This window comes from Chionomys nivalis, chromosome 2 (assembly GCF_950005125.1).
Source record: "Chionomys nivalis chromosome 2, mChiNiv1.1, whole genome shotgun sequence".
NCBI lineage: Eukaryota > Metazoa > Chordata > Mammalia > Rodentia > Cricetidae > Chionomys > Chionomys nivalis.
Window position 1 is genome coordinate 70,462,124 of NC_080087.1, and position 67,596 is coordinate 70,529,719.

At 52.6% G+C, this 67,596-nt stretch overlaps 7 protein-coding genes across 15 annotated transcripts in view; 4 read left to right on the forward strand and 3 right to left on the reverse strand.

Annotated features, from left to right (window-relative positions):
• Positions 1 to 1,059, forward strand: part of LOC130869754 (isochorismatase domain-containing protein 2A) — an 8,755-nt gene extending 7,696 nt beyond the window's left edge. Inside the window, exon 6 of the mRNA XM_057762168.1 lies at positions 645 to 1,059. Coding sequence (XP_057618151.1) covers positions 645 to 737 — 93 coding nt within the window. The 3' untranslated portion in view covers positions 738 to 1,059. The remainder of the gene's footprint in view (positions 1 to 644) is intronic.
• A 1,224-nt stretch (positions 1,060 to 2,283) lies between these two features.
• C2H19orf85 (chromosome 2 C19orf85 homolog) lies at positions 2,284 to 9,689 on the reverse strand. Its single transcript, XM_057763149.1, has 2 exons — positions 9,517 to 9,689; positions 2,284 to 2,785 (listed from the first exon to the last, which is right to left on the reverse strand). Exons 1-2 carry the CDS (start codon positions 9,687 to 9,689, stop codon positions 2,284 to 2,286), a joined length of 675 nt encoding a protein of 224 aa, XP_057619132.1.
• A 6,068-nt stretch (positions 9,690 to 15,757) lies between these two features.
• Positions 15,758 to 22,279, forward strand: Znf628 (zinc finger protein 628). The gene is made up of 2 exons (XM_057762726.1): positions 15,758 to 15,928; positions 19,065 to 22,279. Exon 2 carries the CDS (start codon positions 19,070 to 19,072, stop codon positions 22,169 to 22,171), a length of 3,102 nt encoding a protein of 1,033 aa, XP_057618709.1. The 5' UTR covers positions 15,758 to 15,928; positions 19,065 to 19,069; the 3' UTR covers positions 22,172 to 22,279.
• A 580-nt stretch (positions 22,280 to 22,859) lies between these two features.
• Positions 22,860 to 25,094, forward strand: Nat14 (N-acetyltransferase 14 (putative)). Of its 4 annotated transcripts, none has more exons than XM_057762727.1 (3): positions 22,860 to 22,935; positions 23,474 to 23,600; positions 24,122 to 25,094. In XM_057762727.1, exons 2-3 carry the CDS (start codon positions 23,529 to 23,531, stop codon positions 24,668 to 24,670), a joined length of 621 nt encoding a protein of 206 aa, XP_057618710.1. In that variant the 5' UTR covers positions 22,860 to 22,935; positions 23,474 to 23,528; the 3' UTR covers positions 24,671 to 25,094. The 4 variants fall into 4 exon arrangements, with proteins under 4 accessions (XP_057618710.1, XP_057618713.1, XP_057618711.1 ...); XM_057762730.1 differs by having other exon boundaries at positions 22,873 to 22,935; positions 23,477 to 23,600; XM_057762728.1 differs by lacking the exon at positions 22,860 to 22,935 and adding an exon at positions 23,114 to 23,194.
• Positions 25,095 to 25,923: 829 nt separating this feature from the next.
• Positions 25,924 to 43,815, forward strand: Ssc5d (scavenger receptor cysteine rich family member with 5 domains). Of its 5 annotated transcripts, XM_057763173.1 has the most exons (15): positions 25,924 to 26,084; positions 26,609 to 26,635; positions 26,897 to 27,205; positions 27,484 to 27,597; positions 27,799 to 27,912; positions 28,244 to 28,552; positions 29,047 to 29,364; positions 29,797 to 29,955; positions 31,724 to 32,041; positions 34,772 to 34,952; positions 35,142 to 35,335; positions 35,421 to 35,735; positions 36,082 to 36,252; positions 41,137 to 41,301; positions 42,313 to 43,815. In XM_057763173.1, exons 1-15 carry the CDS (start codon positions 26,060 to 26,062, stop codon positions 43,761 to 43,763), a joined length of 4,170 nt encoding a protein of 1,389 aa, XP_057619156.1. In that variant the 5' UTR covers positions 25,924 to 26,059; the 3' UTR covers positions 43,764 to 43,815. The 5 variants fall into 5 exon arrangements, with proteins under 5 accessions (XP_057619156.1, XP_057619154.1, XP_057619155.1 ...); XM_057763171.1 differs by having other exon boundaries at positions 34,772 to 35,335; XM_057763172.1 differs by having other exon boundaries at positions 27,814 to 27,912; positions 34,772 to 35,335.
• A 9,224-nt stretch (positions 43,816 to 53,039) lies between these two features.
• On the reverse strand, positions 53,040 to 62,157 carry Sbk2 (SH3 domain binding kinase family member 2). Of its 2 annotated transcripts, none has more exons than XM_057762614.1 (4): positions 62,093 to 62,157; positions 60,788 to 61,042; positions 54,777 to 54,979; positions 53,040 to 54,397 (listed from the first exon to the last, which is right to left on the reverse strand). In XM_057762614.1, exons 2-4 carry the CDS (start codon positions 61,038 to 61,040, stop codon positions 53,810 to 53,812), a joined length of 1,044 nt encoding a protein of 347 aa, XP_057618597.1. In that variant the 5' UTR covers positions 61,041 to 61,042; positions 62,093 to 62,157; the 3' UTR covers positions 53,040 to 53,809. The 2 variants fall into 2 exon arrangements, with proteins under 2 accessions (XP_057618597.1, XP_057618598.1); XM_057762615.1 differs by lacking the exon at positions 62,093 to 62,157 and adding an exon at positions 61,923 to 61,959.
• A 2,726-nt stretch (positions 62,158 to 64,883) lies between these two features.
• Positions 64,884 to 67,596, reverse strand: part of Sbk3 (SH3 domain binding kinase family member 3) — a 4,218-nt gene continuing 1,505 nt past the window's right edge. The window contains exon 4 of the mRNA XM_057760459.1: positions 64,884 to 65,570. Coding sequence (XP_057616442.1) covers positions 64,884 to 65,570 — 687 coding nt within the window. The remainder of the gene's footprint in view (positions 65,571 to 67,596) is intronic.

The following is a 67,596-nucleotide window of genomic DNA, read 5'->3' on the forward strand; positions in this document are numbered from 1 at the left end:
CCGAATCACCCCCTCAGCCTTTCTTTTTCCTTTATTATTATCTGTGTGGCTTTGGAACCTGTCCTGGAACTTGCTCTGTAGACCAGACTGGTCTCAACTTCTCAGAGATCCGCCTGCCTCTGCCTCCCAAGTGTTAGGATTAAAGACATGCACCACCACCACCTGACCTATTTTGTTATTATTTTTTTAAAGATTTAGTTATTAAGTATATAGTGTTCTGTCTGCATTTTTACCTGTAGGCCAGAAGAGGGCACAAGATCTCATTATAGATGGTTGGGAGCTACCATGTGGTTGCTGGGAATTGAACTCAGGACCTTTGGAAGAGCAGCCAGTGCAATTAATCACTGAGTCATCTCTCCTACCCCCAGGAAAACTTTTAGGAGAGTCATTGGCTGGGGGAAAGAGGCTGCCATGAGGACCAGGGAAAAGGGCAAATTTATTATTATTATTATTATTTTGAGACAGGGTTTCTCTGTAGCTTTGGAGCCTGTCCTGGAACTAGCTCTTGTAGACCAGGCTATCCTTGAACTCACAGAGATCCACCTGCCTCTGCCTCCCGAGTGCTGGGATTAAAGGCATGCGCCACCACTGCCCAGCAAGATGGGTGATTCTTGACTTCTGACTCAGACCTTCTCTGCCTACAGATCCAGAAGATCATTAAGGAACCAGTCCCAGACAGTGGGCTGCTGGGCCTCTTCCAAGGCCAGAACCCCCTCTTGCTGAACTCCAAACCCTGACTTGAGGGGGAAGCATCCTTTTCCCTCATCTCTGAATCCCAGGAGACCACCCTGAGGCCTGCCCGGTTGGAGGGGAGGGGTGGCTATGCCTCCTGCTTGAACAACTGGATTTGGAAATGCAAATGAGACTTCTGAGTGTGGAAGGGGTGGGGCAGGGGGTTGACTGAGGAGAGGTGGACCAGGGACTCAGCTCAGGGCCACCTCAAGAGATGGAAAAATCAAAGAAAAGGCTAAGAAGCCTCACAGACTGGAACCCCAGACTCTGAATAAACGTTGATGCGACTGTGCACCAAACCATTGGGTTTGTGGGGCATCACAGTGGCTCCTGGGGTGTGCAAGTGGGAGAATAAAATGAGGTGAAGTGAGGAGAAGGGCTAGCCACTACCCCTGGCCAGTTTTGAGTCTGAGCCTGCCTTCCAACCATCCAGATATGTGGACCCCAGTCCCTGCAGCTCCTATGGGAGGGAGGAATCCTAGGCCTCCCTTCTGGGCCTGAGAGCTGGAGGACTGGACAGCAACCCCACCCCCACCCCAGGCCATCTCCCAAACCCAAGAATGTGTGTCTTGGACAAAGAGACACACGGACATACGTACAGGAAGGCAGGACCTGCTGTGGTCAGGACAAGGACTGGGAGAGCGAGGCATGATGGCGCAGGTCTGCAAACCAAGCACTGCCTTAAAAAAGTCTTGCTGGGAGGTGGTGGCACATACCTTTAATCCCAGCACTCGGGAGGCAGAGGCAGGCGGATCTCTGTGAGTTCGAGACCAGCCTGGTCTACAGAGTGAGTTCCAGGACAGGCTCCAAACATATACAGAGAAACCCTGTCTCAGAACCACCTCCTGGCCCCAAGATTCCCAAATAAAAACCAAGTCCAGATTCTCCCCAGCTCAGAGCCCCCAGTCACACTGGCCTGCCTTAGTCCCCAGAGTCCCACCTCAGTGGCTTTGCTGTTCCTGCTCCTGGATCCCGCGCCTTCCTACAACTTGCTTCCGCTCAGCGTCTGAGACCACACCCTGACCGGTCGATGTCCAGGAGCCAATCAGTCAGCGGCACATTTTATTTATATCCCAACACCCATTCTGATCAGAAATTCGCATTTCATCTGGCTGTGGAAGCTCTCTGAGGGTTCTCATGTATTCTCTCTCTCAACTCCCACACCCTGTTTAAGCGCCACAAGGTGGGGCTCTTGTCCACCTTTGTCTACTGCAGGGTCATAACACCAAGAATTGGGGGACTATTGAGAGAGAGAGAAAGAGCAGACACCAGGGAGAGAAGAGTGGGGGAGGGAAGGGGAGGCAGCCTGTGCTGGGAAGGGAGAAAGGAAAATTCATAGGCAGGGAGTGGACAGAGGGGCCCTGGGCCTGGGAGCAGAGCTCCTGGTGGTACCCAGTGAGTGTCTGGGATTGGTCTGTTTTACAGGTTTGTGGATTCTGGGGCTGGAACCCCGGACTGCTTGCACATTGGGCACACAGTCTACCAGCTGAGCTGCACATCTCAGATCTGTCAAGAGGGGAGATTGGGTCGGGCCTGTGTCTTGAATAGGTTTCAAAGGGTCCCCCAGTCATCCAGAATTCCTGTAGGATCCCAGGCACAAGGTGCCTCCTGACTGTCCACCCAACCCCAGCCTAGAGCTGTAGGCTCCAGACTTCCCCCGTGGGCATTCTGGGGAGGGGCCAGAGGACTGGAGAACCTTGGAGCCTGCACTGGGGTTGGGTCTCTCTGGTTTCCTGGGCCTGGAGCATGAGAGATGACTTCAGATGCCTTGTAGGGTGTCTGGCAGAAGTCTTCGGTAGCCACCAGGGGACATGCAGGAGTGAGCAGAATGTCATCAAAGAGATCAAGGGTCGAGGTGTCCAGAGCAGCTAGACTTAGGCTGGGGCCGTCGTCGTGGGGCACTTCCACAGGGGTCTCAGCACAGGCCACCCCCAGGAAGGGGGATGGAGGCGGTGGAGGTGGTCTTCTGGGTGGTGGTCTCTGGGGAGGTGCTTTTTGAGACAGGATGGACAGGGCCAGGTGCTGGGTGGCGGCTTCAATCTTGGCAAACTGCCTGGGGTGGGCGGGGGAAAGAGAGAAAGGGAGAGAGAGAGGGAGAGAGAATTTCAGCTTTGCCTGCAAAAGACCTCTCTTCTAGTTACCCCGGCTTTACCCAGAGATACTGTTCCTTCTTTTCAACCCTCCCTTCTTTTTCCTCCAGGCTCATTTCCTGGCCCCTGCCTTTGTTTTCTTGAGTCTGGCAAGTCAATATGTCTTCTCAGGAAGGTTTTGATTGCTGTAGGGTTGTGCACTGTGCATCTTGACGGTGGAGATTTATTATCGCCCTATTCTAATATATAAAAACAAACCGTCTCGGGGGAAGAGCACCTTTCCAATCAATAATTGCAAAGGGAGCTGTGGGCCGGCGCGTGCCACCATGTGGAGTGCGTCCTACAGTGAGGCCCACTCCCTGTGTCTCCTGCCAGAAGCTAAGATGCTGGTGTCTCCTGGCACTTCCAGCCCTCAGCATCACATGGGTGGCTTCATAAACAACTGGGGCGGTGATGTGGGAGTGATTTCTTTATAATCTGTTGCTTTCATTGGTTAATTAATAAAGAAACTTCCTAGGCCCATTTGATAGGCCAACCCTTAGGTGGGTGGAGTAGACAGAACAGAATGCTGGGAGAAAGAAGCTGAATCAAGGAGTCGCCATGATTCTCCCACTCCAGACAGACGCAGGTTAAGATCATTCCTGGTAAGCCAGCTCGTGGTACTACACAGAATATTAGAAATGGGTTAGATCAATATGTAAGAGCTAGCCAATAAGAGACTGGAACTAATGGGCCAGGCAGTGATTAAAAGAATACAATTCTGGTGTAATTATTTTGGGGCATAAGCTAGCCATGCGGGCGGCCGGGTGCCGGGGACGCAGCCCCACCGCTCTTATTTCAACAGGGCGGAGCTGTGCCCCCCAATTCTTTTATTTCTTTTTTTGTTTCTTTTATTAAATTTATTTATTTATTAAAGATTTCTGCCTCCTCCCCGCCACCGCCTCCCATTTCCCTCCCCCTCCCCCAGTCAAGTCCCCAATTCTTTTATTTCTAAAAATTAAATATTATGTAACTTAAAAAAACCCACCTATTTTGTGTGTATGTTCCCTCCGCCTCCTTCCTGCCCATCTCTCCACACCACACACAACGGTCAGAGGACTGCTTTATATGGATTTTGTTTAAAAAACGTCTTTAAGTGTGTATGTATTTATGGGAGTGTGCCTGGTTGCCTGTAGAGGCCAGAGGAGGGTTACAGGGGTGGCGAGCCACCTGGTATGTGCTGAGAGCTGCACCTGGCCCCTGGAAGAGCAGGAGGGTGTTTAACCAGAGCCATCTCTCCAACCCTGTTCTTCATAGCTGACTCAAGAAGTCAGGCTTGGTTGCAAGTGTCTCCACGCTGAGCTGTCTAGCTGGCCTACAGTGCCTTATCTGTATATATGTGTATTCTGTGAGAGTCGGTCGAGACGGGAAAGCTAGAAACGGACCGTGAGAGGAGAAACGGAGAAACACGGCTCTAGGGAAGGGAGCTGAGGAGAGCAGCAACAGCTGAGATGCAGAAGGGGCAGGCGGTGGACGACTGTGGGAGGATGAGACCAGCACAAACTGAGTGTGTGTGAAAATGCCACCGGTGGGCTGGAGAGCTGGCTCAGGGGCTCACAGCGCAGGCTGCTCTGCTAGAGGACCTGGGTTCCATCCCCAGCACAACTCTTACATGGAGGTTCACAGGCATCGGTAACTCCAGTCCCAAGGGAGACGACGCCCTCTTTTGGCCTCTGGGGGCACTACATGGTGTGTGGTGCACAGACACAAGCAGCAAAACACATAAAACATAAAGCTTTAAAACCCCACAAGGAAGCCGGGCGGTGGTGGCACACGCCTTTAATCCCAGCACTCGGGAGGCAGAGGCAGGTGGATCTCTGTGAGTTCGAGACCAGCCTGGTCTACAAGAGCTAGTTCCAGGACAGGCTCCAAAGCCACAGAGAAACCCTGTCTCGAAAAACCAAAAAAAAAAAAAAAAGAACAACAACAACAACAAAAAAAAAACCCACAAGGAAACCAGTTACTTTGTATACTAATTTAATTTGTATACTATTTTTTGAAATTAAATTTTAAAAGAGAGGGAAATAGCCACACCTGTAATAAAGAGTCTACACACAAGACCGACTGATTCACACATTAGGATGTTGCAGACTCAAGAGACAAACCATTCCAGGCTAGCTTAGTTCTGTTAATAACTATTCATAGCAGGTGCTGTGGCTCATGCCTGTAGTCCCAGTATTGGAAAATGGAGGCAGGAGGATCAAGCATCCAGTGTCACCCTTGGTCATATATTGAATTTGGAGATAGCCTGGGCTATATGGGATCCCACATCAACAAAGTAAGAATTCCAGAGAGAGGGCTGGAGAGATGGCTCAGTGGTTAAGAGCATTGCCTGCTCTTCCAAAGGTCCTGAGTTCAATTCCCGGCAACCACATGGTGGCTCACAACCATCTGTAATGAAGTCTGGTGCCCTCTTCTGGCCTGCAGACATACATGGAGACAGATTATTGTATACATAATAAATAAATAAATATTTAAAAAAAAAAGAATTCCAGAGAGAGAAAAGAGAGGGAGATATGGAGAAAGGGAGGGAGGGAAAAAGGAGGAGGAAGGAAGGGAGGGAGGGAGGGAGGATATTAAATAATCAAAATCAGATGGGCACGGTGCTACCCATATGTAATCTCAATCTTCTGGGACGCTAAAGCAGGAGAATTAGTGGGCGTTTGAGATCAATCTGGCTCACATAATAAGTACCAGGACAAAGAAATACTCTATCTCAAAATAACAGCAACAACAACAACACACACACGCATGCACACACACATAAATTTTAGGATAATTCCTCCCTTAGGGTTGGGAATATAACTCAGTTGGAGTGCTTTCCTAGTGTGCACAAATCCCTGGGCACCGAATACACTGAGTGTGGTGGTGCACACCTGATAGTGGAGGCAGGAGGATCAGAAGCACACTCGTTGTCAGTGAGTGCTAAAGTGCTAACTCACTACGAATTAATAGTCAGGTGCTTATTAGAGCACGTGGTACACGTAAGTGTCATATGTAGCTGTCATCACTACCATCATCTTCATTATAGCCAGCATTATTATTGCCACCATAATCGTCATCATTGTCACCATCATCCCCATCATACCTTCACCATCTTGATTATCATCACCATCATCACTGTCACTGTCATTACAACTGTCACCATCAGCACCATTGTTGTTATCACCACCATCCATCATCACCTTATCATCACCATCACCATCATTACCTTCCTCTCATCACCACCACCATCCATCATCACCATCACTACAACCATCACCATCCATCATCACCTTATCATCACCATCACCATCATTACCTTCCTCTCATCACCACCACCATCCATCATCACCATCACTACAACCATCACCATCCATCATCACCTTATCATCACCATCACCATCATCACCTTCCTCTCATCACCATCCATCATCACCTTATCATCACCATCACCATCGTTACCTTCCTCTCATCACCATCACCATCCATCATCACCTTCCTCTCATCACCATCCATCATCACCTTATCATCACCATCACCATCCGTCATATCACCTTCCTCTCATCACCACCACCATCCATCATCACCATCACTACAACCATCACCATCACCATCCATCATCACCTTCCTCTCATCACCACTGCCATCCATCATAACTATCACTGTCATCACCATCCTGATTATCATCACCATGACCATCATTACCATTACCATTATGTCATTACAGCCGCTACCGACACCATCATCACCTTCCTGCCATCACCATCACTATCATCACCACCATCACCTTCAGCAACATCACCACCACCACCCTATCTTCAGCACCAGTGCGTTTACCCTGGCTCTGCCTACCGTTCAGAGCTGAGTGTGCCCCCCACCTTCTCCAAGTCTTTGCGCAAACCTGCTCTCTCAGCGAGTCTTCCCTGACCTCCTGCTTTAGAACAGCCACACTCCCTCCTAGCCCATTCCTCCTCCATAGCGTTTGCCACCTTCTAATGCAGCCTAATTTTTAAAGTCCAGGTAAAAACTTAGGTAACATGAAATTCACTGTTTTGCTTGTTTTGAGACAGGGTCTGTGCGTAGCCCAGGCTGGACTTGAAATCCTTGTGTAGCAGAGGATGACCCTGAATTGCTGATTTTCTCTCGTCATTGAACTGGTGTGGTGGTGTACGTCGGTGACTCCAGAAGTTTGAAGCAGAAGGATCAGGGTCAGGAGTTCAAGGTCATCCTTTGCTATATAATTGAGTTTGAGGCCAGCCCGGGAATACAAGACCCTTTGTCAAAAAGGGGGGGTCAGTTAATCCATGGGTGTTCAGGATACTCTGGTCGCCCTGCCTCCACCTCCTGGGTGCTGTGATCACAGGCTGCTGACCATGCTTGGTTTCACACTGTGGTGAGGACACAACCTGAGCTTCATTCATGCTAAGCAAGCACAGCACAAGGCTGGCACAAAATGGTTTCAGCTTTGTATTATTGTAACGTGTAGTTCGATATTGGGATACGTTGTTAACAAATGCACTTATGTGAAACATCATTTCTACCCACACTTCTCGCTTTATGTTATTTTGCTAATTGACTCTATAGTTTTTATACTATGGAAAAGACACCATACAGAAAGCAAATCTGAGTGGGTTTTTTTGAATACAAATAAAGCAGAAGAGACAATTTAAAACATCAACAATGAGTTTTGCCCAGGAACTTCTAAGGAACAAACAGGTCCATAGTGACTCAAGAAAATGTATTTGCAGGGTGTGGTGGCACACACATTTGCACTCACCTTTGACCCCAGCACTTAGGAGGCAGAGACAGGTGCATCTCTGGAGTTCAAGGCCAGCCTGGTCTACAGAGTGAGTTCCAGGACAGTCAGGGCTACACAGAGACACCCTGTCTCAAAAAGGGGGTGGAGGGCTGGAAAGATGTCTTGGCAGTTAAGAGCCCTGCCTGCTCTTCTGGAGGTCCTGAGTTCAATTTTAATCTACCACATGGTGACTCACAACCATCTGTAATGAGATCTGGTACCCTCTTCTGGAATGCAGGAGTTCACGTAGGCAGAACACTGTATACATAAATAAAATCTTTGAAAAATGTTTAAAAATGCTTGAAAAAGTGGCAGTCAGCTGTGGAGCACATGTGAGTGTAGTTGCCCATGGAGGCCAGAAGAGGGCTCCAGACCTCCAGTGTAGGTGATGGGAACTGACCGTGTGTCCTGTGGAAGAGCAGTGCCCCCTCTCAGCCTCTGAGCCCACTCTGTACGCCTTCAAGATTGAACTTTACACTACAGGAATGATAATAATAATAAACCCTTGTTTTTCTTTGCCAAAAATCTGTTAATCGTTATAGTTTCTATTTTGTTCTATTTTGAATAAAATGATGTGTTCTGTACGCATACACAGCATACACCAAATTAAAAATAAATGTCAAAATACCATACATAACAATATTTCTCAACTTCCTAGTGCTGTGACCCTTTAATATAGTTCCTCATGTTGTGGTGACCCCTAATCATGCATTTATTTTTATTGCTTCTTCATAACTGTAATTTTGCTGTTGTTATGAATCATAATGCAAATATCTTATATGTAGGGTATCTGACCTCTGTGAAAGGGTCATTCGGATCCCAAAGGGATCAAGACCCACAGGTTGAGAACCTTGAAAAAGAGTCAGGTAGTCACCTGGACAGGTGACTGCGGCAGATGAGGCAGAACCTCACAACCCAATTCGTTCTGCTTTTCAAAACTGGATGTTTGATGGACCTACTTGTAATGATTTAAAATACATAGTTCAAAACTGGAGTTCTTTTCCTACCTACCTAGTAACACACACACACACACACACACACACACACACGCGCGCGCGCGCGCGCGCGCGCGCTCTCCCATCAGCCCTCCCTCCACACCTGCTTTTTTGACACAAGATCTCACTATGTAGTCCAGGAAAGCCTTGAACTTCATGTATAGACCAGGCTGGCATGGAACTAGCAGCAATCCTCCTGCCTCGGCCTCTGGAGTGCTAGTGTTGGGGTTATAGGCAATTGCCACCACATTAGACCAGTGTTCACTATCTTCTAAAAGCAATGTCTCTAATTAGCTCCGGGACTTTCATCCCCTTCAAAGGGGACCTCTTACCTGTAACCACTGCCTCCCTGCCGGTGTGTGCCTGGCAGCTTTGTGGGGTCTTCATGGCATCCGACTGGACGGCTGAGGTGAACTTTCTTCTGAATCGCCTTTTCAAGGTATGTCCACACGGTGGCGCCATACCCTCTCATTTATTTACTTCACTTGTGAGGTAACCTAACCTGGTTGGCCTCTTACATGCTACAGTAAACTGGCTGCAAACTCAGCCATCCTCCTGCCTCGGTCTCAGGAGTGTTAGGATTACAGTCGTGTGCCACACTCATAGCAATCCTCCTGCTTCGGCCTCAGGAGTGTTAGGATTACAGTTGTGTGCCACAATGCTTGGCTCATATATTTATTTATTCAGGCCATTTCTTACCTTTTACCACCCCACAGGGACTCAGTGCCCGCTTAGAGATTTCCTTGATCCTGCTCAGTGATGAGTGTTGACTGAAGCGCACAGAAGAAGGTGCTTGGCAAACGCACGCTAAACGGTGCTAAATCCAGTCTAGGGGCCTCCCGGGGCCCACCCCGTGCCTCCCCTCCAGTGCCCTCCTCACCTGCAGATCTGGTTGTGTAGAAACCTCCGGTGGTTGGGCTTGCGCTTGGGGGGCCGGGTACGCCTGGGCTGCAGGGCTCGCAGGATGTGGGCTGAAGCCCCGCTCACAAAAGCGCACAACTCTCGGGGCCCTGGTTCAGAGAGCCCAGGGGCCGCAGGGAATCCAGGGTGCATGACCGGTTGCTCTGCAGTCACAACGCAGATCAGAAATCAAACCCCAAAACCGGGATGGGACAGGAGGAGCATCCGGACTCAAGTCTGGCACTTTAGAATGAGAAGCTCCCCTGGCAGATAGGGTGAGCCTCCCTCTGTGCCTGTCCCACCGCAGATGCTGGACTCCGATGTCTGCAGGTGAGGGGCTGTTATAGGAAGGCGGGGGCAGGGTGGAAAGGGTGCTACGCATCTCCTATGTGCCCAATTAACACATAGTTGGGCCTAGGATATAAAACGGGGGCGCGTGGGTGCACAGGAAGAGAAAAGCTCTCGGAGGTAGCCAATTAAGGGGACAAAAGCCTCTTTAGCAAGGCCAAGGCAGGCACAGAGTCAACCACAGCGATTAATGTCGAGGACCTTTAGGAGACTTGGGGAGGGGTTTGCCGGTGGTTGGAAGAAGAGTCCAGTCTCTGAGAGGGGTGCCAGCACCTCTAGGCCCAAGTCAAGAACTCCACATCGGTCCACCACCCCAGGCTCACCCCATCCTGGGGTCTACTTCTTTGTCCTGAGGCAGAATCATGAAGAAGAAATTGAGGCCTCTGGTCTCTGGGCTGCAGGAGGAACAGAGTTCCAGGACTATATAGATAATCTCTCTCTCTCTCTCTCTCTCTCTCTCTCTCTCTCTCTCTCTCTCTCTCTCTCTCTTCTCTGTCTCTCTCCCCGCCCCCTCGTGTGTGTGTGTGTGTGTGTGTGTGTGTTATCATCTAGTGAGGCACACACAGGGCAGGCAAGTTGCCAGGCAGAGGAGGAGGGTGGAGATGATCATGGGGGTCAGCCACAGGACAGCAGGTAGTCACCCAGCAGGGATGAGATCTGTAGAAAAAGACCAAGGAAGCCCAAAGCCATGATTAGGGAGTTTAAGTGCATGCTCAGGCTCTGCCAGAGTCTGATGGAAAAAGAAGAAAAAGGTATAAATGGTTAAACTTTTCCAAGAACGGTACACAGATCTAGTTGAAGCTCCCAGTGGCTCCTGGGACTTCAGCAGTGGGTGAGAATTCAGGGATGGAAAGTATATTATCCTAAGGTGAACCTGCCTTCCTAGACCTTAAGGAAGGGGACAATGGCTTGTCTGTCTTCAGATACAGTCCATTCTTTACAAATCTTGATGGGTGGGGGAAGGCTGAAGAGTTGCTGGGAGTGTGCTCTCAGGTCTCTGGGGAGTAGAATGAAAGGTTCATAGTCCAAGGGCCAGCCAGGGGTCACCACTGCTGTCGCTAGGACAGTGCTCTTGTTAGCCCAGCTCCAGAAGCTGACTTGGATTCCTTGCTCCTAGGAGCCAAGAGAAACATCCTCCACAGCTGGCGGGAGCACACACAGCTTGCGTCTTGGGTATGCTCCACCAGGGGGCGCTAATGTTCATGCTGCTGTTGGGAGGTCCCACTCAGTTTCAGGCCCCCTTTCCCTCCAGTCCCATTTTGTATGAGAATCTTCCAGGCTGGGGACCGGCTTCATGGAGTGTCTGTTGAAGTCCTGCACATTCACATGCACTACTGAGAATTCACCAGGCCCTCTTTCGCTGTCCCAAGTCCTCACTGTAAGCACTGCAGTTCCAACCGAAAGGTTTCCTGTTAGTTGGGAGCCAAAGAATACCACAAAACCACCATAAGTGTAGCATCTCACAGCCCTGCCCTAGGGAAAGGTTTTCCCAAGGCAAATATAACAACTCTGCTTAACCCCGCGAAAGTGTCACAGCTCTGCTCGGCTAACTAAGGGAAAGTTTCCACTGTGGAAAGAGAGTTCCGCTCAGGTACCCCGGAGTGTCACAACTCCACTCCTCCGCTTCCGCAGAGACAATGCTACAGTTCCGCTCCACTCCATTCGGTGCCAGGCAAAGTTGTTATAGCTGGGCTCTGCTCTGGATGGCACAACAAACCTCACCCAAGAGAAGAGATTTATCGGGAAGGAAGAATTCAGGCTGGGCGGTGGTGGCTCACACCTTTAATCCCAGCACTCGGGAGGCAGAGGCAAGGGGATGAAAAAAAAAAAAGAATTCAGTTTTGGTCCCAGTCTGTGAGACTTTTCCACCTCATGAGGTGGACCTGAGCAGAGTCCCTTATCCACCTCTCCTCAGTCAACCCTCTGTCCTGATGGCAGGGTTCCTGCTTCATGAAAAAGTCTGCGAGACATTCTGCAGGATACAGAAGAAATTGACTGACAAACTGTTAATATAGGTGGACCTGTCTTTGAAATTTCCTTCATGGAAAAGTCTGCTGGATACTATGGGCCTGTAGGCTCAAGATGGATGCCCCAATGGTACAGAAAAACTTTGGGTGACTGTCCAGGTAGCGAGATGTCTCTGTCAATTCTAGAGTTTTGGAAGTTGCTTACAATGAACTCATTGTTTACTTAGGTAATATTATACCCTTCTAGAGTCTTTGATGGAGTTGAAGAATTTATAACTATAGTTATAGTTTTCCTTAGTTATCATAAAATATAAAATAGATATAAATATTGTAACTGCAATTCTTGCTTGATAACTGTTTTTTTATATGTAATTTTACTGTGCTAAAGTTAAAACCTTCCTTTTTATGTAAACAGAAAGGGGAGGTGATGTGGGATTTCCCTCTGTATGCTGTGATTACCATTAATGAATAAAGAAACTGCTTTGGACCTATAACAGGACAGAACTTAGGTAGGTAGGGAAAACTAAACTGAATGTTGGGAGAAAGGAGGTGGAGTCAAGAGAGAAGCCTTGTAGCCCTGCTGGAGATAGACGCTGGGAACTTTACCCGCTAAGCCACTGCAACATGGCAGTACAGAGATTAATAGAAATGGGTTAAATTAATATGTAAGAGTTAGCTAATAAGAAGCTAGAGCTAATGGGCTAAGCAGTGATTTAATTAATGCAGTTTCTGTGTGGTTATTTCAGATCTGAGCTGCCAAGTGGCCAGAATGACCAAGTGGCCTTCCCAAAACAAACTGGTGCCCAGTGAAACAAGCAACCTCCTCCAACACTATCCCCCACCCTTCCACACTCAGAAGCCTCATTTGTATTTCCAAGTCCACTTGTTCAAGCAGGAGGCATAGCTACCCCTCCCCTCCACCGGGCAGGCCTCAGGGTGGTCTCCTGGGATTCAGAGATGAGGGTCTGGAGTTCAGCAAGAGGGGGTTCTGGCCTTGGAAGAGGCCCAGCAGCCCACTGTCTGGGACTGGTTCCTTAATGATCTTCTGGTCTGGGTCAGAAGTTAAGAATCGCCCATCTCACCAGGCAATGGTTGCACACGCCTTTAATCCCAGCACTCAGGAGGCAGATAAAGGCAGATCTCTGAGTTTGAGGCCAGCCTGGTCTACAAAGTAAGTTCTAGGACAGCCAGGGCTGTTACACAGAGAAACCCTGTCTTGAAAACCAAGCAAACAAACAAAAAGAATTATTAGGTTATGGGGGCTTGCACTAAGGTGGGAGAGAAAAGCCCAGAAGACTAGACGATGTGAGCAGGGCAGGCTCTTCCCAGGAAGAGCTGGCATGAACAGTGCATGGAGTGAAGGTTAAGTGGTGTGGAAGCCTGAGGCTGTTGGAGACAGCATGAGTGTAGACCTTTGGGTAAAGAAAGTGGCCCGGGAGGAGCGAGCTTAGACTGAGGCCATGCATGCTGCACCAATGCCCACATGATATCACGTGTCCCATGCTGCCAGAAGAGGCACAGGATCTAATGTCTGCCCTGTTGGGTTTGGGTTTGGTCCATTCTCTTTCTGTGATCTTTCCAGCCCTCCAATTTGGAACGGGGATGCTTACTCTGTCCTTGTATATCAGAATCATGGAACTTGCTTTTTGATCTTTCAGGGGTTCACAGCTAAGGGACTGCCTTGAATCTTGAGAGAGACTTAAAAATATGTCTATTTTTGTGTGCATGGGTGCTTTATTTCCATTTATGTCTGTGCCCACATGCCTGGTGTCTCTGGAGGCCAGAAGAGGGCAACAGGTCCCTTGGAACTGGAGTTACAGACAATGTGAGCCATCGTGTGGGTGCTGGGAATCAAAGCAGATTCTCTAGAGCAGCACCTAGTGCTCTTAAACACCAAGCCACCTCTCTAGTCCTCTTATTTTTTTTTTTTAAATTAATGATCATCCTCATGGCTCATTGGGTAAAGGTGCTTGTCCCTAAGTCTAAAAACCTGAGTTCAGTCCCTGAGATGATGAAAGGCAAGAACTGTACTAATAAAAGTGGTTTTCTGGCTGCCAAGCTTATCATGGTATATGTGCGCACACACACACTCTAAAGAAATAAAAGGAAAAAATTAAATTACATTTATCTCCTTATTCCATTTGTGTGTACATGCATGTGTATGCCATACAACATGGGCTCAAGTCAGAGGGCTATTTGTGTGTACATGCGTGTGTATGCCACACAACACGGGCTCAAGTCAGAGGACTATTTGTGTGTACATGCGTGTGTATGCCACACAACACGGGCTCAAGTCAGAGGGCTATTTGTGGGAGCCGGTTCTCTCCTTCCACCCGATGGCTGTGATTAGACCTGCAATGTTGTCTCACCAGCCCTCTGTGTGTCGTTCTTTTAGTAAAGACGGCTAATACGGGGCTGGAGAGATGGCTCAGCAGGTAACAGCAATAGCTGCTTTACAGAGCAGGGGTTTCAGTTCCTTGTGACCATACCAGACAGCTCGCAACTGCCTGTTACTCTAGCTCCTGAGAATCTGACACTCTTTTGGCTTCCTCAGACACCAGGCCCACATGTGGTGCACAGACATATATGTAGGCACTCGCACATACACAGAAAAAAAAATAGATTTAAAAACAAACAAATCTTAAAGAATCTGATCCCCTTGCCCAGGAATTAAGAGAGAGTCCTGTCTTAGCAACCTCTTGAGATGTAACCTGAGAGCCAATAAGAAATGGCCTGTGGCTAATGCTAAGGCAGTTAGGAGCCTGTCCTTAACACTTGAGAGCATCTTATCCCCCCCCCCCCCACTCTCCCTTGGGAAGCTCATGTCTGCATTGGATGCGTCTTTCTTCTGAGTTTCTTCCTTTCCTTTCTTTTTCTTTCTTTCTGTCCTTTTCTTTTTCAAGATAGGGTTTCTCTGTGCAACCCTGGCTGTTCTGGAACTTGCTTTGTAAACCAGGCTGGCCTTGTGTGGAGCTATGTTTGTTCCCTTGCTACTGACAAAAGGGCCCTGGTTATCACGGATGTCGCCAGGAAGAGCTAGGCAGAGGTGGGTTAGTGATAAACGTATCTTTTGAATAAACATGGAGAAAAGCCTGTAGAAGCCCATTGCAGTGGTGAACCCGGTAATCCCAGCACTTGCGAGATAGAGGCAGGAGGATTAGGAAATCAAGTCCAGCGTGGAGCTGGTGGTGTGTGGGTGTGACTTCGCAGTCCCAGAGTGCTTGGCTTGAGGCATTGGCTTTGAACTAGTGGATTTCTGGAGCGTTTTAAGGAACTGGTGCTGTGATTGTGTGTGTGTGCACGCCTAGGGCAGTTCCACCGGTAACTAGTGGGCATAGACGGGAGCTCCGGGTGACCACACTACAATGCACAAGAAGGTCCCACGAAAAACCACCAAGCAAAGCCCAAACTCATCTCAAGTGAGTATGCAGGATCACGCTTGTAATCCCAGCTCTGGGGAGGTGGAGGCATGAGGATTATGAATTCAAGGCCAGTCTGGGCTGCATACTGGGCAGCCTACATGAACCCGTGGCCTCACAAAATACATAAATAAATAAAACAAAATAATCTGTCCCAAGTCATCCTTGCCCTGACTGAGAAAGCCTGCGTGATCCACACCGTGGATGCCAGCGAGCAGGAGGAAAAAGGCAGGTTTGCAGGGGGCGGGACTTCAAACTCCCCGCGAGACCCAGGCCATGCAGGAAGGTTGCATGCCTCAGTTTCCCCCGACCGAGGAAGTCCTCTCCAGGAGGACGGAATCCAGACCGAGACCTACACACGCCTCACTCCAGGACCCCAGGAATCACGCAGCACCCGGAGCACCCCACTGGAGGGTGGGGTCGGGCTGGGAGCGGCATGTTGCGTCATGACGCACGGCGGCGGCGGCGGGGTTTGTGTGCGCGAGAGGCCGCCGATAAAGGTTGAGTGCCTCGCGCCGGGGGCCGTGGGGAGGGAGCGCGCCCCCGCCCCCTCCCGGGCCGCGGCTCCCGCAGCGTTGTGCCGGGCCCCGCTTCCCGTCAGCCCCCGCGGGAAGGCCCTGGGGTTCTCCTTGATCCCCCTCCCTGACCGGGGCCACAGGTGAGAGACCGGAGGGCGCGGTGGGGGAAGGGCCGGAGGGCGGAGTCGTTTGGGCAACGGCGAGCGGGAAACCGGAAGGGGTATCTTAAAGGGAAGGTGGCTACTTCGCCTCCGATATTTAATATTTCGATCGGCCCCGCCCTCTTAAAGGAGAAGGGCACTGGGTTTAGCTATGCATTTTTGCAAAGCTTCCTGTCTCCCCCGCCCCCTTTCTCTTAAAAGAGGGTGACAGTTTCCCAGACATTGAAGGAAAAATTTTGTAATCCTGCTGGTCCCTAGAATATCTGAACAAAGATAGAGATGGGCATTTAACCTTTATTATTTTTTTCCAGACAACTCTCATGTAGCTCAGGATGTCCTCAGACCCACTGTATAACCGAGGATGACATTGAATTTATGATCCTCCTGCCTCCCTCCACCTTCTACGTGTTGGGATTACAGGTCTGTGCCACCAGGCCTGTTTTTTTCCTGCTGTACTGGGAATAAAATCCGGAGCTTCATGCATGTCAGTCACTAACTAACAACCGAGCTACATTCCAGGCCCCAAGAGCATCAAAGCCCAGCCTTTTAAAGGGGACTCTTTTACTGCTAAGATGGGTTCCTGTTTCTTTGGGCATCTCGTGTTAAAAGATGCCGCCTGACCTCTCAAAGGCACATGGGAGCTTAACCTCATTGGTGGCTTACTTGGCAAAAGAGACACCCATCCTTTAAAAAAAAAATCTTTCATAGCCTGTTGCTCGTCCTTTAAATGCAGAAATCCTCCATAGCTTGTCTAAAGGGAATGCTAGTCTTGGTTCACTTGGACTGTATTTACTGAGCATGCACTCAGCTGGTGCTCTGCTAGGTACTGGGATGCAACTGTGAACAAGAAAGGGCTCCCTGTTTACATTGTGCGAGCATTAGACAGAATAAAAGTGTCAGCAAGAAGGCTGAATGTCTTGGGGAGAGGACACTGTAGCAGTGATGGAGGGTTTACTAGGGCAGGGTCAAGCTGGTACCGTTTTTGTTGCCAGTGACATCCATCAGATTGACAGGTCGGGAGTCCTGCCAAACACCCAACAATGTATGAGCCGGCCCCTCTGACAAAGAATGCCCCATCCTCAAATCTCTGTGCTGCTGAGGTTGGGACATCCTGACTGGGTGGCACTTAGCTGATGGGCCCCGTGAGGGACAGAGCAAACTGAGTATGCAGAGAGAGCAAGGGAGTGCTGAAGGGGCTTAAGGAGGGTGGTCTGAGGAGGCATCTCTGAGGAGGGTGGTCTAAGGAGGCATCTCTGAGGAGGGTGGTCTGAGGAGGGTGGTCTGAGGAGGGTGGTCTGAGGAGGCATCTGTCTCTGAGGTGATTTTAGTGCAGACATGTGTGACAGAGTGAATCATGGATGGTGGAAAGAAGGCGTACTAAGCGGGAGCCCCAAGATGGGGGTCAGTCTCCCTGCCTGATTGAGGCTAGAGGGACAGGAGGCCAACAAGAGGGGGGAGAAGGGGCCGGGCGGTGGTGGCGCACGGGAGGCAGAGGCAGGCGGATCTCTGTGAGTTCTAGACCAGCCTGGTCTACAAGAGCTAGTTCCAGGACAGGCTCCAAAACCACAGAGAAACCCTGTCTCGAAAAAAAAAAAAAAAAGAGGGGGAGAAGGCCGCCAGTCTTGAACATCCCTCCCTCCCACCCCGGGTTATCCCCCTAGTGTGTGCAGTGCTGGGTTTGGGCCTAGGGGTTTGTGTGTGTTGGAGAGGCACTCCATCAGCTGAGCTACATCTCAGCCCTACTTGTAAATATTTGATAAGAGGGCAAAGAAGGTAAAAACAACCCGGAGTTAGATTTTGGTTAAACGCGGTGTTTTAGGCACAGTGCAGCAAGCATGGGAGCAAAGGAGAGTCTTCAGGAGCTATAGTTTTGGGGTCCTTTATTTATAGATTGTGGAATCCTAAGAGAGGGGGTGAGGGCTTCCAGAGAGAGAGGGGTAGATAGAAAGAGCAATTCTTGACTGCGCTCTAACTCAACCTCCAGGTTTAGAAGGATCCAGCCCAGAGGCTGAGGTAGTGACAGGAAGGAGCTTCAGCCTCTTGAAGCTAGGAAGATGTGCCTGAGGAAAATCTGAGCAGCAAGGGCTAGGGACGACAGGTGACTGAAGCGCTCCCAGAGGGAAGAGCAGGTTGAGGGGCTGGAGGGAACTGAAGCAAGGGTGTCACTTCTTTGTTTGTGCTGCTGAAAACCTGGAGGATGCCACGGGAGGTCAGAGGCCGTGGCACAGGGCAGCATGTGTGGAGGAATCCTATAGATCCTCAGCCTTGTGTTGCTGCTGTTTCGGCCTGGATCTTTGTGGGGTTCATCCTGTGCACTGTAGGGTGTGGGGAAGCACCTCTGTCCCCTGCACTTGGTAGACAAGCAACAGTGAGTGTCTCCAGGCATCACAGGCTGCCCCCGAGTGGGAAGAGCACTGGTGGAGTACGGGATGTGTGTTCTGACACCTTTTCCCTGTCACTGCGGCGAATGGTGGTGGAAGGTCGCCTTCGAGGACCGGGGAAGCAGGTTTCAGTGGGAAGAAACATGCCAAAGGGTTACCACTGAGCGCAAGCAGGGACCAGATAGTGCAGTGTGAGCTGAGAAGCATGGGGAGTGTCCAGAATGTGCACATGAGTGTAGGAACAGTGAAACAGGCAGGCCAAAGCCGGGGTGTACCAGGGAGTGAGTGCACGGAGGCCAGGTGACACCGGAAGTGGTGGCGTGATGGGAGGAGGCCATGGTAGTGATGGCATGATGAAAGATTTTGGGGACCCAAGAGAGAGGGGAGGGGCAGTGGGAGGGAGAGGTTCTGGTCATTGAGTTAAACTATTTAAGGTGTGATGGAGGGACAACTATTGAGGTGGGGAAAGGTAGGGGCAAGTCTTCAAACCAGAGCAGGAAGCCAAGCCAGAGGTTTCTAAGGCACCTCTGTCCTGAAGGCCGTGCTCTATCTGGAGCCCACCATCCCGGGTACTCCATTATTTCTCGTAGTCTGTGTGTTAAGCCTAGGCTGTTGGAAGCTCTAACCCTAAGGAAGAACCCCTACAGTGTGGGTGACACAGGGAGGCTGCCCGGTTTCTTGGAGAGGTGATGAGGGCCAGTGCTAGCCCACTCTGATCAGAATCCTCCCACCAGGTGTGATGGCCAGCTCCCACGTGGACATGGCGCCAGCTTCCACCACCGAGGGAACCGAGGAAAAGCCAGGCCCCACTGCCCCAGCACCCACCCCCGCTGCTCAGTATGAGTGCGGGGAGTGCGGTAAGTCCTTCCGGTGGTCATCTCGGCTCCTGCACCATCAGCGCACGCACACGGGCGAACGGCCTTATAAGTGCCCGGACTGCCCCAAAGCCTTCAAGGGTTCCTCAGCCCTCCTCTACCATCAGCGGGGCCACACAGGCGAGCGGCCGTATCAGTGCCCAGACTGTCCCAAAGCCTTCAAGCGCTCCTCCCTGCTGCAGATCCACCGCAGTGTTCACACGGGCCTGCGAGCCTTCACCTGTGGCCAATGTGGCCTGGCCTTCAAGTGGTCGTCCCACTACCAGTACCACCTGCGACAGCATACTGGCGAGCGGCCCTATCCATGCCCGGATTGTCCCAAGGCTTTCAAGAACTCGTCCAGCTTGCGGCGCCACCGGCATGTGCACACCGGGGAACGCCCTTACACCTGTGGCATCTGCGGCAAGAGCTTCACACAGAGTACCAATCTGCGCCAGCACCAGCGGGTACACACAGGGGAGCGTCCATTTCGCTGTCAGCTCTGCCCCAAGACCTTCACACACTCCTCCAACTTGCTGTTGCACCACCGCACCCACAGCCCCGCCCCTGGCTCCATCCCCACCCCTGCGGGTGAGACCAGCAGAGCCAGCACCAAGGTCCTGGTCTCTGATGCCTACCTGCAGCCCCAGAGCCCACCTGCACCCCAAGCCCCGCCTCCTCCACCCCCACCCGTGGTCCCTGAGCTCTTTCTGGCAGCTGCGGAGACCACTGTGGAGCTGGTGTACCGCTGTGACGGCTGCGAGCAGGGCTTCAGCAGCGAGGAGCTGCTCTTGGAGCACCAGCCCTGTCCGGGTCCCTCCGTGGCCGCCCAGCCCCAAGATGCGCCTGCCGAACTGCCCCAGGCCGATCCCCCTCTGCCACAGCCCCCGCCTGCCACTGCGGAGTCCCCGAACTTTGCTTGCCTTCCTTGCGGGAAGTCCTTTCGGACCGTAGCTGGCCTGTCCCGCCACCAGCACAGCCATGGCGCAGCCAGTGGGCAGGCCTTTCGCTGCGGCAGCTGTGATGGCGCCTTCCCACAGCTGGCCAGCCTTTTGGCACACCAGCAGTGCCATGTGGAGGAGGCGGCCGCTGGACGCCCGCCCCCTCAGGCTGAGGCTGCTGAGGTCACCTGTCCCCAGGAGCCTCTAGCCCCAGCCACTCCTGCTCCACCTCCACCCCCGCCTGCCCCTGTTTCTGCAGAGCGGCCATACAAATGCGCCGAATGTGGCAAGGCCTTCAAGGGTTCTTCCGGGCTGCGCTACCACTTGCGGGACCACACCGGCGAGCGGCCCTACCAGTGCGGGGAGTGCGGCAAAGCCTTTAAGCGTTCCTCTCTGCTGGCCATCCACCAGCGCGTGCACACGGGCCTTCGAGCCTTCACCTGTGGTCAGTGTGGCCTCACCTTCAAGTGGTCGTCCCACTACCAGTACCACCTGCGACTGCACTCAGGTGAGCGGCCCTATGCCTGCAGCGAGTGTGGCAAAGCCTTCCGGAACACATCGTGCCTGCGGCGCCACCGACACGTGCACACTGGCGAGCGACCGCACTCCTGTAGCGTGTGTGGCAAGAGCTTTGCACAGACCTCCAACCTGCGGCAGCACCAACGCGTGCACACGGGCGAGCGACCCTTCCGCTGCCCACTCTGCCCCAAGACCTTCACTCACTCTTCCAACCTGTTGCTGCACCAGCGCACCCATTCTGCCGAGCGCCCTTTTGCCTGCCCCATTTGCGGCCGTGGCTTTGTCATGGCTGCCTATCTGCAGCGGCATCTGAGGACGCACACCCCAGCCACAGCAGCCTCGGGCACCACCGGCCCTACTGCTCCACAGCCTCCTGCCCCCTTGGCTGCAGCTCCAGCTCCACTGGCCGCCCAAGATGTTCATGTCCTTCCCCACCTACAGGCCACACTTTCACTTGAAGTAGCTGGGACCACAGCTCAGGCTACACCCCCAGGCCAAGTCGTCCCCAACTCCCAGACATTTCTCCTGGTACAGACTGCACAGGGCCTTCAACTGATCCCTAGCAGTGTCCATCCCCCTACCCCTCCACCACCGCCTCCACCCCCCAAACTCATTCTGCTGCCTCCTGCCAATACTGGGGGTACGGGCAATGGTGCTGCGAGACAGGGCCCTCGGGCTGTGGGGAAAACTGGACAGGGGACAGGGGTAATGTGGTTTCCAGGCCCAAGTGGTCTGGGGATGCAGGGAGGGGGTAATGCAGGGGCTAGTGGGGGAGGCCAGAGCCTCATTGTTCTGCAGAATGTAGGGAGTGGGGAGACAGGGTCACAGGAAGTGAGTGGGGTTCAACTTCAGCCAGCACAGGAAGTGGCCACGGTCCAACTCCAGCCTGCACAAGAAGTGACCACTGTCCAGCTCCAACCAGCACAGGAAGTGACCACGGTCCAGCTCCAGCCCCTGACAGGCCAAGTCTCCAGTTCTAATGGCGGGGCTGTGGCTACGGACACTCCAAACCTGCTGGTGGTTCAGAGTGGGGCTGCTGAAGAGTTGCTCACTGGCTCTGGGCCTGGGGAGGTGGGGGACAGCGAAGCGAGTGCCAGTGTGGTTCAGGATGTCCTATTTGAAACGCTGCAGACAGATGAAGGGTTGCAGAGTGTGCTGGTGCTGAGTGGAGCGGATGGCGAGCAGACCAGGCTCTGTGTGCAGGAGGTGGAAACCCTTTCCCCTGGGCTGACAGAGCCAGCCGCCACTGCCCCAGCAGGACAGAAACTCCTCATCATTCGGAGTGCTCCCGCTACCGACCTGCTGGAGAGCAGCGGTGCTGCAGGAGGCACCGCGACGCTGCAGCTCCTGGCCCCACCAACACCTGGCCCGGTCTCTGCCCCTGTCGGGGTGCCCGTAGCTCCCACCTCCCAGATGGTACAAGTGGTCCCTGCAGTGACTGGCCCGGGGGTCATGGCTCCCCAGAGCTTGCCCTCTATCCAGATTGTACAGACTCTGCCCGCAGTCCAGTTGGTACACACATTTTGAAGAGACCCACTAGTACCTCCGTCTGGCTCCGCCCCCCACCGCCGCCGCTGCGCTAACTGTTCTCCTCAGCTGGGCTGGGGTCAGCCGAGTCAAGGGGGCCGCTGGCTGGGCTTGCTAATAAAGACAGAGTCTCTTCTTGGTTTCGTTTTCATGGGGAACAGGATAGCCATGGGCATAGCTTCTGCCTAGGACCTGGAAGTCTTCATTCTTGCCACGGGCTCTGAGATGACGTGCTTTGTACTCGGAGGCTAGCTGCTTCTCCAGGGTGCAGCTCAGTTCCCCCATCCTTTAAATTTTAATGAAGAGTTTTATTGTGTGTGGGGGTGGGGTACATCTGTGGAGGTCACAGACTGTGGGCGTCTGCCATGTGGATTTTCTTTTGGCACGCTCTCTTACTCCCTGAACTATTTTTTTGGTCCTTTCCCATCCTCTAGTGCGTGTCACTGTGGTCACTAGAGTAGGGAGGATCAGGGATCAATTCCAGATTCTTCACTGCTTTCGTGTAAGTCAGTCTCACCTTCACCTCACTGGAAAGGTAGGTAGAGGGTTATCACTGATCCAAACGATACCCAGATGCCACCGCGTTGAGATAAAGGTGCCTGCAGATGGGGATGCTCCGTACTGCTCCCACTCCTACCCGGAAGACCCAGGCGCCAATGAGACTAGGTTCTCAAGCAAAGCCTCCTCCTCCTGATGCTTAGGTCGCTTAGCAACGAAGGACCGGCTAGAAAGGAGCTGTGCTAACCCTCCACAGGCAGGCCCGGGTAAGAAACCCTCTGTCCCCCACCCTCTTCCTCTTTCCCTGTGGTTCTCCCAGCGGCCTCCAGCAGGTCACTGCTCTTGCCTCGCCCTCGCAGTTCCCTCATTACTCCCAACCCCTGCCCGGTTTTGGGGGAAACTTGGCAACAGTTGCTAAGGCGCCGGCCCCGCCTCCGGTCGGGAGTGTGAACGTCACTTCCGCCGGTGACCCGTTCCTGACCCTGCTCCCCCTTGCTGTCAAGGGATTCGAGCAACCCCGTGGAGGTGCTTGCAGGGCCCTGTTCCTGCTCGCCGCATGGGGACCACTGCAGGAGACGGGCTCTTGGAGAGTGGGGAGGGAACGAGTTTGCAGATGGCTGAATGCTTTCCCCGGAGTGGGGGATGATTCGGGGAGACTTTGAGCCTCACTGGGTATAGGGGCGCCTGACTTGCCAGGCTGGCGGTGCTCCAGCGTCCTTAGTGATCTGGGAAATGCTGCAGTCCATTCCTCCCAGGGCTCTGAGGAGTCGGGTGCCCACCTAACACAGACCTACTTGTTTTCAGCAGGTGCACGACGCCAGCTCCCTTCTGGGGAGTGGGCGGCGGCCCGGGGGCTACCATGGCCTCCAACCACCTGTCAGTGCGGGAAATGAGGGAAGATGAGAAGCCCCTGGTACTGGAGATGCTGAAGGTGAGAGGCCGGCAGGGGCACCAGTGAGCATGCGCAGCTCCTCAGGGACGTTCATTCAAAGTGGGTTCCACCTGCCTGCGCTCTCAGGGACCTCCAAAGGGGGAATATCTTTGCCTCGACTGTTTTCAAATGGTCCCTTATCTCCAGTTCCTTCTTACACCTCAGCTGCTATTTTTCAAAAAAGCAGCTGGAAGGGTGTGGGGGCTGGATGATCAGGCCTCCTGACCGCCAGTCGGCCTCACTTATCAGCCCTAAAAGGACAGATGTTCTCATCTCCCAGACCCTCCTGCGAAGAGCCCACGGCCTCACTTTCCCTATCCTGTTAAGTCTTGCCTGGTGTTTTACCCTAGCATGCCCTCCATACTCATTGGCTCCAGGCCCTGGTTCATTCATTCACTCAGCCCTTCACACCCTGTGGGTTAGGCTGGAACTACCCAACAGCTGTCGTCTCTTTCCACGTGGAAACCCTTCCTCGGGCGATCCAATGTGATGAGTGGCTGAGCCCCTACTCCCACCCACAGGCTGGTGTAAAAGACACGGAAAACCGTGTGGTCCTCCACGCTCTGACACGTCCACCAGCCCTTCTCCTCCTGGCTGCAGCCAGCAGCGGCTTGCGCTTCGTCCTGGCCTCCTTCGCCCTGGCCCTCCTGCTGCCGGTGTTTCTGGCCGTGGCTGCTGTGAAGTTGGGCCTGCGAGCCCGATGGGGCTCTCTGCCTCCGCCAGGCGGTCTGGGGGGACCCTGGGTGGCTGTCCGCGGCTCCGGCGATGTGTGTGGGGTCCTGGCTCTGGCCCCTGGTGCCAATGTGAGGGACGGAGCCCGAGTCACCCGCCTCTCGGTCTCTCGGTGGCACCGTCGCAGGGGCGTAGGCAGGAGACTGCTGGCCTTTGCTGAGTCCCGAGCTCAAGCTTGGGCTGGGAGTGTGGGGGAGCCTCGTGTCCGACTCATGGTCCCAGTGGCTGTGGCTGCTTGGGGGTTGGCAGGGTTATTGGAGGCCTGTGGTTACCAGGCAGAGGGAGGTTGGGGCTGCATGGGCTATATGCTGGTTAGAGAATTCAGCAAGGATCTGTGATTATAGACCATGCCCACTGGGGAGATGGGCGTGAAACCGGCACCTAAAGAACACCTACTGTGTGCCAGGCACTTTCCATCCCTCCCTCGGTGAAGAACTGAGGTTGCTGGATGCACATGCCCCGCAGTGGACCTGCCAGGTGCAGTAGGGTCTCTTCTTGGTAGACCCCAGGGACTGCTAGCGGTCACCCTGTTCACTCTTTGCCCCCTAGCCTGTATACACTGAAAAAACAAACAAACCTCTGGTTCTACAAAACCCCTGTTGTGTGTGTTTTAGGTCTCAAAGGATATTTGGGCAGAGTTAAGAGTCTGTGACAGGGAACCCCCAAAGGGGACAGATCTTCTGGAATGGGTGGGGCTGGGATCACCGAGTTTCCAAGCCCATCTGTATTTTTACAGTTTGTTAATAAAGCCTGAGACTTCTGCGTGTCTGTCTCCTCTCTGATGCCTTTCCCAGCTGCTCCCTCCGGCTCCTCCTCTCCAAAGCTGACGTTAATTGCTCGGGAAGGGGCGGTGCAGCATGGCGCTGGGAGAAGGAGAGGCAGAGGCAGTGAGCTCACAGCGGCTGCCGGGGGGGGGGGGGGGGGGGGGGGGCCCTGCCAGGCCTTCTGAGTCATGCTCCCCATTACCACATTTTTCCCCCTCGCAGCTGCCTGGTGTGTGTGTGCATGTGCGTGTGCGTGTGTGTGGACACCCCCTCCAGACTGAAGCCTTGACCCCTTGGTCTCCCTACCCTCCATACCTTTGTTCTGGGAACTAGTAAGTTCAGACACTCCTTCCTCAGATAGGGACTAGAAGCTTCCCATGCAGATTTAACAGAGTGGGTATCAAATGGAGAGAGGTTTTTTGTTTGTTTGTTTTCAGTTTCTTTTCTTAATCTAGGAAGTCCCTCCTAGTGTCTAGCTGCAGGCCTTCTTGCTACTGCAGGATTCCCCCCAAATCTGTCCACTTCCAGCCACACTTCCCTGGCCGGATAACAAGAGGAGGCAGGAGGGTGTGCCCTCAGCCTTGTCCCCCCCAGAATCCAGGCAGGCCTGTCCCTTCCCAGAGCTGCCGTCCCCATAAGCATCTCTGAGCACGTGGCCCTCTGGAGCCTGGCTGGCCGCCTCACTCCAGTGTGGGTGTCTGCACTTGAACACCTCCCTTCTGCCTGCCCACCGCCCCCCCCTTCAGCCTCAGCTGCGGCCAGCCCCCTCCCCCTCCTGTCCCCTGCTGCCTCCTTGCAGCCGCTCTCCCTCCTGGCAAAGTCTTCAGCCCAGCCTGCTCCTAGCTGTCCAGGGCGCCTCGGCAGCCGGCTTCCCTCCCTCCTTCCCTCCCTGGCTGCCTCCTCCTCCCTTCTCCTACCCTCCTTCCCCCTTCACCCCCATCCCCTGCCCTGGACTCTGCAAACATGAGGGTCTTGGCCTGCCTCCTTGGTGAGTGACCCATTCCTGGGGGGTGGGTACCTTGGGGACCTGGACTTTCACCTCTGACCCTTTAGCTTGTCCAATTTAGGGACTCAGGCTTCAGGGAGCCATTTTTGGCCCTTGGTGCTCAGGGATAGCCTGACATCTGGCTGGCCACCCTAACCCTCAGGTACCCAGTCTTTAGCACGTCCTGCCTAGCAACCCAAGTGACCTGCCCTTTGTTGCACTGGCGTTCTCACTGCAGGGGGTGAGGGGGTGGGGGGTATCACTTCCTACCATTCAATCTGGTCCCCAGCCCTGTCTTCAAGAGTCAGGCATCTATCTTGGGCCCCACCCGCCCCAGGGACCTGTAACTTATCCCAGCCTCCACCCAAAGTCCATTCTAGCCATGGGGTTTCTGACTCAGAGGTGTGAGGAATCTGAGTGCCAGTGGATTCGTATGCGACTGAACTTAAGTAGGGAGCATGCACTGGGGAAAGGCCCCCTCCCCTTTGACTCACCCTTCACTCTGTCCCCTCCAACCTCCTTTGCAGCACTACTGGTGGGGACCCAGGCTATTGGTAAGTGTCCTGATTCTCCAGTTGGCCTCACCCAGCTCCAAGTCTTCTGTCGTCACCCTCCTGCTGGTCCCTGCTACCCTGATTCCACTCTGACCTTCCACACAGCCCTCAGTATCTCTAAGACACTCCACTCATTGTATCAGGAGTCTGGGTCCAGAGTCCTGTCTCCGGGGTAGCTGGCTTCCTGATGGCACCTTACTGTCCCTAACCCCACACTACAGTTCTCTTGTCTGGAGTCACAGCTTTTGCTTCACCCCTCAGAGCGACTACGCCTGGCTGATGGCCCTCACAGCTGTGCAGGACGCCTTGAGGTCTGGTACAGCGGGCGCTGGGGCACCGTGTGTGATGACGGATGGGACCTTCGGGATGCTGCAGTGGCCTGCAGAGTGTTGGGCTGCGGAGGGGCGCTGGCCGCCCCTGGGGGTGCCTTCTTCGGGGAGGGCACTGGACCTGTGTGGCTCAGTGAACTGGCCTGCCGGGGCAGTGAGGGACAGCTGGGTATCTGTCCCCACCGGGGCTGGAAGGCCCATATCTGTTCTCATGAGGAGGACGCAGGCGTCGTCTGTGTAGGTAAAGGACTCAAACTCCTCTTATGTTGATGGCCCCGGGAACCCCCAAGTCCCTAGTTCCTGTAGATCTGAGCTGTCTAGAAGCTGAGAGGTGCCTACTTATCCCCCATAAGGCCAGGTGCCCCATCTCAGGACCACCCCCACCCCCCAGCTTACAATCACTTATTTCTGAGCCCTAGGGAATTCAAGCATCCAGGTGGTTCTTCTGTCCCAAGGATCAAATGACTTCTCTACTCCTTACCCCATGGCCATCCTCACAACTCCCGTGCTCTCCCAAAGGTCAGCGTGCAGCTAACTCTAGAGAAGATTCAACATCCCTACTGGATGGGGATCCGTGGCCACCACTGTCTGGGGAGCTGAGCCCGAGCTCAGAGGAACCCCCAGTGACTCATGGTGAGCACAAAGGACTAGGCCTCCTGTCCCAGCTATGGGGGAAGGTCATCTTGCTGCAGATGTTTTTCTCCAAGCTAGCGAACTAGTGTCCTGCATGACCTAGGAGACCTCCACACTTTAGACCCTCAGCAAGAGAGCCAAGGAGTCAGGAAGGGTGAATAGCTCAGACCCTGAATTCCGGGTCATGTGTCGCTTTCCCAGCTCCCCAACCAGCAGCAAGCTCCCAGAATGGCCCTCGCAAGAAGAACCTCCGACCACCCAAGCAGGCCAAGTCCACCCGGGCCCCTGTACTGACAAATGGAGCTTCCCGCCAAGGTAACCTCCTCCAGATCTCCCTGGTTTCCCTCACTGATCTGGGTGCCCAGAGGTTCCCAGACTTTCTTCTGCCTGTGGCCTTCCAAGGAGGCCAGTGTCCACAGTGTTCTCCCTCAGGATTCAGGCAGGGCTGGCCACGCCCTCTAACTGATCCTTCCCTTACGAGACCCAGAGGTCCTACCAACGGCAGTTCTCTTTTTTGAATGAGCCGGTCAGCAGACAAATTTGAGTCCCTGCCCTTTCTGGGCTTCAGTTTCCCCAGGTGGAGGAACAAGAGGCTGATATTAGACTTAACCTCTTACGGTCTCCTTTCTCCGTCTGTATCCCCCAGAGCGACTGCGCTTGGTCTCAGGTCCCCACGGATGCGCTGGCCGCCTGGAAGTCTGGCACGGTGGACGCTGGGGCACTGTTTGTGATGATGGATGGGACCTCCGAGATGCAGCAGTGGCCTGTCGGGAGCTGGGATGTGGCGGGGCGCTGGCTGCCCCTGGGGGTGCCAGATTCGGACCTGGTGCAGGACCCGTGTGGATGGACGACGTGGGGTGTGGAGGAGGAGAGCAGGCTCTCCGGGACTGTCCCCGGAGCCCCTGGGGCCGGAGCAACTGTGACCACACTGAGGATGCAGGGCTGGTCTGCACTGGTATGCGGGATGGGTGGGGGGCACAGAATACCCCCTCTCTTCTTCAGTTCTCAGGTCCCAGCCCCTCCCTCCCCCCGGGAAGCAGTAAAAGGCCTGGCCTCAAGGCTGTCTCTCTGCACATTCTCTGGAGAAATGGGAGAGTCAGAATCGAAGCTTCAGCATTCGAGGGAGCAAAGAGTCTAGAAACCGGGACAAAGGGCTAGGGGTTATGGAAAGGCACTTGAGAGCTCCCTCCTCTATTCCCTCTCTTCCTTCTTCTACTGCCCCTCCTCCCCCTCCTCCACATTCTTGTTCCCTGTTGGCACAACTCAGTACCTATTCACCCATCCTGATTCCTCACTGGTCTAACTCCGAACCTGCGCACCCATGCTGGACTACTACAGAACGTTAACATATTCCTCGCGAACTCATTCTAGTTTCCCCTTCTGATATAACATCTGCAGCTCCTCATCCATTCTAAGTTCTTGTCACCCTGTCCCCTGTCCTATATCCAGGTCCTGCACCCAGGCTGCGACTTGCTGATGGTCCCCACGGCTGCGCGGGCCGCCTGGAGGTTTGGCATGGTGGTCGCTGGGGATCAGTGTGTGACGATGCCTGGGATCTTCGTGATGCCGCTGTGGCCTGCAGGGAGCTGGGCTGTGGGGGCGCGTTGGCTGCCCCAGGGGGCGCCTTCTTTGGGGAGGGGTCTGGACCCATTGTCCTGGATGATCTCAGATGTCGGGGGAATGAGACAGCCTTGCGATTCTGCCCTTCAAGGTCCTGGGGCCAGCATGACTGTCACCACCGGGAAGATGCTGGGGCCGTGTGTGATGGTAAGGACCTATGGGTGACATCAGTGGGGAAGGAGGGGACAGTGGGTGTGTGGCCACCTGGAGTGGATGGGAAAGAATGTTGTCCCTGCTCATGCTGTATTTCCTGTGTGTGGATTTCCCTCTTTCCCCATCTTACATTCTTATGTGAAACCTTGGTTGGAGTTAACTAGGGGTAGCTTGGTCTCCCTAACAGACACTGGATATTGTTCGATGGGATGAACCCAACTTCCTTGCTCCTAGTTCAAGCCAGTCTTGTCTGCTTAGGGGTGCTTCCCCTCTCCTCTCTGGCCTCTAACTCCCTCCACATTGCACTTCCCCTACCTCTTATTTCCGCCCACTTCTTGCTGTGGGTCAGAGACCTGGAGGCCCTGGGCGACGTCTGTGTAGGTGGCAGCCCCGGAGGTAATACTAATGTCTTCTTCCTCGACCTAGGCATGCCGCTTGGTGATGTGCAGCCCACAGCCCCCACAGTCAACAGCAACACCTCAACACCCCGGCTTCTGTCTACCTCAGTGAGCCAGACCCCAAGTCTAGTAGGCAGTCGGCCTCCTGCCTCTCCCACTGACCCTCCAGAGCCTGGGCCTGAAGCTGGTGAGTCCCTCTCTGCCCTGGCTGTGTGTGAGACTGTCCCCTGCCCCTGCTCACTAGGACACATACTGGCTGACACCCTAAAATCCAGGGCTGTGTTTGCACACGGGTCTTGCCTTCTGTAGCTGCATGCCCTGGGGTGGAACTGTCACAATGTCCTCTGGCTTGCTCCAAGTAACAGCACAGCTTAAGAATTGTTTTCACATGATGAGGACTAGGGAGATGGCTCAGTGGGTAAAGTACTTCCTGTGCAAGCATGAGGACCCGGGTTCAGATCCCAGCATCCGAGGAAAAAGCTTGGTGTGGCAGTGCACACCTGTAGTTCAGGGCTGGAAGAGCAGAGTCGGGAGGGCCCCTGGGGCTTGCTCTAACTCCAGTGCGAGGAGTGAGGGAGGGATGACAGGAAGACCCTCCCCTGAGCTTGCTCTAACTCCAACAGGGACGGGGAGACAGGAGGACCCCTGGGGCTTGCTGCCCAGTGAGTTGAGTTAGATCAGTGAGCCGCAGGGTCGGTGAGACTCTGCCTGAAAAAATAACTTAGAGAATGATGTCAGCCTCTGGCCTCCACACGAATGCACATCCATCCATCCACACAAACACCCAGGAAATCCTCTAGAACTGGAAAGACTGTTTGGTGGGTGAAGGCTCTGGCTACAGCCTGACAACCCAAATTTTACCCCAGGACTCACTTTGTGGAAGGAGAGCATTAACTCTCCCAAATTTCCCTGACCACATACATGTGGTGGCACACACACACATACACACACACACGCACGCACGCACACACAACACGCACATACACGTGCGTGTGCACACACACACACACATAAGTAAATGAATGTAATATTTAAAAAACTCTAAAAAAGTAAAGTAATGGGGGCTGAAGAGATGGCTCAGAGGTTGAGAGCACTGACTGCTCTTCCAGAGGTCCTGAGTTCAATTCCCAGCAACCGCATGGTGGCTCACAACCATCTGTAATGAGATCTGGTGCCCTCTTCTAGCCTGTAGTCATACATGCAGACAGAACACTGTATACACAATAAATAAATAAATCTTTAAAAAAAAAAGTAAAATAATTCCCTTGGTTCAGTGGGCACAGTGGTGTACTTCTGCAGTTCCAGCACTCGAGAGGCTGAGGCAGGAGGATTATGAGTTTGAGGCCAGCATGGGCTGCACTGTGCATTCCAGATAACGTCGCAAAGATCAACACCATCTTCTGTTTACCTATCCATCCGTACACTAAAGAACACCTTTGCAGAGATCAACACTATCTTCTGTTTACCTGTCTGTGCACTAAGGAACACCTTTGCTTTACTATAAATAATACGACCATTTCTGTCCAGTGCACAGTAACATAGTCTTTCAGTTTTCTAAGATTATATTTATCTCTGTGTGTGCACTGTGTCATGATGCATACACAGAGGTCCCAGAGATCAGACTCTCAGGGTGGTCAGGCTTTGTGGCAGGTACCTTTGCCCACCAACCCGTCCCTTTCAATATATTTTGGGTATATTCCTCACAATGGGGTTTCTGTATCATATGGTAATTCTATATTTAGCTTTCTGAGGAGTCACCCAGCCAGGCCTGCCTCTGTAGCCAATGCAGAAGAGAACTTGATGCACACCTGCTGTCTGGACGGAAGGGTTAATGAGGCAAAACCTATCATGGACAGAGGGACATTTGGAAAGGAAGTTGGAAGGCAGACAGAAGAAGGTTTAGATGCCAGAGGGGCTCTCCAACCCTAACTCTTGGCTTTTCCCCTCTGTTTCAGGGTCTCCCCAGCTGCGCCTGGTGGCTGGTCCCAGCAGGTGCTCTGGCCGGCTGGAGGTGTGGCATGATGGGCGCTGGGGGACGGTTTGTGATGACGGCTGGGACATGAGAGACTCGGCCGTGGTCTGCCGGGAGCTGGGCTGTGGGGGGCCTCGGCAACCAGACCCTGCAGCAGGCCGCTTCGGTTGGGGCGCGGGCCCCATTTGGCTGGATGATGTAGGTTGTGTGGGGACGGAGGCTTCGTTGTCAGAATGTCCTGCTGCTTCCTGGGGGAAACACAACTGTGCCCACAATGAGGATGTCGGGGTCACCTGCACTGGTGAGGACACACTAGCTATCTTCTGGCGCTAGACGGTCTCCTAGAGGAAGGAAGGGACACTAAGGGTAGTGTTAACCTAAACGAGTGCTTACTAGGCCCGAGCCCTGGAGTAGTCTACAAAGTTCCAGGACAGCAAGGGTTGTTACACAGAGAAACCCTGTCTGAACACATACACACACACACACACACACACACACACACACACTGCCTAAGTCTGGCCAAAGTAAGAGCTAGTTAAAATCAATGTAGTACGTTTCCCCCATTTTTAGAACTCTGGTCTCTGACACCAAGCTAGGAGCTGGGTGCGCAAATGCAATGGACATAGTGTATGGGCCTTTGAGAAGCTCAGTACTCATGGAGAGAAAGAACACAAACAAGCTATTGCAAATCAGTGTGGCAAGGTAGAGTTTAGGAGGCTCTGAGACCAGCCTGAGGTCCATCCTTTGCTAAAGGGATTCCCAGACATGAGAGGCCGTCAGCTCAGGGTCGTGTTTCCACAGAGTGAAGACGTGGGCTGAGTTCAGCAAGGGGAAAGGGACAGAGCAGAGTTCAGGGTGAGTCCCAGTGGGATGAAGCAGACCGTGCTGAACTCTCCCAGAACATGTGTGACAACGTGCAATGACGGTCAAGCAGACATGTGGTCTTAGCTTGATGTCTAGCCTTTTTTTTTTTTTTTTGTAAGGACTTGACACATAGATGTTGCTGAACATGTACATGGCTGCTCAGAAATCACATTGTCCCTATAGACTAACATAGCACAAGTCAAGTCTCCCAAACACAAAGAGTTTCTTATTCTTTTTAAAGATTATTTATTTTTATGTGCATTGCTGTTCTGCCTGCATGTGTGTTTGTGTAAGTGTGTCAGGTCTCCTGGAACTGGAGTTACACACAGTTGTGAGCTGCCATGTGGGTGCTGGGAATTGAACCTGGGTCCCCAGGAAGAGCAGCCAGTGCTCTTAACTGCTGAACCATCTCTCCAGCCCCTACCCCCACAAAGAATTTCTTACCAGGGAGGATCATTCCAAGGACTTAGAAGTCATCTTTCTGAAGCCAGGGGAAATGTACTCAGGCTTGTGTTGGGCATGGCTCACCCTAGAGTGTCTATGTGTCCTAACCAGAAAGATACACCATAGATAATGGTGACTCAAAGGATGACATCATCAGCTCTGCCCCCCTCTGCTGGGACAGCCACAGAGAATCAGAAACAGGGACGTTGCCTAGTGGACATCGGGCCACTCTCGAGGCTGATGAACATGAAGGAAAAGGCAAGGCAGTAGGGCATGCCTATAGCACTGTCATTTGAAAGGTTGAGGCAAGAGTGTTCTTAGGAGTTTAGGGCTAACCTGGGCTATAGAAACACTGTCATAAAAAAAGAACAAACAACAACAACAAAACCAGGGCTAAGTGGTTAAGAGCACTGGCTGCTTTTGTAGAGAACCGACCAGGTTACATTCCCAGCACCCGCATGGCGGCTCTCTAACTACAGTTCTGGGGGATCTGTTGCTGTCTCCTGGCCCCTACAGGCACTGAACACACATGGTACACAGATATACATGCAGGCAAAACATTCACATCAAATAAAAGTAAATCTTTGTGGGGCCAGGCTTGATGGTGAAGACCTGTAATCCCAGCTACTGGAGAGCCTGAGGTAGGAGGATCTCAAGTTCAAGGCCAGCCTGGGCTACAGAGTGAGCCCTGTCTCAAAGAGTAAGATAAGCAGTTGTTATGCTAGTAAGATATGAAGCCTTTAGGGCAGTGGTTCACAACCTGTAGGTCCCGACCCTGCGGCTGTGTGTGTGTGTCCAATGACCCTTTCACAGAGGTCGCCTAAGACCATTGGAAATATCAGATGTCTGCATTATGATTGATAACAGCAAAATTACACTTATGAAGTAGCAACAAAAATAATTATGGCTGGGGATGTCCACAACATGAGGAACTGTATTAAAGGGTTGCAGCTTTAGGAAGGTTGAGAACCACTGCCTTAGTGTATGCGCCTGGGAGGGGAATACCTGTCCTAAGTAGCTCTGATTGGGCGAGACAGGATCTTAAGGTTGTTTTTATTTGCGTACCAGGCTCTAATGACAGCCCCAATCCACTGGTAACACAGGTGGCCTTTGATGGATCACACAGCGAAACCCAAAGCTAGGAAAGGAGGAAAGGGATGTTGTTAGGGATGAGGGAGAGAGGAGAGAGTGGATGGAGAGAGTAATTCAGTATAGACATGCTTGGAATTGCCAGAGAACAAACATACTTAGTATAAATTGCTAGCTGGGCAGTGGTGCACACCTTTAATTCCAGCACTTGGGAGGCAGAGGCAGGCAGATCTCTGAGAAACCCTGTCTTGAGAAACCTCTGTGTGTGTGCATGCACGTGTGTGTGTGTGTTATTTGTTTTCATGTGTATGGGTAGTTTGCCTGAAAGTACATCTGTGCACCACGTGTGTGCCTGGAGCCCTCAGAAGCCAGAAGAGGGCTTCAGATTCTGAACCTGGAGTTACAGACAGTTGTGAGCCACCACGTGGGTGCAAAGACTCAAACCCAGGTCTTCTGGAAGAGCAGCAAATGCTCTTAACCACTGAGCCACATCTCTAGCCCAGCACACTTTTTCATTTTTATTTTTTTAAGTGAAAAGAGGGCTGAGGACATGGGCTAGAGGTTAGTGGTAGAGTCCCATGAGTCCACCATCATGGTTTCTACATCTTCTCTTTCTTCCCTCCCTGCCTCCTAGGGACCCCTGGCCTGGGTACCATCTCAGACCCCTTCAGCTGGAGCTGGCTCCCTGGGCTGGGGAGAGATCAGGATGCTTGGATTCCAGGAGAGCTGGCCACCAAGCCCTCTGCTGATCTCACCTCCAGTGTGCTAGAGAAGACCACAAAGGCTCCAGGGAAAGCGCCCAAGAGCACTAAGAAGTGGGTGACTAAAAACGCAAAGCGGCCAACCGCTCCACCCCCTGGGATGCCAACCACTAGACGCTCCAGGGTCCCAGGCACTCCAAGCACCCTAAATATAACCCCACGTACCTCCGAGTTACCTAAAAGACTGACCACTGAGGCTCCCCACAGACAGATGTCACATACCCCTGTAAAACTGACCCCCAGAGTCCCCTGGGAGTGGACCTCAGAGACTGTAACATCACTGTCCACTCAAGACCCCCAAGAAGTGACCTCTGAGGCCACCATCACACAGACCCCTCAAGCCTCCTTGGAGCCACCTGGTGAGAGCCCAGAAGGCTCGCTGGAGTCCTCCCGAGATCCAGCCCCCACCCCATCTGCTGGAGTCCCTACGCCATCAGGTGAGCAGCAGAGGGTGAAAGGAATTGGGAACAGCAATGAGGCCATCCCCTTACCTCCTAACCCAAGGGTCTCCCACGCCCCCAGGTCCCTTCCGGGTTCGTCTGGCTGATGGGCCTAACAGGTGTGCTGGCCGGCTAGAGGTGTGGCATGCTGGACAGTGGGGGACGGTCTGTGATGACAGCTGGGACCTTCGGGATGCCACAGTGGCCTGCTGGGAACTGGGCTGTGGAAAGGTCCGGCCCCGAGTAGGCAAAACCCACTATGGTCCTGGGACCGGGCCCATCTGGTTGGATGACATGGGCTGTAAGGGGAGTGAGACCTCACTGAGCGACTGCCCCTCGGGGACATGGGGGAAGCACAACTGTGACCACGAGGAAGACGTGGTGCTCTCCTGCACCGGTACAGGGGACCGTGAGGGAGGCTGGGGGGACCTGGTGCTCTCCTGCACCGGTACAGGGGACCGTGAGGGAGGCTGGGGGGACCTGGTGCTCTCCTGCACCGGTACAGGGGACCGTGAGGGAGGCTGGGGGGACCTGGTGCTCTCCTGCACCGGTACAGGGGACCGTGAGGGAGGCTGAGGGAATGGAGTCAGAGTGGAACTGGATGACAGCGTCATCTAAGGAAATGGCCAGAGTGGGGTCAGGGTGCGGACATGTAAGGGTCGCTGCAGGAGACCGGAAGGAAAGAGTGGTGGCAAGGACCTCAGATAGCGGAAGGAGACACATACTACCTAGTCTCTCCCCAGGGTACACGGGTGACGATGATTATCCCTCCTGGACTTGGGACCCCACTTCAGGAGAGGACCTGACCAAAGGAACCACTACGGCAGCACAGCCTGGACGGACTCTTTCCTGGGCGGCTACCACTAGGAACCCGGAAGTCCCCTCTTCAGGAACACAGAGGCTGCCAGACACAGGTGAGGGCCTTGGCCGGGAACTTGTGTGGGTGCGAATGCCACGCTCTGCCTCCACCATGGAGTCCCAGGACTCAAACTCACATTGTTTGGCTTGGTAGAAAGCACTTTTGCTCCCTGGGCCGTATGAACCACTCTGTTTTTCCAGACGGTGTCATGTATTCCCAGACTGGTCTTGAACTTGCTATGTAACTGAGATTTGCCTTGAGCGCTTGGTCCTTCTGCCTTCCCTTCCCAAGTGAGGACATTACAAATGGGTGCCACATGGTCACCCATAAAGATCTTTCTAACTGAGGTGGCCGAGGCCTCCAAGGCCCTGCAGGCTTTCCTTGGACCTATCCAGACATCCTAAACATGTCCCGTGCTTGGGCTTGACCATATTCATCTTCTCCAGAGTAGAAAGAGGCAGTGGTTGACTCTGAGAGGTCAGAGGGCATCGGCCAGTCAGAGGGCATCGGCCAGTCCTGAGCGACCAGGAAGTGGCTGACCTGAAACTGAGTGTCTGTGGAAATGACTCAGAATCCTCAGCTCAGGGTTACCGTGGCAGCTTCCTACCCCAGCTCCTGGGAAAGTGAGCAGAGTCCCATGGAGTCTGGCAGGCCAGTCACACTCTGTCCTTGTCAGCTGTAGCTCAGACACAGGCAGGGATCCCTGGGGCATGAGTTCTGTTCCCTGCCCTTCCCAGCCTGTCCAGCAGGTTCTCTGTCCCTCAACTGCTCTGTCTCGCTATTGTCTGCATCCTCCCATCTCTGCTGCCAGCACGGGGATCCAGAGACACCCCGGTCCCTGAGCTGCCGCCCCATGTGTTCTCTCCTCACGTCCCACCCAGCTGTCTTCCTCATGGGCACTTCCTAAGACCTCCGTGACGTGTGTGTGTGTGTGATCAAACCTGTGTCCTGGAAGGGCAGCCAGTGTTCATAACCACTGAGCCATCTCTCCAGCCTCTCCTCCCCACTTTTTTCTTTTTGTGTCTTCTTCCTTCCTTCTAAAAAAAAAAAAGATTTATTTTTATCTCATCAGTGTTCTGTCCGCATGTATGTCTGTGCGAGGGTGCCAGAGACCCTGGAAATGGAGTTGCAGACAGTCATGAGCTGCCACGTGGTGCCGGCTGAGACAACAGTTAACAGTGCTCTTAGCTGCTGAGCCATCTCTCCAGCGCTGTGTGTTCCCCTCAGTTCCCCTCACCCAGTCTCTCACTAGTTTGTTTTCCCTTCCTTTCTTTTGTTGTCCCAGCTGGCCCAGAATGCCTGCCGGTTCTCCCTGCCTCCACCTCCCCAGGCCTGGGATCACAGGCATGCCGCACTGTGCCTGTCACTCTCTGTGGTTCCTATCACTTCCTCTCTTCTTGCTGTCCTGGGCTTCCCCTTCATTGTCCTTCCATGCCCTCTCCTTTGATCTCTTCCATAGTTCGCTCCTTCGCCTTTCATGTCTCACTTCTATTTCCTTTTTAGAAATTCTTGTTACATTGATCAATTGTGTATGTGTGTGCATGCATGAGTATGCTCCAGCCCGTGTGCCACCGTGCATGTGTGTGTGTGTGTGTGTGTGTGTGTATGTCAGAGCACAACTTGCTGGAGCCAGTCCTCCTACCATGTGGGTTCCAGGTACCCAACTAGAGTTTCCTGCATGCTGCCATCTTCACCCAGTGAGCCCTCTCATCTGCCCTCTCGTGTTTCCTACTCCAGGTCCCTTGCCTTTCTTTCATTGTCTCGCTCCTTCCTTCCATTTCCTCCTTCACTCTTCTCCCCCACTCTTTTGATATGCTGTTTTATAGCCCAGGCTGGGATTTCCTGTGTAGCTGAGGCTGGCCTCAAGTCCCTGTCTGCACCTCTCTCCCGGATGCTGGGCCTCCAGGCACAGCGCACCACATATACCTATCTTCTTTTCGGTCAGCTCCTGTCATGTTCTGAGTCACGTTTTCTGTTCTTTGGTTTCACTATTTCTGTCCTATCCCCTGCCTTTCCCACCACCGGTTCCGTTTCCCTCGGTCTCCTTCATTTCACTCTCTCCACTTTCGACTGTTAGCAGTGCCTGCCCGTTTGCGTATTTCTCTGCCTGTCACTGATGGGACGATCAGCCCATATCCCTTCTCGAGCGCAGAATGCGCAGTTAGGCCTGGCGGGGCAGGTACCCGCTGCTCTGCCTGGCACCTCATTGCATCACAGGAATGCTGCTCATTTTGATTGGCCACCAGGATCCAGCGTTGCCACCTGTAGAGTCGAGCAAGGAAGCAGGCTCAGGGATTTGTGACTAGGACCCTGCAGTATCTCATGTTGGGATTAGCGTTGACCATTGCGATGCTGGAACCGGAAATGATCTCCTAGAGACCCTGATTCTCAATCAGGTGCGGCCGGAATTTCAGAACCTTTGTTCTGTGCAATAAGGGCGGTTTCCCTGTCCCTCAGCGCCCCCTTGTGGAGGAATTGATCACACGCGCGGCACACGCCGCTGTAAAGGCAGCTAGTCCCTGAGGCAGGTTTGGCAGGGGTGGAGAGGCGGGGACCCCTCGGGTCAGTTCCACGTAGCAAGGCTTAGGAGAAGGTAAGGGGTATGTGTATGGCCAGGATGGGACTCTGTTTCAAATCGTTTGCATGTGTCTTATGTATGCGTTTACGTGTGTGGCATGCTTGTGTATGTCCCTGCAATGTATGGACAGTGTGTGGAGGCCAGAGGACAATTTCTGATGCCATTCTGCAGGCACTGTCTAAGCCTCGTTTTTGTGAGACATTATGAGACAGAGTCTTTCAGTGGTCTGGAGCTCAGGTCTGAGAAGCCTGAGAGATCCTCCTACCTCTGTTTCCCCAGCACTGGGATTACAAGCGGAACCAAATGCCCAGCACTGGAACTCGCTCTGTAGACCAGGCTGGCCTCGAACTCAGAGAGATTCACCTGCCTCTGCCTCCCTGAGTGCTGGGATTAAAGGTGTGTGCTGCCACCACCCGGTGCTTTTTATTTCCTTTAAACGTGTGTTCTGGGGTTCAAAGCAAGCACCCTACAAACAGAGATGTCTCCAGTGCTTCTTGGCTTGCTTTTGAGACCATCTTATTCCACAGCCAAGCCTGGCTTGGAAGTCAACTATGTTGTCCAGGCGAGCCTTGAACTCTCAGTGGTAGGATTGCAGGCAGGCAGCGCAATGCGTTGGGGTGATGCATGTCGTCTTTCAAAGGACAAGTCTGGGGTCTGATTCACTCAGCAGATACCAGTCTAGAATCCATGGGGACTGGAGTGAGTTGTGTGACGTCATGTCCCAAGCCAATGTGCAGAATGCACTTGAACTCACCTATGACAGAAAGCATTGCTGGCAGGGTGCTGTATGACACCGACCCGTAGGTGCAGGTTCCCAAGGTTAGAATGGTGGTTATAGTAGATAAATCAAGAAAAAAAGCCTCCTAGAAATGTGATATTATCCAGCAGCAGAGGAGAGCAGGGAGGAAATTATTTTTAATTAATTTGGAGTGTGCCGTGACACAGGTGTGGAGCTCGGAGGACAACTTGCGTGAGTTGGTTTTCTACTTCTACCGTACGGGCTCTGGGGATCCAACTCCGGTCATCGGGCACACAGCAAGCATCTCTACCCACTGAGCCATCTGTCTCCTCACTGACCCCAGGAAGGGGCTTCTCAGAGGACCAAAGGCCTTTGGGAGAAAACTTGCATAGTCACGGGATTAGGATTTTTGTTTTAAGATTTATTTTGTCTGGATAGTGGTGGCAACGCCTTTGATCCCAGCACTCGTGACACAGAGGCAGGTAGATCTCTGAATTTGAGGCACCCTGGTCTATACAGTGAGTTCCAAGATAGTCAGAACTACACAGAGAAACCATGTCTCAAAAAATCAAATATGTATGGCTGGATGGGGGCACACTTACTCCTAGCACTCCAGAGGCAGAGACAGGTGGATCTCTGTGAGCTCGAAGCAAACCTGCCTCCATAGCAAGTTCCAGAATAGTCAGTCAGAGATACATACAAAGACCCTGTCTCAAAAAACTTAGCTTATTTGTGCACATACCTACACGTCTACACACACACACAAATGCAGTCCCAATGAGACCAGAAGAGGACATCCATCTGAAGCTGGAGTTACATTGTGAACTACCTCAAGTGTGTGCTGGGAACCCAGCTTGGGTCCTCCGCGAGAGCAATAGATGCTCTCAGTCACCAAAGCCATCCCTCTTGCCCCAACAAGGTAGGTTTTAAGCTTCAAGAAGTGCCTACATTCATCTCTCTGGCCGTAATGACATCATCACAGATCCAGAGGCTTAAAACACACACTCATTATTCTTGGTCTTCTGTAGGTCAGAATGCATGGGTTTTACTGAGCCAAGATCAGGGTATTGGTTGGGCTGGTTCCTATGGGAGACTCCGCCCTCTCGACTTTTCTAGATGCAGTTCCTCCCATCTCCAAAGCCAGCGCTGTGTCTTCCTCTGGCCTTAACTATGTGTTTATTTTTTTCTTGTTCACTTCAGCCTGGAAATGTTTCTGTATTCTAAGGATTTATAAAATTGGGGAATTTGGTTTTTCTTCTTATTGCTTATTTATATTCATCCATTTATCTATTTACATTTATTTATGTTTGTGCATGTGTGTGTATGTGTGTATGGCTCAAAAGAAAAAAAAAGAAATTGTTTGGGACAGCACGAAAGTCCAGCTATTGTGAGGGTTTGTACCCAAGGCCAGGAAGCTCGGGGAATGGAAGTAATGCTTGTGTTTCCTCTGTGAGGAATTTCATCAGTTTTTGCTTTCAGCCAAGAGCATCCTGACTGGTGGCCTAGGTGACACACGTTGTTGAGGAGGCCGTGTGACTCCAGCTGTGATGGGGGCTGTGGTAATTTGCCGGGGAGATGAAGGTAGAAGGAGAGACCCAACTCTTTTCCTCACACATGTGCAGATGGCCAGGGCGGTTATGAACTCTCCTGGACGTGGGATACACCTTCACGGAGGGGTCTGTCCCGAGGGACCCCCACCACGACCAAACCCCGACCCACTGTCACCAGCGGCACCGGCAAGAGTCCAGGCCACCCCTTTCCAGCTCCGAGGGCCCGTGCAGGCACAGGTGAGGCCTGGGGAGCTTGTGTTGTGGGGTGCAGAGATGGGCTTCAAGTTCCCAGGGGTAACCCAGTTCTTACCTCAGGAAGACCCGACAGAGGGCTAGCCTACAGCAAGGAGTCAAGAGTAGAGACGATCCTGAGAGAATTCTGCCAACCAGCGCACAGTGATAGCTAAAGACATTAGGGTTGCAGGCAATTATTAGGACACCTAAGAACTGGTCTACCCGTCATTGGTCTACCCTATGACGGATAATAACTTCCTCCCTCCCTCCCTCCCTCCCTCCCTCCCTCCCTCCCTCCCTCCCTCCCTCCCTCCCTTCCTTCCTTCCTTCTTCTCTTTCTTTGTTCTGTTTTCCTTTTTCTTTTTGGTTTTTTGAGACAAAGTTTCTCTGTATAACAGTCCTGGCTGGCACCCACTTTGTAGACCAGACTGACCTCGAACTCACAGAGATCTACCTGCTTCTGCTGGGATTAAAGGCGTGTGGTACCACACCTCACTAGGACCTTCTTTTTGTTTAGTCCAGGCCCCCAGGCCATGGGATAATCAGGGTAGTTCTTCCCTTCTTAGTAAAATTCTGGAAACACTCACAGACATATCCACAGAGCTGTGTCCCCTAGGTGAATCTAAACCCAGTCAACTCGACAGTGGAAGTAAATTATCACATAGAGTCACACTGTGGGTGTCTCCTAGGTATCTTACTGTCTTTCTGCTTCCCAAAGCGTATCTATCTTTCTGGTCCCTGGGACTTCTCTTCAAACTCTCTGCTATCCTCCAGAGTTCCTCCCTACTTGTATCCATGTACTTTTCCCGCAGAGACCACCAGGTGGCGGCAGGAACCTCACAGGAGGAGAAGAGGGGGGCACTAGGGCCTGGTGAAGTCTGCCGGTGACCCATGATGTCACGAAGACCTTTGCCTTCCCATTGGTCAGCTTCTCAAGGGGCGTTGCGGGACACGGTGGATAGGGCAAACTGACCTCAGACTGACCTGCCCCTGCCCCCCTGCCTTCTCCTCCAGGTTCCCCAAGGAAGCCAAAACCGGAGCGCCGGCTGCTGCGACCAACCCCAGCCAGGACAGCACCCACCACCTTATCCCCAGCTCCTTCCACTTCCCCAGCGCCTTCTGGCTCACCGCTGACCTCTGGCTCTGGGCCACAGCTCATCCCTGACTCAGCCACAAAGCCAGAGAGGACCACAGGCCCTCCCCAAACATCTCCACCCACTCCGGGACTGTCCTCTTTGACAGCCTCTGACTCTGCTTTGTCCACTTCTGATGCCAGTTTGCTTCCCACTGGGATCCCACAGCACTCCCAGAGCCCAACATCCACCTCCCTTAAAGGACTAACCTCTGACTCCTCCGCGCTACCAGAAGGGACCAGCCTTTCCCCTACCTCAGAACTGACCCCAGCATCCGATACAACCCCAGGCTTGGGTGCAACACCCAAAATAGCCCCAGAACGTTCTGACTTCTCAGGCATCCCCATGAGCCCCAGGACCCCCACACAGCCTTCCACTGACCCTCACCCCACCCCAGCCCCTCACCCTACCACCACCCCTAACCCCACCACCATTCCTCACCTGACCACTACCCTTCACCCGACCACCACCCCTCACCCGACCACCACCCCTCAACACACCACTTCTTACCCTACCATGACCCCTGTACACACCACAGACCCTCAGCTTCCCAGGACCCCTCACCCCACCGCAACGCCTCAACCTCCCACCAACCCTCATGCTTCCTTAACCGCTGCCACCCCTACAAAGTCCCTTCCATCTTCCCTGGAGACGGGGTTTCCCTCTCTCACTCTGGAGCCAAGGGTCAAGCCTAGCCTACACCCGGAACTGACCTTTGAGGAAGCCCCTCCTACAAGCACATCCGGAAAGCAGAACCTGGAGCCCTCTCCAGCCTCCGAGTCTGACCGCTCCAGGCATTCTCCAGCTCCAAGCATGGACCCACAGTCCACGGAGGTCTTTAAACCGCCCAGAAGCCAGAGTCCCAAATTAACCTCTCCACCTTTCCAGACTTCACACTCACCTCCAGACCCCACTGTGACCTCCGACCTTCACCTCTCCTCTATGGCCCACCCGTTGGACCAACCTCCCCCTGACCGCTTCACTCAAGGGCCAAGCCTTAATCACAACCCAGAAGCCCTTGGACCGTGTCTGTCCCCGGTACCCCCTGTAAGGGTCATGGCTTGTGAGCCACCGGCCTTGGTGGAGCTGGTGGCTGCTGTGAGGGAGGTGGGTGACCAGCTGCAGAGGCTGACTCGGGTCCTGGAACAAGACCGGCAGGAACGTCAAGTCCTGGGGCTGGGCCTAGTCCGGTTGGTAGAGGCTGCCCAGGGCCTGGGGCAGCTGAGCGAGACTGTAAAGAGACTGGCAGAGGTGGTCTGGCCTCCCAGCACCCCTGTGCCCACCACCACCACCACCGAGGAGGAGGAGAGGCCTCTCAGGGGAGATGTGTGACTCTTTCTGAAATTCAGGGTGCTTAAGATGCTCTCAGACAAAAGAAAACCAAAGTATCTACCAACCGAGTGTGGGTGTTGTTACTGGGGGAGCAGGGGACCCTGGGGGGACAGAGTCACAAAGTTGATCCTAACCTGTCAACCTCACACATGCTACGGTCATGGTGATGGAGACGATCCTGGGCACGAAGGCAATAACGGCAGTGACAGCGTTGATGGTGATGATGATGATGGGGGATGGTGGTGGTGTTAGAGATTGGGGTGATGGTGATGATGGGGGGTGGTGTTGCTAGAGATTGGGGCGCTTATGATGAAGTGTGACGATGTGACTGGTGACAAGGGTGGGGTGGTGGTGTTGATGGTGTAGTGACGAAGGTGGTGACGGGTGTTGAGGGTGATGGTGGTACTTGTGAGGGTTCTGGTGGTGATGGCTGGGGTGGTGCTGATACTAGTGATGATGCGGGTAGGGATGGCTAAGGTGATGATAATGGTGACTAGGAATGATGAAGGTGTTGGTTGCAGCGAGCATGATGGTAGCGGTGGGTGACAGAAGACAGTGGTGACGGTAATAGTGGCGCTGTGACGATGACATTGATATGCTAGCAATGCTGGTGGTTGATCGTGCTGGTGGTGATCACCATGAGCCCTGACAGTGACGAATCTGCCCAGGCAGGACTTTAAGATCAGAGCACACGCTCTGCATCTGGCGGGATATAGCATCAGCGTCACAGGGACTTTTGCTGACTGGGTATGTCTGTGTTAGCAGCACTTCTCAGCCTTCCTAACGCTGCGACGACCCTTTAATTCAGTTCCTCATGCTGTGGTGACCCCCAACCATGACATCATTTCCATCCCTACCTTATCACTGTTGTTATGAACTGCCGTGCAAACATCCAATACACAGGGTGGTCTTAGGTGACCCCTGTGCAAGGCAGCCCGGCTGGGTCATGACCCACAGGTTGAGAACCGCTGGTTTAGCGGCTCCATGCCCAGCTGTCATTCCCTCTCCATTAACACTGACAGAGGAGGGTACTGTTACCACAGCTCAGCAGATGGGTCGATGTCCTCGCAGCCTGGACACCAGGGAGGAGCCCTTGCTAGGGGTAGCACTGAGCCAGCTCCTGAGCCTTGGTCCCCGTTCCCACCTATAAACGGGGATAATAATAGTGTATGGCTCATGGGCATGCGGACATGACTGGGTGGTAGCATTGTGTTTCTGAGGGTGCTTAAACTCTCAGGGACACGAGCTGGGGGACTAATCTATCCCCCCCTTTGTGCCCCAGGGCAACCCAAGCCTGTCTACTCCAGACCCTTCTGAGAGAAGATTCATGCATGAGCCCAACCTAATGTTCTATTCAGTGTGTTGTGGATGCCCTTGAGCCTCTGTCTATACCTCTGGAGTGCTGGGATTACAGATGTGCTGGGATTACAGATGTGCTGTGTCTGTGCATGGTTGCGGGTTGAACCTAGGGCTTCATGCATGCCGGACAAGCATTCTGCCAACTGAACTTCATTCCCAGCTCAGGGGCCTTGCTCTTCAGATAGTATCACATGGCAACATCAGACCAAGTAGACTTGAGTCAAGGCTTGGCTGTGGTCAGCCTGCGTACCTCTGGAATTTTGGCTCCTTTCTCACAGCCTCAGTTTTGTCCTCTGTAAAATGGGAATGTTAATCAGATCACACTCACGGGGGAGGATTTCCAGTGAATCAGTTCATGTATGGGCAGAGATGGTAAGTGATGATGCCCATTTAACCAAGAGTGAGCCCAGGGCTAGTAAGATGGCTCAGTGGGTAGACACTTGCTATGTGAGCCTCGATGATCTCAGTTTGATTCCCTGGAACCTAAATAATGGAAGGAGAGAACCAATTACGGTAAGCTGTCCTCTAACCTCCACATATGTCCCCCATAAAGTTAATGGATTCATGAAAAAAGAGTGATTCCTCCAGACACCAGACACAGCCTGTCTGTGCTGAACAATGTGGTGTGTGTGTGAGACAGAGAGGGAGAGAGACAGTCAGACAGACAGACACACACACACACAGAGTAGTTCAGACTGCCTTCAAAAGCTGAGGTTTGAACCCCATCCCCTCTCTGTCTCCCAAGTCCTCGGATTACAGGCAGGTACCACCTTCTGGAGTGTGGACTCTAGATAAACAACCGGGAAGTCACACCGGACCCTGCAAGGGAGGAGCTTTGATCTGCAGTTCAGAAAGGGCTCAGAGCCGTCCAGCTCACTGGGAAGAGCTGGGACCCAAGCTGGGACAACAACGGACAGTGCCCCTGCTTTGTCCTTGCCCTGGGTTCCCCTGTCTTAGTGACCCAGGCAAGTCCCTTCCTACCCCTGAACCTGTCCTCACTGGTCTGTAAACCGAGGGCTAGCTTGGAAGACGCCACCCCACCCTGCCCCACCCGCCAGCACTCCAGTTTCTGACCCCTGCAGCCCTGGCCAGGAAACTGGTCCTTCTTCTCTTCCAAGATCATGGCTCAGAGGTCACGGAAGGTGATGGAGCCTGGCGCCCTTGCACTCCTGCAAAGGCCAGCAGGGTCCAGTTACTGGTTTGGGCAGGGAGTGGGATAGTGTCCGGGGGTCTTGATTGATGGGCACTCTGATCCCGCCAACAGGCAGAAGGCACATGCAGGGAACTCTCCGGTCCCCATAGCTCATTAAGCCAGATACTTAAATAACTGCTGACAGCTAACCTCGGGAGAGCAGGGCTGCCTTCCCCTTCCTGTCCCGGCTCATTGGGGTGTCACAGAGCAGTACCCCAGCTAGGAGGTGGGCCCTAGCTATGGGTCATCTCTCCGAAAGTGCCAGAGAGCCCAGCTTGGGGTGCGGCTTTGGCTTCTCTGCAAACCTGGGGTGTGTGGGTGTGTGATGGGTGTTCTAGCCCAAGGTCTCTCCACCCCCGTTACCTTCTGCCAGCCCCAAACAAGCGGGTACCTAATTACTCAGTCATTCTATCCCTCTTTGGCTGGGCAGCTAAGCCCAAACATCTGGTCCCGGGGCCTTCGGCCAGGATGGGTAACCAACCCCACCCGCTGCTAGCCCTGACCCTCAACACCTCCCTTGGGGGACAGCTGAGCTCCATGTCTGCTTGCCAACTTGCAACAAGCCCAGAACAGTAGCTGCATAGGACTAGGAAGCTCAGTGCGTGGAGAAAAACTCCAAACTGGAACTCTATTAAACACATTCACACCGCACACACACACACACACACACCACATATACTTACACACACCATACACACTTACATACACCATGCAGACATACTTACACAACACACACCCTACACATACACACACTCAGATACCTACATCACACACATACACACACCACAATACACACTCACACACACCACATACACACACCATGCATGCACACACACATACCACATACACCATGCACACATGCTCTCATACACAGCACAATACATTGAGACACCCACACAATACACATACATACTCACATACACACACACATACACACGCACTCACACACACACTCATACCCCCTCACCACACACAGCATCTGGCTCTCTGGAAGTTGATCAGGAACAGACGTGAAAGACTTGTCAAATCACAGCCTACATCTTAGCACATCTAGTTAACATTTGTTACCTGGGGCTGCAGTATAGATCAGTTGGTAGAGTGCTTGCCTAGCACACACAGGGACCTGGGTTCAATCCCCAGCACTGCATGAAGCAGGTGTAGTGGTGTGTGCCTGTAACCTTACCCTCGGGAAATGGAGGCAGGAGGATTAAGAGTTGAAGGTCATCCTTGGCTATGCAAGAAGTCTGGAGTCAGCCTGGCTTACATGAGACTGACTCAGACAGACAGACAGCAAAACAGCAAAATCGTACCTATGAGACTGGGCCTTTGGTCTTTCTGTACTAGTCTCTACACTGTGAGTCTCCAACCTCTTTCTTGCAAGAGGCCTGGGTAGTGTGCAGTTGCTATTAAAAAGAAAGTTACTGGTACATGGTACACACCTTTAACACCAACACTTGTGAGTCAGGGACCAGGTGGCTCTCTGTGAGCTTGAGGCCAGCTAGGGCTACATAGTGAGACCTTGTCTGAAATAAATAAATAGAGAAAGAGAGGGGGGAGGGGGGAGAGAGAGGGAGAGGGAGGGAAGAAGAAAGAAAGAAAGAAAGAAAGAAAGAAAGAAAGAAAGAAAGAAAGAAAGAAAGGAGGGAGGGAGGGAGAGAGATACAGAGAAAGAGAAAGAAGAAGAAGAAAAGAAGAAGAAGAAGAAGAAGAAGAAGAAGAAGAAGAAGAAGAAGAAGAAGAAGAGGAGGAGGAGGAGGAGGAGGAGGAGGAAGAGGAGGAGGAGGAGGAGAAAAGAGAGAAAGAAAAGAAAGAAGAGAGGGATGGAGGGAGGGAAGAAAAAGAGAGACAGACAGAAAGAGAGAGAAAGAACCTGGCCTTGAATTCACATAGATCAGCTTGTCTGGCTTCTGTATGGGTGTTTTGCCTGCATGTATGTCTCTACTCTACGGGTGTGCCTGATGCCCACGGAGGTCATTAGACATTAGATCCCCCGGAACTGGAGTTATGGGTGGTTGTGAGCCGCCATGTGTGTGCAGGGAACTGAACCCTGGTCCTCTGTGGGATCAGCAAGTGCTCTTAACTGCTGAGCCACCTCTCCAGCCCCCTGACTGTGAGCATATGATGATAACTGTGCAGAGCTCATCGTAATCTAACCTAAGAACATGCCCGGGCCCCTGAAATGGAAACCCATGTGCCTCAGTAGTCACTGCCACCCCAGCACCCAGCTCCTGCTCCATCAGCTCCATCACGACTATGGGTGGTTCATTCTGCATGTTTCCTATGATGGAGTTGCCGTCCGTGGTCCCCTGTGACTGCTTCTTTGACTTAGCTTTGATGGCTCAAGGTGTCTCTGACACGCAGGCTGTGTGTCCCGTTCGTTCCTTTATCGTGACCTGGCAGTATCTCATGCACAGGTGAGCCACACTATCTTCACGCATGGGTTCGTCGGATGTTTGCATTGTCCCCACTCTCTGGGGAACGTTGCTATGAAGACATGCGTGCGGCCTTTGTGTGTGTGAGCTTACGTGTGTATGCGCGGACGTCAGGAGTCGGTGTCAGATGTCCTCTTCGATTGTTTTTCACTAAAAACCATGACACTTTCATCCATGTAAATAATGAACTTTGGTCATTTTCATCCCATTTCTGTCTCTCATGCCCCGCTGCCCCGGTTGGAAGTTTCTCCTCAGCTAGTTTTCTTACTTTCGTGTTTGTATTTTGTCTCTGCATTGAGTTCAGTTACGGTAACTTGCAGCAGCATGGGCAGTCATCAGCGACTACACTACTGAAGAAAGTGATCCTTGCTCCTCGTCCCCCTCAGATGCCACTAGTGGCGCCTAGGGAGTGGGGCAGGGCTAGTGTTGCTGGGCCCCACCTTGTGCAGATAAGCACAGCTGTGCTGTGCAGGCCACGCCACATCTGGAAGGCCACGCCACATCTGGAAGGCCACGCCACATCTGGAAGGCCACGCCACATCTGGAAGGCCACGCCACATCTGGAAGGCCACGCCACATCTGGAAGGTCACACTTCGCAGCGCTACTCCCACCCATCAACTTTTACTTTCTTTCTTCTTCCTCCAGGCCGCCTGAGGCCTGGACAGGATGATTTAGGGGTCCAGCCCTTGTCCCTGGCGTTTTGATCAGTTGTATTTCTCTGTCAACTACTGCCCACTGCAAAACTCCACCTGAGTCTTTTGAAACAGGGTCTCTCTCTAGCCCTGGAGTTCACCACGGGGTTGACTAGGGGAACCCCCTGTCTACACCTCTCTGGAATTGCAGGCACCTTCTGGCTGCACTTGGCTGTTTACGTGGATACTGGGTACCTGGACTTGGCTCCTCACGCTGGCTGAGCCATCTATCTGATTCTGTGGCCCTTGGTCCTGTCCTTGTCTCCCAGGTGTGTACCTAGGAGTGGAATTACTGGCCCGGTGTAGCTCATTGGTGGGAGTTACATATGTGATGTGTGTGGGAAGAGGACACACACGCCACCACGCATGCGTAGAGGTCAGAGGACAACTTGTAGGAGTCTCTTCTCTCCTTCCACCATGTGGAACCCAGGGGTGGAACTCAGTCATCAGGCTTGGTGGCAGCACCTTTAGCCCTGAGCCCACTCACTGGCCCCCAATGAAGGTAAAAAGCCTGCTCCGGCGCGTGAGAGGCACGGTTTGCCTTGTCCTCACCCGTCTGTCCCGTAATGGTGGTGGTTGTGCTCCCCAGTCTGAAGTGTTTCTTGCTTGGATTCAGTGTTTCAGTGAGGTGCCACAACTCAAGAAGGGGCAAACACCTCAGTGACGCAACTGTATTCACCTCCACTTCTGTTTCCCTCCCGACCTGAGCTCACTCACGCCCACTTAGATCCATCTTCACACAGCCTTGCACACCCACTCTCACTTTCACAGGCACATGCATTCTCACTTTCATCCATACTCTTGTGGCTGTGCCTGCACACCACACACACACAGCTGTAGCTGCACACACACACGGCTGTAGCTGCACACACACACATAGCTGTAGCTGCACACACTCACACACACGGCTGTAGCTGCACACACACACGGCTGTAGCTGCACACACACGGCTGTAGCTGCACACACACGGCTGTAGCTGCACACACACAGCTGTAGCTGCACACACACGGCTGTAGCTGCACACACACGGCTGTAGCTGCACACACACACAGCTGTAGCTGCACACACACACGGCTGTAGCTGCACACACGGCTGTAGCTGCACACACACGGCTGTAGCTGCACACACACACGGCTGTAGCTGCACACACACACAGCTGTAGCTGCATACACACTTGCACACTATCCACACCCCTCCTCTCACACCTCTGCAGATCAAAAGCAAGAGTGCTGTTGGGATTTGAATTGCAGCTCTGCTACTGACGTGTGTGTGTGTGTGTGTGTGTGTGTATGAGAGAGATCTGACCAGTGTCTGGCTGCTGTGCCACACCACAACCCCAAAAGTGAAGTAAGGAAAGTCCCAGGGACGCCTCTGGCATGCTGAGAGAGTCAGCGAGCAGGGAGAGTGTGTGAGCCGTGTCCTTGGTGTGAAATGGTGCTGTTAGCATTGATAATTAGTGTTGTCCTTTCCCTTGGACCTTTCTATCCTCCCCTGTCACTTAGGTCGATGCTTGTCATTATCACCTTCCAGCTAATCCTCAGCTGCCACCGCCAATTAACAGGCGCACAGGCGCCCCTCTGCCCCTTCACCTTGTCTGGTCTGTTCCCCTCATCCCAGGCACCTTCCATGTTTAGGGGACACATTCTTGGCCTAATTGCTCATGTTATTTTTGATCCATGGAGGAGGTGGCAGGAGGTCTTGATGCAGCTCACCCCCTTTGTGTCCCCATCTATTCTTTCTAACGAACCTTTACTCTTCAGGCTCCGCAGGATAGCAACTGTCATCCCTACATCATTGGCTGGAACCCAGAGTCCAAGGGTCCTTGGGGTCATTTCACACACGGGCACACATGCTCTGCCAGTCCCTCGCAGGCAGCACCTCGTAGCCACAGCAGGGGCACTAGGGGTGTGTGCAGGGGGCTAGGAAGCCAGTGACACATGATCCCTCCCTGAGTTGTAGCCTTCCTCTGGGCCTGCAGCCAAGCAGGGCACAGAGAGGAAGAGAGAGTGTTTGCAAACAAGGCGGCTGCCAGGAAGGGGCTAGGGTGTGTGGGGAGGGTGAGAAGGAGTGTGGGGTACCAGATGGACGAGGACTGGCTAGAGTTCCTGTCTGGCCTACCTCACCCGGCTGTGCTTATGCAAGCGTGTGCACGCAAAGTTGAATGACCAGCGAATTGCAGAGGTTTGCCTGTCTCTTTCTCCTCAGGGCAGGATTGTTTTTAAGGATGCCCTTAAAAGCAGAAGGAACTCAGGACTCCATGGTTTCCTGACAAGCACTATGCCAGCCAAGACATCTACCCAGGCAGGACTGTGTTTTTTATGACACTGGTACCGCACAAACTTTGATTGGGTAAAATAGAGAGGAAATAAACGGCTCATGGGACTGGGGATGTGTGCTTAGCACACAGCAAGCCCTGGGTTGCAATACTAGGACTGCATAGACCCAGCACAGCGGTGCGAGACAGGAGGACCAGGAGGTCAAGGTCATCCTCAGCTATGGTAGTGAGTTAAAGGGCAGCTTGGCCTAGGTAAGATCATATAAAAAAAAAAAAAAAAAAAAAAAAAAAAAAAAAAAAAGGCCTGGCAGTTGTGGCACACCCTTAATCCCAGGATTTAGTAGGCAGAGGTAGGTGGATCTTTGTGAATTTGAGGCCAGCCTGGTCTACAGAGGGAGTTCCAGGACAGCCAGGCCTACGTAGTAAAACTCTGTGTTATAAAAACAAACAAACAAACAATCAGACAAACAAACAACAGAACAAAAGGCTGGAGAGACAGCTCAGAGGTTACAGAGGTTAAGAGCATTAACTTTCAGAGGTCCTTAGTTTAATTCCCAGCAACCACACGGTGACTCACAACCATCTACAGTGAAATCTGGTGCCCTCTTCTGGTGTGCAGGTATACATGCAAACAGAATACTATATACATAATAAATACACAAATCTTAAAAAGTTAAAGAAAACAAACAAAAATTTAAAAACTGGGCAGGTGAGAAGGCTCAGTAGGTCACGGCACCTGGCACCAAGCCTGCCAGCATGACCGGACCAACTTCTGCAAACTGTCCTCTGATCACTCCAGGGGCACTGTGGCATGAGCATATAATCATGGATTATTTTTTTAAAAAAAAAAGATGTTTATTTTTATGTATATGGTGCTCTGTCTACACATAGAACCCTACAGACCAGAAGAGGGCACCAAATTTCATTATAGCTGGTTGTGAGCCACCATGAGGTGGCTGGGAATTGAACTCAGGATCTCTGGAAGAGCTACCAACGTTCTTAACTGCTGAGCCATCTCTCCAGCCCCTGATGAATTCTTTTTAAAATTAAATAGCTGTCTGAACAATATTTCGGTACCTGCCATCACAGGCTCCATGTTAGAGCAACCCAATGGGAGTCCTTACCCAAGTACCACTTAGTCCTACAACTTCTCTGTCTCTTATGTCTCTCCCTAGGTCTCGATGGGTGTCTCTGTATCTCACTCTTTGCCCGTGCACACACTTCGCATTCCTAAATGGACAGAGTCACAGCACAAGAACTGTTGCCAGGGGACTTTATTTGCAGAGGACAGCTGAGACAAGAATACATACATAAAGTATCTCACATGGTAAGCTGGGGGCGGGGCGAGCGTCCTGCCATGCAGGTGGGCGGGAGAAAAAAGCTGGAGTGGTTTCGAGTGGCGTGAAGCCCCACGAGGGAAGATGGAACATCAGAGCCGGGCAGACAGCAGTGGAGAGTGGGAGGGGCCCCGGTGGGAAGCTCTGGTGAACAGATGTGTTCATTTACTTGGCTGCTTGCTGCAGGCCCGGCACTACTCTGAGGATGTAGGGCCGTTCTTCAGGAGCCAAGACCCACCCCATACGGTCAGAAGGGGTACAGCGCACACCAGGAACACATAGTAGAGGTGGGGCCTGGGATCGTGAAGTCCAGGACTGGTGGCCGTCTTACCTGGGGCTTGTGGGGGAGGCTACCTGAGGTAGGCGGGATGGGGCACAGCCATGCAGGAGAGCTGAGCACGGTGCATGCCTGTTATCCCAGGACTCAGGATTCTGAGGTAAGAGGATCCAGATTCAAGACCAGAGATGGCAAGGCGACTCCCGTAGGTAAAGTGAGGTCTTGAAGACTGAGAAGATCTCAGTTCCCTTGCTGGGCCCCAAGGTGGAAAGAGAGAACTGACTCCCAAAAGTTCTCCGACCTTCACACAACACGCACGTGTGTGTGCACACGCATGCGTGCAGAGCATAGAGGAGGAACACAGACTACACACAGGACAGGTAGGAGACGCCGACAGCTGAGGGGAGGCCACAGCCAGGCATCACAGGCTAAGCAGGTCTCCGCATGCTCGCTGCTCCCCCTTGGCAGCCTCGAGGCCTCACTACCCATCTTCCCTCAGTCCCTTCGCCAGTTCCTCAGCCTCCCCCTCCCTCTGCCTCCAGGGTTGGCCTAGGTAACCCTTGATGGAGCTCACAGGGTTCCTCTTCCTGGGGTGAGGGTCTAGCAGTCCCCACAGGAGAGTGTCTGCCACAGGTGACAGGCCATACCAGGGTTGTGGCCTGTCTTGGGGCTGGCCAGAGGCCTGCCAGATGAGAAAGTCCTCAAAGAAAGGGTCCGCCTCCACCAGGGGCTGGTCCCAGGGGAAGTAGCCGGTAAGAAGGCAGAAGATCAGGACTCCCAGAGCCCAGGCATCCAGGGCAGGTTGGATGGGTAGCCCCTCGGGAAAGGGTGGTGGAGCACACAGCTCAGGGGCAGTATAGGGTATAGGTGGCCCAGTGAGTCGGAGCAGGGTCCCTCGGGGCCTGGTGTGGCCAAAGTCCGTCAGCTTGATGCGATGGCAGTCTGAGTCACACACCAGCACGTTCTCTGGCTTCAAGTCCCGGTACACCAGGCCGTGGGAATGAATGTGTTCCAGAGCCGAGGCCAGCTGGGCCGCACAGCGCTGGGCTGCTGGCTGGGGAAGACCCACCTGCAGGAGAAAAAGATAACAAAGTTCCGCTGCTCCCGGGCTGCTGAGAGAAACTATTGAGGAGGATGAGGAGGAACTAACATGGGCCCATGAGCCCCTGGAATGACCTGGAGAGATCTGTGAGGAACTGATGGAGCCACATGGGTCCCTGTGAGCCCATGACACCCGCTAACTCCAGCAGATCAGACTATGAGCTTGTGAGGGTTGGTTAATCTTAATAGGACGTAGTCAATGAAGTCTAAAGTGACCCAACAATTCTAGAAGTTGGGGTTAGATGTGTGGCCTAACAGCGAACACGATTCTTGGGGTCCATGCTGTTTGGAGCTTCCCACGAACCCTGGTAGGACTCACAAAGGCATCTCCAGGGCCACCTACTCACCTTGGGCTGGATGAAGGTGATGAGGTCCCCGTGGAGGACAGGCTCTGTCAAAAAGCTGTAGGAACCGGCTGACTCGATGCCAATGCCATAGGCGGCCACGATGGCCGGATGTGTGCCAAGAGAGAGGCCCACACAGAACTCATACAGGAAGCTACGGAGGGAAGTAGAGGTCTTGGGGAGTTGCTTCAGTGCCAGGGGTGTTCCTGGAGGTGGGGGCAGATGCAACAGGGGTGGATATCAGAGGTGGGTAAGAGTTTAGGGTCACTAGGATCAGCTTTCTTGATCCTCTTCCTGGGCTTCCAAACGCAGTCTGTTTCTCAAATGCCTCCTTGTTCCCCAATCCTTGCCTTCCTACCAACCTACTCTGAAAGCATTCAACATCCATGTCCACTCACGTCTACCATTTTCAGCACATGTCCACCCATGTCCATTCATGTCCACCCATGCCCACCGATGTCCACCGATGTCCACCCATGTCTACCCATGCCCACTGATGTCCACCCATGTCCATCCATGTCTACCCATGCCCACCGATGTCCGCCCATGCCCACCGATGTCCGCCCATGTCTACCCATGTCCACACATGTCCACTCATGTCCACCCATGTCCTCTCATGTCCACCCATGTCCACACATGTCCACCCATGTCCACACATGTCCACTCCGCATTTCCACTCTCAGGGGGAATAGAAACTGAAACTGGAACCTCCACTGACTGACCTCCCATGATAATAATCCCATGTGGAAGGATTTTTTTTTACTAATTAAATTCTATTCATGTATTTTGCACCTCGATGGGAGTTTTCCCTCCCTCCTCTCCTCCCATATCCCTCCCCTGGCTTCCCCTCTCCCTCTTTGTTTCTGCTCAGAAAGGGGCAGGCCTCCCATGGGTATCAACAAAGCATGGCATATCAAGCTGAGGTGGGACTAAGCTCCTCTTTGTATTAAAGCTGGGTGAGACACCCAGTGTGAGGAACAGGTTCCCAAAAGCCAACTCAAGCATTAGGGACAGGTACTGACCGCACTGCTCGGAAACTCACAAACAGATCAAGCTACATAACGGTCACACATATGTACAGGACCTAGGTCAGTCCTATGCAGACTGTGGGGGTCTCAGGTATCCCAGCCCGGCTTCTGGCTCCCTGTGTAGCTGAGAATGACGCTGAATTCCTGCTCATCCTGTCTCACAGTTGGGATGTAGGTATGGACCACCGTGGCTGGTGCAAAGACATGCTTGGGGCAACCGGGGGAAATGTACAGAATACAGGCTAACGGGTCCAGGTAAGGAGTCACGATCCTAGTCTATTGAGAAACACCTTCCTAGATTCTTCCTTCAAGGCAGGAATGGCTAGTGTCAGGCTTTTAACCGCTGGCTACTAGTTCTTGAGCAAACTTATCTACCATGGGGTTGTATTGCTGTATGATGCGGGCAGGCTGCCAACTTTCTCTTTTTTTATTGCTGAGGATTGAACCTAGGGCCTCAGGCATGCTAGGCACGTGTTCCACCGCTGAGCTATGCCCCCTCCATCCCTGTCCTCACTGGGGGATTCTAGGCAAAGGCTCTAAGGAAGAACAGTGCCTTTCCCGCTCATTGGTAGATTATGGGTTGACCGCTTATCCCTGAACCGTGCCCCTGGCCTCTCACTGGTACGTTCTAGGCAAGTGCCAGAATCCCGAGCTATGTCCTCAAACTTCTTTTTACTTTTTGCTTTTATATGAGTTTTCACTAAGTTTTTCAGGGGCCTCGAATGATTTCTGCAGCCTCAGATAAACCTTGAAATGGTCATCCTTCTCTCTCAGCCTCCCATATGGCTGAAGCGATAGACCTGGCTGCCTCTTTAAATAAACATTCACTATTCAAACTCCGCACACTCCAGCCTGATGGGACAGTATCTCCTCCAGGTGTCTTAACTTCCCACCAGCCTCTGATTTTTTGTGGTTATTTTTGGCAATATTGGGGATTGAACAGGAGCCAGGGGCACACAAGGTAAGTAGAGAATGCTATGCCTGAGCTACAGCCCCAGGTCTCGCCCAGTGTGTTGACGGTCTCTGCTCACATCCCACTGTGAGCATCTCCGTCCTGCCTATGGCTTCACACTCACAGCACCCTTCCTAATGCTGTGACCCTTTAACACAGTTCCTCATTTTGTGGTGACCCCCAACCATCAAATTACTTTTGTTGTTATTTCATAACTGTAATTTGGCTATCCAAATTACATGAATCATAATGTAAATATCTGTGTTTTCTGATGGGTCTTAGGCTACCCCTGTGAAAGGTCGTTTGACCCCTGAAGGGTCGCGACCCGCAGGCTGAGAACCACTGATCTGCGTGAGGCCGGGTGTGCAGGGGCATAACTGATCCATCCAGTGAAACTAAGCAGTTGAAGGCTGGACGTGCAGGGGCATAACTGATCCGTCCAGTGAAACCAAGCAGTGGAAGGCTGGGCGTGCAGTAACTGATCCGTCCAGTGAAACTAAGCAGTGGAAGGCTGGGCGTGCAGTAACTGATCCGTCCAGTGAAACTAAGCAGTGGAAGGCTGGTCATGCAGGGGCATAACTGATCCGTCCAGTGAAACTAAGCAGTTGAAGGCTGGACGTGCAGGGGCATAACTGATCCGTCCAGTGAAACTAAGCAGTGGAAGGCTCGTCGGCAGTCTCTCAGTTCCCCTGCTGTTGTTCAAGCCGTCATGCTCTGAGCAGACCCGGGTGGCTCTCTCATTCCTTCTGCCCCTCTCTCTGTTATGGGCCAAATTCCCTCAAATTCAAACAGTGGAAGACAAACTCTTAAGACCCACCCCCCAAATGTGGCTTCTTTCCTTCCTTCTTTCCTCTCTTTCTTTTTTGTTTTTTGAGACAAGATCTCTGGGTAATTTCACCTGCCCTGGGACTCCATTGACCACATTGGTCTCAATTTGATGGGTGATTTTTGATGTTTATTTATGTATTTTATGCGTGTGTGTGAGCGTATGAGGCATATGTGGGGTGCTACAGAAAAGGGTGTTAGAGCCCCTGAAACTGGAGTCACAGGTGGTTGTGAGCTGCCTGATACTGGGAACTGAACTAAGTTCTGCTGGAAGGGTAAGGCACTGGGATTAAAGGTGTGTGTCACCCCCGACACCTCCTTAGCTGCAGAACCATCTCAGAGTCATCTCTCCACACCCTCTTCTTTGTTTTCAGTTTTATTTTATGTGCATGGAGTGTTTGTCTACATGTGTGTATGTGCACCGTATGTATGCCTGGTGACCACAGATGTCAGAAGAAGGCATTGGGTCCTACGAAATTGGATTTACATGGTGGTGAGCCACCTTGTTGGTGCCAGGAATAGAACTTGGGTCCTTTGCAAAAGCAACAAATGCTTTTTAACTATAGAGCCATCTCTCCAGCCCCTAGACTCTATCAAGAGGGAGAGAGAGAGGGAGGGGGAGAGGGAGAGAGAGGGGGGTTTATCTGTGAACATGCACATGGCACGGTGAGCATGTAGGGACCATGGAACAACTTTGCACAGACAATTTTGCCTTTCACCCCGAGATTCTGCTCAGGTGGTACGACTTACAAGGCTTTTCCCACTGAGCCATCTCGGTGGCCTGTAGGTGAGGCCACTGAGCACCTTTTCCTCTGCTTCCTGAGTGCTGCGATTACTGGTGTTTGCCCAGCAGGATGGTGAAACATGATGGTGTATTTTGGTTTTTGTCCAGAACTGGGTATTGAACCTAGGGCCTCACATGTACCAGGCAAGCACTGTACTGCTGAGCTACATCTTCAGCCTTGCTCAACCCTCTTTCTCTCCCCTTTCTGAGGCAGGGTCTCAGGACTCGCAGATGGCTATCTTCAACCCGAGTCCTCGCTCTGTTCTACCCCTAATTTCTTCTTTGAAGGGTACCAGGCAGATTGTATTGGAGTCCACACAAATAGTCTCATTTTAACTCTTTAAATCAGTGGTTCTCAACCTTCTTAATGCTGTGAACCTTTAACACCCTAATGTGGGGACCCACAACCATAAAATTATTTCGTTGCTACTTCATAACCGTTCTTTTGTTATTGTTATTAATAGTAATGTAAATATCTGTGTTTTCTGATGACTCCTTAGGTGACCCTCTGAAAGGATCGTCTTCAAAGGGGTCAGGATCCACAGGTTGAGAACTCCTGCTTTAAAAAAAAAAGACCCAGAGCTGAGGATGTAGATTACTTGGTAGATTGCTTGCCCAGAATACATGAAGCCTCTGGTTTTATCCCCCAAGCTATATAAACTGGGCCTGGGTGCTGCACTCCTGTAATCCCAGCATTTACTTGGTGGAGGTAGAGGCAGGAGGATCAGAAGTTCAAAACCAGCCTCAGATATATAGGAAGTTTGAGGCCATTGTGGACTGCATAGGACCCTGTCTGGAAGGAAGGAAGGAAGGAAGGAAGGAAGGAAGGAAGGAAGGAAGGAAGGAAGGAAGGAAGGAAGGCAGGCAAGCTGGAGAGATGGCCCAGGGGTGGAGAGCACTGGGTGCTCTTCCAGAGGATTCAGGTTCGATTCCCAGCACCCAACACAGCAGCTAATAACCATCAGTAACTCCAGTTTCAGGGAATGGACGTCCTCTTCTGGCCTCTGGGGGCACCAGGCATGCAAGTGGTACATAGACATACATGCAGGCAAAACACCCATATGCATAAAATTAAATGAGCCAGGTGGTGGTGGCCCATGCCTTTAATCCCAGCACTTGGGAGGTAGAGGCAGGTGGATCTCTGTGGGTTTGAAGTCAGTCTGGTCTACAGAGTGAGTTCCAGGACAGAGAAACAATGTCTCAAAAAACAAAAAGGAAGGAAGGAAGGAAGGAAGGAAGGAAGGAAGGAAGGAAGGAAGGAAGAAAAGGTTAGAAAAAATAATCACTACTCTTCCAAAGGACCAGAGTTCAAATCCCAGAATCCACCATCCAGCAGCTCGAAACCACCTGTATCTCCAGCTTCAGGGGATTTGTTGCCCTCTTCTGGCCTCTCTAGACACTGCACTAATGTGCACAACTGCCCCCCCCCATATGTGCATAACTGAAAAAAAAAAACTTAATAAAATTTTAAAAAGAAAAAGAAGGGAAAGACAGATGTCACAGTAGATACAGTTTCAAACACTCCCAGGCGCTGGGTGGTAGTGGCACAGGCCTTTAAATCCAGTACTCAGGAGGCAGAGGCAGGTGAATCCCTGTGAGTTCAAGGTGAGCCTGGTCTACAAGAGCTGGTTCCAGGACAGCCAGAGCTGTTACACAGGGAAACCCTGTCTTGGGGGGGAAAAAGCACTCCAAGGAAATGAAGATAAGTGTACATGATTGTATGCTAGAAAATCATTGTTTTGTTTGCTTGTTTAGGGATGAATAGTTTTTTTTTCTTTTCCCCTTTCATTTTAGTTTTACACTGTTTGATTGTGTGTTTGTTGGGAGGAGGTTTGCAGAGGTCAGAGAACACCTTGGGGAACTCAGCTCTCTCCCTCGACCACGTAGGACCTGGGGAATTGAACTCAGGTCCTCGGACTTCGTGGCAAGTGCCTTTAGCTGCTGAGCCATCCTGCCTGACTTTCTCATTTTGTAACAGACTTATGTAGCCCAGGCTGGCCAGGAACTCCATACATATCACAGGATGACTTCAAGCTCCTTATCAGGGATACGGGAATTACAGGAATCAGTCTTCACGCCTGGCTTTGTTTGAACCGGTCATCTCGCTATATAGCCATGGCTAACCTGGAACTCACTATGTACATCTTAGGCCAGCTTTAGATTCACAGCAACCTTCCTGCCTCAGCCTGAGTGGTAGAGTGATGTGACTATGAAGGTTTACACCATAAAGCCAGGCTTCTCTGCAAAGCAGAAAGCTGAGGCTCAGAGGAGTTAAAGAAACCCCTAAAACACACAGCTTAGAAATAAAGTGGGGAAGGAAGCTCTGGTTGACGTTGTTATGACTCCCCAGTCCCGGCTAAGCTTGCCTGAAATCTCTACTCTCAAATGTACCGTGTGGCGTGCGCTTGTGCCCGGAAACCAGTACCTTTCTGACGGTGAGTAACCAGCAGGACGCGGCCGAAGCGGCCCTGGCCCAAGGGACGCACTTCCTCGTACAGTTCCTCCACCTCAGTGCGGACCAGGGTCTGGGCACTCAGAGCCATCATGTCCTCCAAGGCCAGAGCAGTCTCCTGGCCTTGCTGCAGCTCCTCTACCGTGAGCCCCCCCAGGCCTTGGTCACCTCCATCCTCCACAGCTGCCACTTCCATCTGCCCGTCTTCTGACCGTTTGCCCGGCATTTCTGCAAGACAGACAAAGAAAGGGATCCAGGACTCAGAGGTCACTAGCCTATGCCCAGGGGAGGGAGAGCAAGGAAACCAGACTTCTGGGTCTGGGGGAGGAGGACTGGGACCTTGAGTCTTGAGTCTGAGGGAGGAGGATGGGGTCTGGAATCCTAGGTCTCAGGGAGTCAGGACCCATGGGTCCGAGTGAAGAGGGTTGGGGGTCTGAAGAAGTCTGGACCTGGACTGAGGCCTGACTGGCAGTTCCCACTGTGACTAGTTCCGTCCTGTGAGACCCTAAGGAGTGGAAAACAGTCACTGGTGTGAGGTGAGGTCAATCGAGAGGTCAGGTGCCCCCCCCCATTGCCACTGCCACCTGGTGGCCCAAGGGTGAAAGATGAACCAAGCCATTGAGACACCCCCCCTCCCCATCTTGTTTCCAAAGCAAACAGACTTGGGCCCAGAGTGGATGAGAAGCTCCCTCCATAGAGCAAACAGGTGCTCTCTGCTTCCAGGGAAGGGTGGGGCCCTACACTGCTTGAGACACCAGGGTCCTGCCCGGTGCTGTCACTTGGACTTGTCCCCAGTTCTTCAACCCTCGATCATGTTGTGGTCCAAGTCTCACAGCCCAGCAGCCCTCCCCGAGACCTGGGGTTCTAGACCCCAGCTCCACTCCTACAAATATAACCCCCAGCCTTCCTCCTTCACACCCAGGGTTCAGACCCCAGCCTTCTTCCTCAGACTCAGGAGTTCAGACCCCATCCATCTATCCTCAGATCAAGGGTCCCTGACCCCAGCCCTCCTCCCTCAGACCCAGGAGTCCAGCCCTAAGTCCTCCTCCCTGAGACCTAAGGGTCCAAACCATATCTTATTACTGTCCCAGGAACTTCTATAACTCACACAACTTGGGTGTTTGGACCCCAACACTCAAGTACCCGATTGCTTCAAGGTGTTTCTTGTTCTGTTGAGGGTCCAAGACTTTCCACCCGTTTTCCTGTTCAACTGCAGCCTGTCTCAAACCGGTTAACCTTGCCCTGCTTCTGACCTGGGCTGAGCGTTGCAAACCTCACTTTCTTCAAGGCTCGTCTGACCCCTTTCTGCCTACTGCGGTTAGCGCCCTGCACTTCAGGGCTCCTGACAGTATCGGTTTGCCCAGGAACAAACAAGTTCCGCCCCTACCTTGGGGGGTCGTAAAGCCCCACCCTCTGCCCCGCCCCTTCTGCCCCCCTCTAGGGGCAGAGCGACACCGTGTGTTGAATCTTAGTACTGGCTGTAGTTGGACAACCTCCCCAGATGGGGGTAGGGGGGCTCAGCTTTCCTCCCTAGGACTCAGGAGTTCAGGCAGCCCTCCCCTCTCAGACCCAGAAGTCCAGTCTCCAGCCTCCTTCCTCACGTTCAGGGTCCACCCTCTAACCTTCCTTCCTCCGTGGAGGAGTCTGGAATGCAGCCCTCCTACCGGACACGGGGGTCTAGGTCCCATCTTTTCTCTCTTATATCCAAGCTCTTAGCCCTCCTCCCTCAGATCGAAGGGTCCGGGCAGCCTTCCTCTCTCAAGTCTGGGACTTTAGACCCCAACCCTCTTCCCTCAGATTCAAGGTTCAGACCCCACCCCTTCTTCCTCAGACTCAGGAGTTCAGGCCCCATCTATTTACCCTCAGATTCAAGATCCCAGACCCCAGCCATCTTCCCTCAGGCCCAGAATCCCGGCACCTAAACTGCCTTTCTCAAACCCAGGGATCCAGCCCCCCTTCCACCATCCAGGAGACTAGGTGTTAGACTTCTCTCTGACCCAGGGATCCGAATCCTAGCCCTCTTCCTTCACATCTAGGGGTGCAGACCATAGCCTCCTCCCTCACACAGCCCCATCTTTCCTTTAACCTGGCCCCCTCTGGTCTTCTCCCCAGCTCCTGCCTCTGCTGCCCCACTGATAGACACAAATCTTCCAAGAGTTATGTATGTCCAGAAGCCCAGACACTAGGGTTCTGTTTGGGGATAAAATGAGACAGGATTCTAAAATGATGTCATGAGAAATGACCTCAGACGGGGGACCAGAAACAGGTGGTGGAGCAACTGGGGATCAAGGGTGACTTTCCCCTTTCTCCGGGACAGCTGCGCTGTCTGCTGGGTTTAAGGCACCGAGGATGACGTGGATTTCTTTCGTTGTCCAAACGCACTTTTTATTGTGTAAATGTTCTCAGTTTAAAAAACAGTTGCAAAGGTCACACAGTTGCAAAGGTCCCTTGGACCCCTCACCCGGCTTTCCCTGAGATCAGCATCTCACCCAACATTTGTGCTAAGTTAGTTACACTTCCAACAACAGTGAGTCATCCTGTCCACCCTCATTGCCTTCAAGATCCCTTTCCTGTTCCTTAGGTCCAGTCTGGAGGGCACCGTAGTGCATTTAGTGAACTCACTGTTAAATCTAGAAAGTGTACCTCTCTGGGCTGAGGATGTAGATCTGTTTGCAGTGTTTGCGTGGCCTGCACAAAGCTTTGGAGTTCCGCTCAAACCTCCAGTGCTGTATGAATCGTCCTGGTGGCATCAGTTGGGAGGTGGAGGTAGGAGGATCAGAAGTTCAAGGTCACCCTCTGCTAGTGAGTGGACATCCTGGCATACAGGAGAACCTGATGTTTTAAGTATAAATTCCTGGGATGTTTCTAGGTCCTGCTCCTCTGCCGGGCGCTGGGGGCTTGAGGCACACTGAGTTGGGGTCTGTGTGCTGTTTGAGAGAGAGGAAGAGCCATGGAACCAGTCCTGGCTCTCATGATTGGTGGGTCCCTGAACAAAGATGGAGCTGGGATAGTCGGAGCCAGATTACTTGGGGCTTTGTGGAAACAGAAACTGGAAGTGTCTAGAAGTGAGATAAAAACAAACACATCTCAGAAATTTGTGATGGTGGGTGGAGGTGGGGGAGAACAGACAAGATGGCTGGGGTGGGGGCCAGTTTCGGTAGGCCAAGATGGAAGTAAAATGTGCCAGGTGGAGCATGTAAGGTGACTGAGTGATGCTGGCAGTCATGTGTGTGTGTGTAGCTAACTTCAGAATACATAAACGGTTCCCACAATGCCACCAACACAGAGCCCAGGAAACGCTAGACCAACATAATATCGGATCCTATATATTCAGATATTGTGCCCCGGTTGGTGGGAGCCAACCACAGTCTCAGAGGAGAAGAGTGGTCCCATCAGAATTCATGATAAGCACTCAGTGTTTCTGGGTACAGAATTCCAATCGCAGGAGAAACAGAGACTTTCATCAGGAAGATGCTCAGGGCCCCGGGATGAACCTCATTTGATAGAGGGCCTGCCTAGCGTGCAGGAAGCCCCGGAGTTCCATCTCTGCCCAGCACCTCAAAAACAGCACGGAGATGCATGCCTGTAATCCCAGCACTGGGGAGATGGAAGCCAGAGGGTCAGAGTTCAAGGTCAGCTACATAGTGGTTTGGGTCCAGCATGGGACACACAAGGCTGTCTCAGAAGAAAAATCGGGATGAGAAGGGGAGGAAGAGAAGGAAGAATGATTAGGAGAGAAGTAGAGAGGAGGAGGAGAAGAGGAGGAAAGAGAGAGCGCAAGACAGAAAAGAAGAAGATAAAAACAAAGATGGAGAGGGGAGGAGAGGAGGAGTGGAGGAAAGGAAGAGGGAAGGAGGGGAACAGTGGAGGAGGGGAGGAGACCGCAGCAACGGTGGCACACACTCTGGACTCCTGAGTCTCAGTTGTGTGTGCATTGCAGGGAGAGGGGATTACACATGCAAGTCCAGCCTCCACAAGGGAAAAGTGAAGTGTGTTCCTCCCTGTGGCCCCACGCTGGGTTAGGAGACTAGCCAAGGTTCTTCTCTGACCTCCTCTCTCCGTCACCTGGTCAGGAACCTCTGCTGTCCGTCCCTGTCCTCCCACCATCTTTAATTTCATCTTCCTCCTCCTCTGTCCACTCTTCCAAACTTGATCCCCCCTCATCTTCTTCCGCATCCTCATAGGATATGCCCCCTAAGCTTCCAGCTCCCTCTCCGCTCCCCTGCAACCCCCAGTCATCCCCTAAGACATTCAGGACTGCCAGTGGAGGGCTCCTAGTCTCAGGATCCAGGTCTAGAAGTCCCTGGAGCAAGGTCAGAGCCGGGGGTGCAAACTGGTCCCAGGGTGCCGGTGGCCGAGGGGGCTGGGGCTTGGTGGTCATCCAGCCGGCAAAAGCCTCGAACTCAGGATCGGGGGCCAATGCTACATCCCAAGGGAAACAGGCTGTGGCGGCACAGAAGAGAAGCACGCCCAGGGCCCAGGAGTCCACAGCCGGTCGCAAAGGCAGGGTGTTCGGAGGCAGCAGGAGGCAGAGTTCAGGTGGTGCGGTGGGCAAAGGCACTGGTGGGGCAGGAGTTGGGCTGCCCTCAGGTCGGGTCAAACCCAAGTCACCTAGGGCTACTCTGTTGCAGTCAGGATCGAAGACTAGCACGTTGTCCGGCTTGACATCCGCGTGCACTAGCCCCCGGCCATGGAGGAAGTCCAGGGCTCCAGCCAGCTGGGCCAGGACCCTCTTCACCATCCGCTCTGGGAGGCCCTGAGGTTGGGGAGAAAGGAAAAAGGACTTGCTGTTCATTTCATCATCCTGGACATGTTCTTGATTCCTAAAGGCTCTGACTCTTGAGGTTTGAGAGTACAGGACCCAGGGTCCCCAGAGCCATCCAATATCTCCACAAACACGCCAAGTTCTGCAGACCAGCCACCCTTTATGGCTCCCTCCACTCACCCCAACAGAACCCCACTTCTCATCAGAACTTATTTCTCCCTGTCTCTCTCTGTGCCTCTCTATGTCTCTCTGTCTCTGTCTCTCTCTCTCTGAAACAGGGTTTTGGGTAGACCAGACGAGCCTCAAATTTACCTCGTAGCTGAGGGTCACCTGCCTCCACCTGTCCTGTGCTAGAATCATGGGAATGTACCAATGTCCCTGGTTTACACTGTGCTGGGGATCAAACCCTGGGCTTTATGCATGACAGATGAGTTCTCTACCACTGAACTACAGCCCCAGAAGATCTCTCAAAGTTTGTCCTGATCCTAAAATTCTCAAACTCTCTCTCTCCTTCCCTCCTTTCTGTAGTGTGTGTGTATGTGTGTGCTATTTTGGTTCTTGGATACAGGGTCTCACTATGTAGACCAGGCTGGCCTTAAACTCATGGAGATCCACCTGCCTCTGCTTCCCAAGTGTAGTAAAGGACTCAGTGAGAATCTAAACCCCTTAGTCAAGCCTGGTCTTAGTCCTATATTGACACAGAACTCATCTCTAACTCAGACTGTCCTAATAAAGTCTATCTTACTGGCCAGCCACACCTCCACCCAACAGTGTTAAATCACGACTCCACCCCACACCCACTCCACATTCAGGCAGCAACCCGATTATTCTGTTATCGTATCCAGCACTCACCCTCTTTATCTTCCTTTCATTCACTTTATCTACACACTCACCCACCATCCACCCACGCACCTATCCATACATCCGGTTAGTCATGCAACCATCCATACAACTAGCCATCCATACAACTAGCCAACCATACAACCAGCCAACCATGCAGACATCCGTACAACTAGTCAAACATGCAGTCATCCATACAACCAGCCAACCATGCAGACATCCATACAACCAGCCAACCATGCAGCCATCCATACAACTAGCAAGCCATGCAGTCATCTGTACAACTAGCCAGCCATGCAGCCATCCATACAACTAGTCAACCATGCAGACATCCATACAACTAGTCAACCATGCAGACATCCATACAACTAGCCAACTATGCAGCTATCCATAAAACTAGCCAACCATGCAGCCATCTGTACAACCAGCCAACCATGCAGTCATCCATACAACCATGCAGCTATCCATACAACTAGCCAATCACGCAGCCGTCTATACATTCATACATGCATCCATCCGTCCATCCATGCATCTTATTAACCATGCAGTTATGCGTGTATACAACTATCCACGTAGCCATCCATGCAATCATTTATTTATTTATCTATGCACCCATCCAGCTGTCCATCCATCCATAAACCCATCCATCTACACATCAAACTAGCCATTCAGCTGTCCATCCATGCATGTACGCACTCACCATCCACTCATCGATTCATGCATGCATGCATCCAGCCGTCCATCTCCCCACTTATCTTCCCTCCCTTCTCCCTCTCATCCTCCCTTACCCCTAATTCTTTCTCAAATCCCAAATGCCACCCTTTTAATATCTCCACGTACCCTATCTCTAACACAAGAGGGACTAGACTCTCCTGGATTCAGTCCTGACCTGGAATCCTTTCTAGAGGAAACCCCATTTGAAACGGACCCAAGTTGACCTGCAGACACAGCCTGTGCCCATCTGCCCTTGTCACATTATTGTCCCGAATTTCCTCCTCTACATCCATGGCCACCTAAGACCAATCATAAACCTTTCCATCCCACTCATCCATTTCTACCTCCCAATCCCCATGCCAGCTGGAGCCTCAAAACTGACTCCTCTCCACCCTCAAGTAGCTGCAATCCATCCTAACACCAACCCAGCCAACTTTTCCAAGCTTGTGTTTAGATGATCATA

What these genes read in the sequence shown, in the direction of transcription:
- Znf628 (XM_057762726.1), top strand. Translation starts at nt 19,070, where the DNA reads ATGGCCAGCTCCCACGTGGACATGGCGCCAGCTTCCACCACCGAGGGA.
- Sbk2 (XM_057762614.1), bottom strand. Translation starts at nt 61,040, where the DNA reads ATGCCGGGCAAACGGTCAGAAGACGGGCAGATGGAAGTGGCAGCTGTG. An exon ending in GGTTACTCACCGTCAGAAAG is followed by an intron (nt 54,980 to 60,787) that starts GTACTGGTTTCC and finishes CCCCACCTCCAG; the next exon opens with GAACACCCCTGGCACTGAAG. An exon ending in TCACCTTCATCCAGCCCAAG is followed by an intron (nt 54,398 to 54,776) that starts GTGAGTAGGTGG and finishes TTTCTCCTGCAG; the next exon opens with GTGGGTCTTCCCCAGCCAGC.
- C2H19orf85 (XM_057763149.1), bottom strand. Translation starts at nt 9,689, where the DNA reads ATGCACCCTGGATTCCCTGCGGCCCCTGGGCTCTCTGAACCAGGGCCC. An exon ending in CTACACAACCAGATCTGCAG is followed by an intron (nt 2,786 to 9,516) that starts GTGAGGAGGGCA and finishes CGCCCACCCCAG; the next exon opens with GCAGTTTGCCAAGATTGAAG.
- Nat14 (XM_057762727.1), top strand. Translation starts at nt 23,529, where the DNA reads ATGGCCTCCAACCACCTGTCAGTGCGGGAAATGAGGGAAGATGAGAAG. An exon ending in TGGTACTGGAGATGCTGAAG is followed by an intron (nt 23,601 to 24,121) that starts GTGAGAGGCCGG and finishes TCCCACCCACAG; the next exon opens with GCTGGTGTAAAAGACACGGA.
- Ssc5d (XM_057763171.1), top strand. Translation starts at nt 26,060, where the DNA reads ATGAGGGTCTTGGCCTGCCTCCTTG. An exon ending in AAATGGAGCTTCCCGCCAAG is followed by an intron (nt 27,913 to 28,243) that starts GTAACCTCCTCC and finishes TGTATCCCCCAG; the next exon opens with AGCGACTGCGCTTGGTCTCA. An exon ending in TGCTGGGGCCGTGTGTGATG is followed by an intron (nt 29,365 to 29,796) that starts GTAAGGACCTAT and finishes TCCTCGACCTAG; the next exon opens with GCATGCCGCTTGGTGATGTG.